Genomic DNA, 72089 nt, shown 5'->3' on the forward strand with positions numbered 1-72089 from the left:
TATTACTAAAGGAACCAACAAACAAGGAAAAAAGTAATTTGATTTCAATCAACCTTTTGCTTATTTCATCATCAGGTGAAATTACTAAAACAACCAACAAAAAATGTGTGTAGGCCTCCGAATTCTCAACTCTGGCTTGGCTTCTTGCGCTCGCGTCTCTCTCCTCGGCACTCTCCAGTTCACGGAAGAACTTTCAGCAAGATAGATCAGAGAAGCTAAAACCAAAGGTTGAAGAAGGAGAATCTGACAAACAAGGACGAAGTTAGGAAGAAACGCTGTGAACACTAGTCCTCTTGAAGCTGAAGCTTCCATGGCAAATGGCGAAATTGAAAATCACGGTTTTGGACACATTTGGGATTCCATGGCTGAAGCTTCAAGTTTCATGAACAGATTTGGGATTTCGTGCAGTGAACGAGAGGGAGGTGAAAATAGAAACTGATTTTGGCTTCAATTTGGGCAATTGCCGTAGAGATGAGATCTTGAGTAGCGAAACCAGGATTGACAGCGATAATCAAGAATTGAGATCCCATCTCCTCAAATCGCGCTCTCTGTCCAATTTCATGTTTGCCAAATCATGCTCTCAATCCTATTTTTGCAACTTCTCGCTAGGATGATGAAAGCGAAAGGTCAAAACACTTCGATTTTCTAAATATAGGTCAAATTTTCATGGGAAAATTATACGGATGACCCAATTTTAGGGTCTAAAATGTCAAATGACCAATTTTTAAAAAATAATGTCAGTTGACCCTCTGCTTACATCATCACGGGATGAGATTACAAAAATGCCCCTCTAGTCTATAGTGCTCAAACTCAACGGTCGTCCCAATCCGCTCAAAATTAAGGAAAACAAATTGTTGTACGTGCAAGTTTCGTTTATCTCGTTCTTCAAAACCATCACTGTTGTAATCGAAGTTCTCTACTGCCGTAATTGAAGTTCTCTACTGGGTTAGTAAATTTAATTTTTGTCTTCCATGTTGTGTTGCGTCTGTTTAGGTTGGTCTCGTTTGATCGGTCGTCACGTTCATAACTGGTTTCACGTCTGTCTTTTATTTTGGGTTTCGATGTGTTCTGCATTGGTTGAGGATGGAGAAGATATAGTTAGATGACAAGTTAGTGGATGAGTTTTGCGAGAGCGAGATGTGCTAGAGCGAGATGAGCGAGATTACTGAGAGATAGCGAAAGCTAGCGAGATTAGCGAGACTTTTAGTACGGACCTGTTAACTGAATGTTCATTGAACAATGCAGGAGTAATTTAAGATGTCGAAATCTTTGAAAATTCGTGAAGTTGATAGGTTTCCTGGGCAAGTAACTTGTCTGGCCCATGTTGCCAATGCCAACAAGATTGTAAAGCAGAAGCTCACCGGAAGGTAGTTAGAGATGTTCAAGAGAACAATTTTTGGTCGATTCCTAGACATTAAACTTGTATTCAACAGCCCTCTAATCCACCATATGTTATTGAGGGAAGTGAAGAACTCAGGAATGGACTCAATCAGTTTCTTTGTCAGAGGAAAGGTCGTCACATTTTCAAAGGACGAATTTTTGTTGATCACTGGTTTGTGGCGGTCTCCTACGCGAGTTGGACGGAGTGAGAAGTCCTCACACGAACTTTTTACCAAGTACTTTGGTAGTCGGTTGGCCTCAGACGCATTTCACTTGCATTTGCTTGAAAAAGAATTCAAAGAATTGGTATTTGAAAATGATGATGATGTAGTGAAAATTACCCTAGTATACTACACAGAGGTTGCAATGATGGGTAAAACCAACCAAAAGAATGTTATGGATCGTACTCTATTTGACGATATTGAGGACATAGACTACTACAACTCTCTTGATTGGGGTACAATTATTTGGCAGAGGACACTCGACTCCCTGAAGACCGCACTTAAAGAAAATGTTGATCTATACAAAGAGAAGGTGAGGGGAAATAAAAATTATGTTGTGAAGTACTCGCTCCGTGGATTTCCCCAATCATTCTAGGTAGATGTTCCTTAACTTAACTTTATCTTTGGTTTAACATTAACATAGTTATAAATTTGAGTTCTTTGGATTTAGATGTGGACGTACGAGATCCTTTCGTCAATAGCAGGAAACATTGCCACTCGAAAGAGCAAGGTAGCGATTCCTCGTATATTACGGTGGTCATGCTCCCACTCGATGTCATTCAAAACACTCGAGAGGGACATTTTTTAGTCTGAAAATGTAAGTGTAATCTATGTAGCCACAGTATATTTGTTCGATAGTTAAATGTACACTAACCATCTTACTGGGTTCCTTAATGCAGACAAAAGTCAAAGAGGGTCTTGTCATGTCCGAGGCTGAGAAAGAGTTTCGGGACGCCCCAATTGATAGACGGGCCGTAAGACAAGCACACTCCGACACTGAGAGTTCAGGGAGCTCTAGCAGTCCAAATAGTGACGGTGGTTCAGATAATAATGGTTCAGAAGGTGGGGAAGGTGAACTGAAAGATAATTCAGAAGGTGGAGTGAGGGATGAAGAATCTGATGGGGACCAAAACATCCACCAGCCTACTTACACTTCTAGTGAGGATATGTTTCATAATGTGCTGGTGGTCAGTGACGTACGTCCTGAGTTTGAGGAGTGTTCTGTCCCGGAGGATTCGGGCCGCAGGGAGGGAGCCAATGTTGAACCTGATGTATATGCCTACCTACGGAGCATTGACAGCTCAATATCGAGCTTAGATGCTCGTGTATCGAACCTAGAGACGGGAGTGAGAGACATGAAAGCACAATTGTCAACTATTTTGTCTCTATTACAGTCGCTGAAAGGTTCCACGATGCCGACGAGGTCTCCTGCTCCACAGATGGGCTAGGATGCTACTATGTCCCCCATCCCGATTGTACGTAAGTCACCTATCCCACCTGTACGTAGGTCACCTACACCACCTGTACATAGGTCACCTACCCCACCTCCACCTCCACCTAGGTCACCTACACCACCTCCACCTAAGTCACCTACCCCACCTCCACCTAAGTCACCTACCGCACCTCCATCGATCCCACCTCTACCTTCATCTGTACAGCTCGATATCACGACTTCCTCTAACATCATACATCTCGATTCATAGGTATGATCATTATGTGATTCGAAAATTTCTTTCTTCATATTTGTTATTCAACATGTTCAATATTTATTATATTTCTGTAGGTTATGGTCGAGAGTAGAAAAACAACACGTAAGAGGAAGGCCGTTGATAAGTACACACCTCTCATTGAACCAAAGAAGAAAATAACAAAAGAGAAGGAAGTTAAGGTTCAACTTCCTTTGGATCGTCCAAATATTAAGTACCATCTCCTTGGGGTACCTACGATGCAGTTTAAAGCGACGATCCAATACTCCTTGGAGCATGAGGTTTCAGTGGCTATATTGATGAAAATGGTGAACTGGATTGCCGATGAGAATACGGACAACGAGGTTCGAGAAAATGCAGTTCAGCCATTATCCAAAACCTTTTTCCAGAAGTTGACTGAACCAAGTTCAAGGGTTGAGTGGGACGTTAATTTATGATCCTTGTCCTTTTTACCAAGTACATACAATTATAAACCCTCTCCTAATGTATACCTTATTCTGGATGCAGACCCTAAATATCATTTTTGAGTTCATGAAAGAAAAATTCTATAGGTGACCAGACATGTGTAGGCTCGCTTCACCATCTTGCCAATTAGAATAACGGTAACCATTTACTGCACTTTTGAATAGGAATACGTTGGTTGACTATTATGTGTTTTAATGTTCTTTTCGTTGTGTAGATTCATCTAAATTCTCGAGATGGGGTCTACAAACATATCAAGAACAAGTCGACCTTGGATGCTGCCGTAGCATGGGTGGATGAGACGTTACCGGATTATATCATGGGTAAATTTGATGTCAAGTGGTCAGATGTGGACTTCGTATACACGGCAACAAACTTTGATCAACATTGGATGTTGATAGCATTCGATCTGAATAGATGCCAGTTGTTCGTATTTGATTCATTGTCTTCTATGACATCGAAGAAGAAGCTAGAGTCTTTCCTTGAACCGTTGACTTACACCCTACCTTCGCTTCTTCACTACTGTGACCTGAAACGTTCGAAGCCGGACATCAAAACGTCTCATTGGAAGATAGCCCTACGAATACAACAGCACGGGTCGTTAGATTGTGGAATTTTTGTGTAAATTCTTAGTTAACATTAGTGAACTGTAATGACCCATCTGTAAATAACTCAGGATAAGATGACTAACTATAGGATGCAATTGGCATGTCAATTGTGGACGAACACTCCATATTATTGACGTACATGTATATTATGTATATTATTGATGTAATTTAGCTTTTACTAACATGTTATTTAAATTGTTAGTGTAGAACTACCATGAATACAGAAGATTCATTCATGAATAGTGAACAAGTTAAATTAAACTTAGATAAGCGAGACATTTGAAGGGATTCATTAAGCCAACAAGTTAAATTAAATTATAAGTAATCAGAATTTAATTTAAGTTTAATTTAAGTAATCAAACTTTAAAAGGGTTTAAATTAATTTAAATTAAACTTATAAAAGGGATTAAATTGTTAGTGTAGAACTACCATAAATATAGAAGAAGATTCATTCATGAATAGCAAACAAGTTAAATTAAACTTAGATAAGCGAGACATCTGAAGGGATTCACTAATTACACTTATAAAAGGGATTCATTGCCAACAAGTTAAATTAAAAGCGAGATGAGCGAGAGTGAGATGTGCTAGAGCGAGATGAGCGAAAGTGAGATGCGCGAGAGCGAGAAGTTTCCAGAATGGTTCAAGAATAGCCAAACTCTAGTAATCAAACTTATAAAGCGAGATATCTGAAGAGATTCATGAATATACAAACTCTAGTAATCAGACTCATAAGCGAGACATTAGAAGTTTCCAGAATGACAAGTGGCACATAAAAAATTACAGTTTTGAGGATTAAAGTGGCACATAGAATGTTACAGTTACAAAGACAAGTGGCGTTTAGACAATTACAAAGACAAGTGGCACATAGACAACTACAATTGACCAATATTTGAATCATTTGTATTAGAGTCAATGGGTGACCCGGTCGTCAGCGGTTCACTGCAGTTTTGCCGATTATGCCCGTAGTTCCCACACCTACCACATTTTATTTGTCTGCGTTGTTCTCCTCTTGATGGTGTTCTTTGTACTCTTCGCCGCCCAACCTGTATCACTCTTCTAGGAGGTGCAATATGATTTTCCACATATCCCGGAGGTCTCTTCCATTCAGATATGTAACCAAGTGGATTTACAGGCTCTCCATAAGCAGCCATGAAGGAGTCAACGCTATAGAATGGACTACACAAACCATGGATGGGGATGTTTCTTTCTCGCGCAGCCACAATCGCATGTGAACATGGGATACCGAGTGAGTCAAATTCCTTGCATGTGCATTCCTTCGTATGGAGGTTCACAATACCATCCAATCGATTGTCTCACACATGGATCCTATAACAATCAATCGGCTCAACTCGAAATCATCTACCTTTGTCACACTCAGTTGCTAATCGGTTTTCACAGTAGTCTGAATGTGACGTTGTTCAAGATGCCCAATAATTTCTCCGTTCATAAAACCATGACTGGATGAGGCCTCGAACGTGTTCCAATAAGCACATTATGGGCAGCTGTCGATATTCTTTGGTCAATGAATTGAAACACTCTGCACTATTGGACGTCATGTTATCGTATCTTCATTTTGTTTGGTAAACACGCACCCACCTTTCAAGACCAATATCCTCCAAATATCTCGATACTGCACCATTTCGAAGAAGACATAGTTGATCCCAGTGTGCTTGGAACTCTGACATGAAATGCCCTGGCTGCATCCTTGAACATCCCAACAATTCTGTTGTCCTTAAAGTTCGAAAGAATATTATTTTCTAGGTGGTAGGTGCACAATTCATGAAATGCTGTGGGAAAAATTGCACGAATGGCATTGCCAATAAATACCGCTCGATCGAACACAAACACCAAGTTAGGGGGTTCTCCAATGGCACACTTCAAGTTCGACATAAACCACTTCCAAGCTCTATCAGTTTCATTGTCCACTATGGCATATGCTAGTGGGTAAACTTGGTTGTTGCCATCCATGGAGACGCCGACCAACATTGTCCCTTTGTATTTTCCTTTCAGATGCGATCCATCAACAATTATCACCGGCCAACAACTTGAAAAACCTCTAATACAAGGTCCTAATGCCATAATTATGTACTTGAAATGGACATCTTTTTCAAGTTAGATTTCAAACCTTATACCTAGATTCTCCATCTTTAATGCTTCACCATATGCATGTAGAACAGCGTAAGACTCTTTTGGAGTACCCCTGGCGAGAGCATAAGCAGTTTCCCTTGCACGCCACGCCTTATCGTAACTTATGTTTACGCCGTACTCTCTCCTCATATCCTCGACAATGTGACGAGGTTTATAAATACGTCCTATGCCTGTAAACTTGTCTTTGATTAGTTCACCAACTACCGCAGCCGTTGCTTGTCTATGGTCATGATTTAAAATCCAATAGAACATGTGTGCGACCGCATATACTTCGTGATCTTAAATATATCACACCTTGAAATTTTAACAGCACGAAGGCTCCACTTACAATTATCCTCTATACATTTAACAGTGAACAAAGACTCAGTTGACTACCTTACCTTATATTCAAAATTATTGTTTATGCACAGAATAGACAATATCATTCTTAAATCACTCTTACTCAAAAAAATTTGACCAACTTCAACATCTGTCTCGGATGAAGAGGCGCCAGGCATAATCAATTCCCCTCTACAACATGAAGACATGGAATTCAATCCTCTTGCTCTCTTAGTAATAGCCACTGCAGGTCTATGCACCTCTGAAGGACCATAGTCCATAGAATTTAATCCTTCTGATCTCTCATTATCAACCATGAAAGGATCACACTCTTCTGAAGGACCACAATCCATAAAATTCAAGCCTGCTAATCTCTCATTACCAGGCACAGGTCTGTTACATTGAGTTTCTCTTTCCAAGTCCACTGCACGAATGCTGTCATTATCTATTGATAATGTTGATGGTTGAGTGTTCATAGACAATGGGATATCACCCTCTTCTCGATTAAGCTCATCTGATGCCTCGTATTGTCTGTCTACACCTATACGATCATCACTTATATTCATATTTTCGTCATGGTATGATTTTAGTGTTACATATATCTGAATTGTACAAAGATCGTCCCGGCAAAGAACGAAGTCAACATCACCATCATTTCGTATGTAGTGTGGAGGGGCTTCAAAGTCAAGCTTATATTTAACTCTCATAACAACATCAAACTTTGAGCAACTTACATTTGCAATCCTGTAAACGTGAACTTTAAGTTCTTCATACTTCAAGGTAATAGGCATTATGATTCCTGTTATCTCGCCTCTAACATACAAATTTTGGTTCTCATCCCAATGATCTCCGTATCGAATTAGTACAAACTTTCGTGTCATCCTACAAAGCAAGAGAACATTTTTTATTAAGTAGATAGTAATATACATGGATCTCTCTCGCTATCACTCCCACGCTTCTCGCCCTCTTGTCTCTCGCTCTCGCACTTCTCGTTGTCGCTCAAGCCCACTCTCTCGCTGTCGCTCTCTCCACCTTTCTCTTTGTCCCTCTTTCTCACATCCTTTTCATTATGCTATTTTACAATGTCTATACATACCTGTTTTGAGACCACTTTTCTACAAATACCAATGAGATCAAGTTCAAGAAAAGTCTGTTCCGTTCTGAAACCCCGTTTTGAAAACTCCGTTTGGTTCAGAAAAACACCGCTTTGGAAAACCTCATTCAACAAATCTCTGTTCAACAAAATGACAATTCAAATGAAGTTTAGATTTTAAAGAATATACCATTTTTGTGTTAATGATTTTAAGTTGTAGACAGATTTTGTGAAAATTGTCAAATCTGTCAAACAATCACATCACGATGGAAGATGAACAGACAGCGAGAGCGAGATTAGCGAAGCGAGAGCGAGAGGGTTATTAGGGGAAATTTTTGTAATCTCATCCCGTGATGACGTAAGCAGAGGGTCAATTGATATTATTTTTAAAAATGGGTCATTTGACATTTTGGACCCTAAAATTGGGTCATTCGTAAAATTTTCCCAAATTTCATTTGGGCCTCTCAAAGCATAGACAATCCGTACAGAAATGTCCTCAACAGTTTTCCCCAACCCTTTATTTTCTTACACACACACACGAATGCAAGGAACCTACATACGAATGCAAGGGAACCTACATACGTCGTCGTCACTTTCCCTCTTATTGATACATGTTAGATGGGAGGTTTTTGTATGGATGACCTATTGTTAGGCGCATTTAAGTTTCGTGACCCACCCTTAGCAAATTTATGATTTATAACTTTCTGCTTACATCATAGGGCAGTTTCAAATTTAACATTCACATCGCGCTTGCGATTTACCATACAACCTGAGTAATTTTTCCTAGTCCTAACTTGATTTGATGAATAAAAATGCGATGACAATTTAAACCTATTTTCCATCCAACATTGGATCACAATAGCGATGAACCTTCCAACCTGATGTTTTCTCCAAATACCTTACCCGATTTCATTACACAACACGATGCAAACTTTTTGTTTACATGCCTTTTTTATTTGGCATCGTTCGCAGTAGGGATGTCATGACCAACCTGATGAATTATCCACAGCCCTATCACGATTTTGTATTTTTTTTTAAAACAAAATAGAATGAGAAGCACATTTGAATGTAAGGCCTATTCAAAGTCAGACCGAAGAGAGGTATGTACATTGGTTACCTTTATCATTGTTGGTCACTATTTATATTGCTTGACAATGGCTCAATGCACATTCTACTATTGTGTCCTGAATTTCCATACCTAGTGTATCTTTGGGCCCATATGTGTTCTCTTGCTTATGGAATCCGATTGACACGCGACCTACCAATAGTGAGATGATATTTTTTGTGGTAGGATAACACATTCCACATATCCCTGTGGTTTCCTCCACTTTGAAGAATATCCAATAGGGAAGATGGGTTCTACATACGCTAGGATGAAACACACTATAAGGTTGACGACAAAGTGTGTATGAGTTAATGTTTCTCAACCTTGCAACAACTATTGCATGTGAGCATAGAATCTCCATGTAGTCGAACTTCTTACATGTGCTATCACACTCCCTCCCAGATTACCCTCTTAATCTGAAAGGAGATGTGACGGTAGTAGTTACCAATATTCTTGTTGGCACTTACTGCTTACTGACCTGCTTAATTTCTCTTGGAAACCTTGGATTATACAAATATACATTTACTGGGTAACTAACATTAATAGACATACATCAATAGGGTTTCATGGAAACCATCATATACATGACATATGTACATACAAGATCCTGTGGGCCCAACTTGCGAAACTAGTCCTTGTATGAACAAAACATGTGTACAAATATTTTACAGAACAAACACCTAATCTTTTCAAAATTGGAGTTTTTGTGTGGCAAAGCAACAACAAAGTTATCTTCTGGAGAGTTGACCGCTACCTAGAAGGGAAAACATTTAAAAATAGGGTGAGCTACTAGCCCAGTGAGTGACTTAATAAAAACATAGTTCTCATGCTTAAAATTTAAAATTGGAAAACTGAATACTAAAATCTGAAAACTTGCCAAGCAAACATGTATATAAACTTTAATCATATCAAAATTGAAACATAGTTAAGCTGATTCTGAGTTGAGAGAGAACCCTTTTGCTCAATCACTTAACGTCAAACTTTAGTCAAGAGAGAACCCTTTTGCTCAATCTCTTGACGTCAAATCTACCTACATGCACGTGGTAATAATTAAGTACCGTGATACCTTAGGTACTATGGCCCTGATGTTCTCAGAGTCCTTCAGTATCGGGTTTTTCATGCTCAACATAAATCTTATTCTTTAAAGACATGTATACTTGAAAGCATAGTAACATGAACAGGAGATTTCACAACTTAATGAACTTTCAACGCATGCTTTGTGTACATAAACATATAAATATTAAAACATGCTTTATAAATATTCTTTTAAACTAGCTTGCGATAAACTTGGTTTGTTTGGAAAACATTCTTATAATTAAGCAAGCATGAGTTACTAAGCATTTAGAAAACTTTTAGGTTCGTCACTCACGACTTTAGGCAATTCTCCTTATGGTTGATAAACTTCTCCTATTGGTGTCAACCCTGGAATCATAACAACATGCTTAAGCCACTAGCAATGGTCTTCTTGTGAGGTTAACTTTCTTAAATGAGCTTACATTCAACCTACCATAAAATATTTGCATACCAACGCATACCTTACTGTGCATTCAACACTTAGTAATTTTCTTGAAATTCTAAATCTTTGCTATGCGACCAATACACCTCATTATCGCACACACCCATGCGCCAATCGCATGTCTTAGGTGCCCCTTCAGCCGCACATGAACGTCCACACCGCCCTCATGCGTCCAAGTCTTCAGCACACGCTCTCTTAGCCTAACACATAGCTCAATGCATAGTGGTGATCAACCTTGTCCTTACCCGTGCGTCAACCTTGAGCTATCTGCTTGTTCATCTCAAGCAGCTACCTACTTGTTCAAAAATTCCCAAGTTCATCTTATAATTCCAACTTATTATACACGCCTTTTCTCAGAAAATTTTCTTCTACAAACTTGTTCAAAATTGTCTTAGCTTACTTACCTTAAAATTTGAGCTCATAATTTCTTGTGGTTTGGCCAGAAACTTCAAATCTTTACCACTAGCTCAAATTCATTCAAGAGCTCGACCTTCTTGCAAATTCTTCAGTTTCTAGCTCGATTCCTTTGAAGTTTCCTTCTAGCAGCCCTACCTTATCAATTAGACTCACTAGTTCTTAGATGGCTTTGGAATCACCATAATAGCACACCAGATTGCTCAAATCGTGCTTCTGAAGTCAGTCTCTCTTTTTATACTCAAGTCTGCATGCTTTACTTTAACTATTAAGTTGCCACCTCATTCTTAAGTGGGATTAACTCATCTGAACTTGACAGCTGGCCACCTTAACCCATGATTAAGCTGATTGCCTTCCCTTGGTCATCAACGCAAGGCCTACAATCTTCACCATCGCATGTTACCCTTTTGGCCGCATGCCCTCTTGTTCAACACCTAATTTTCCTTTGTCGTGGCCTTGCTTTGAGCATCGCATAGCCTCAACCAACGCATGGATCAACCTCATCGCTCTATCAACCAGGCGCCCACCAGCCTCAACGCATACCTCACTGAGCAGTATATGCTTCAAGTACCTTGCGCCAACGTTATCAGCACATACCTAAGCACACACATGGCCTCCCAACGCCTAAGGCCTTCATGCCGCGCCCCATCCACCACTCGACGCATGTTCTGGTGCATCTCAACTTTCCTTGCATAAGCTTATGGCCAATGCATAACCCTCACAACCCGCACACTGGCTAGTGCGCATGCCCAACCTCAACGCCTAGGCAGCCTCGTTCATGTTGTGCGCTCAACGCCTACATTCCTTGCGGCCAACATCTAGCCTACCATCAGTGACTTCCCTCGTGTCTACCATACGCCCAATAACCTCAAAAGGACTTGGCTGCCGCATATCTTGCCCCAAGCTTCAGCGCATCAAGCCTCCAACGCATGTTGTCCTCATGCAACCAATACTTAGCCAAAATTTCCACTTGCTAGGCCAAACACAAAGCTACCCAAGGCCTTTTATACCAACACTTAGAATTTTCTTACTTCACTCTTCTCATTCTTCAACCTTTTCCCTACAATGTAACATTAACTTATATTTAAACATACTTAACATATTAATTAACATATTTAAGTAGGAAAAATAGGGTTCGGGGTTTACATGTGCACTAGCGGCTGTTTAGGTTGACAATACCATCCAAGTGACCGTCCTTTACAATGAATGTATGACAGTCAATTGAGCTTACTTGGTACTGTCTACCCATCTTAAACTCTTCTGCCATTTGCTTTTTGACATAGTTCAAATATAATGTGGTACAGGAGGACCATTGGTTTCTTCATCCGAAAAATCATTCATGGAGCTTCTCTCTAATAAATTCAAGCAAAGATATTATGGGTAGGAGTCTCGCCTCCGCTGTAAGTGAATTGAAGCACTCCGCACTATTGCTTGTCATGTTGTCGTACCGTCTTATCCCAATTCTTAAATTACACTAAAAATAGTTCAATTACGAACTCTAATCGAGCAACCCAAAAGGAAATTATTTTTTTAAAAAAAACATAAAATTAAAACAAACAAAACCTTAAAAATTCTTTAAATTCTTCGTGATTGAAGTAATAAAACTTTTTATGTTTCATCGTTTTGGTTCTTAATTATAACCTTTTTGTTTTTAGTATATTGTTGGTAATTAAATAATTTACCTTTCATAATGGATTGGCTTTTTCTTTGGGTATAAGGTTAATGATTTTTTATTCCCCAAAAAAAAAAAAAAACATAAGCATGTAATAGATTGATCTGTTGTTTTTTCAATAAAATAGTAATATACTAATTATGAAAAAACAATGAAAAAAAAATATCCCTAAAAAAAGTAGCCAAGAAAATTCAAGACTGGCTATACACTACACATTCCTCAAAATGGATAGACCATTGAGTTTTTATTTTTTCACCAAATATATTAAAAAAAATACATTAAATATAAAATACCCAGAAAAAGCAAAGCAGCAATTAAAAAAAAAAAAGACCTTAGTTATAGCCTATAAACTTGATCTTCATAACAATTGGTAGGTAAACAGTTTTACACAATTCCATCAAAGTTGAATGGCACCATTTGCAACTTGAATGTACCAAAATCTTGAAAGAATTTGAAGATCGAATGAAAAAGTTTTTAGTAGGAGAAACTTTTTACATTCTAACCTTTGAATTTCTATTACACTTATTATCATAATTAATAATTAATTATGTAGGATAATTAATAATTAATTATTTGTATACTATTTATAGTTAATTTTTAATTACATATTTTGTAAATAAGAAAATTAGGGGAGGGATAGATGTGTCCAATTTTTTTTTTTTTAATATCCTCGCTTTTCAATATACTAGTTTTTTTAATATGAGCATTGGACGTGATATTTTCAATTATGTTATCATATTGATAAAATTCTCATTCCATTTTATCGTATATTAAGAATAAATTTTTACAAAAAAATTAAAGTAAGCATCTAATGCTAGTTTCGTTTTACTTTGAAAAAATAGTTATTTATATGGTTGTGGAGAATTAAAAATTATTAAAACTCCAAAAATTATAATTTTTCTATATAATTAAAATAAATTCATAAATTTCATAGTTTTTTTTTTAATGAATGAAATTGGCAAAACTTTTAGTATTCTAACTTTTCGCGTCCTTCTCATTTCTTATTTTTATACATGTCATTAAAATTCTTGGTGTCAACGTACTTTAGGCCTTTATTTTAAAAAACTAACTAATAAACTTAAGTAAAATTTTAAAAAAAATGTTAGTATTAAATATAATTATAGGTAAAGTTTTTTATTTTTATTTTTTTAGAAGTCATAAGTAAAGTTATAAATCTTAGAATTAGTTTTTAGTAGTGAATTGACAAAATGTTCTATATTCAAGTTGTTTGTATTTTAGATTTTCACTTTTTTTTCTCAATTTTATAAGTAAATTGAAATTATTGTTTTAATGTATCTTTTTTTTTTTTTTTAAATCCAATTTTGAAAAATGATTGATTATAAAATCACAAGTTTTAGAAATAATTTGAGAAATTATTAATATAATAACGTACCAAAAATTAAATTTAAAAACCATAGAATTTATAAAATTTCATAATAATAGTAATAATAATAACAAGCATTATTTTACATTAATTAGTATTATTATTTTTTTAAGAAAAACTAAATACAACATAAGAGAGATTATTTGTAAATACTTAAAACATTATTTGGCTTAACTTTGACATTTTATCATTTTCGAGCACCCCAACCTATTTTCATATCTTCAAGTATTCCCTTAAATTACAAAGTATTTAACATTGCAACACAAAAAGTAGAAGAGAAAAACAAACCTATGTAAAAGAGAAAGAATGTTTGTATTTTTTTTTTTCTTTGAAGAGAGTTGCTTATATAGTTGTAAAAGATAAAAGTTGCAAAACTTTTGAAATCTCATCATTAACTAAATGTACTTAAAAGGAAAATTCATAAATTTTAAAAATTGAATGGTAGAAATATCAACATAATTTTTTTTTCTTCATATTATAACATCTTATCTGTATGGATGTGAGAATGCGAAAAGATAATAAACAATTAATATTAATGTAAATTCTAATTTAAATTTAAATTAAATAATAATAAATATTGAATCAATTTTTAAAAAGTAGGTAGCATTTTTTTAAAGAAAACCTTAGTGTTTTTTCTTCTTTTTAACTAGTTAGGTTCCTATTTCAATAGTCTTAATCCTTTAGGTTTGATTCCCCCCTCATACTTTAATTACAATACCTTTAGAAAAAAAATAAAAATAAAAATAACAATGAGGAGAGAGGAAGGGGTAAATCGTGTAAAATGAATACAAAAAATAGTGTAGGTCCTAAATAATCAAGTTATCATAATAAAAATGACCCCTTTGAGGAATCAAATTAAAATGAGATCCACCATTAATTTTCGGTACAAATTTTGGTAAATAACATGAATCATAATCGAGTGGGTTCCGTAATTGTGGATTCTCATTCCTTGATTACATTTACGGGTATATAAAAGTGTCATAAGCTATATTTTTATAATTGAGATTTTTGTACGGATGACCTCTTTTCGGAAGCCCAAATAAAATTGAACCAATCTTTTGAAAACCTAAAAGCATGTTTTTTTAGAAAATCTGAAAATATAAATTTGAAAACAAGAGATTCAGAAAAAACAAAGTTCTATTCAATGTTTTTAGATATACGTATGGTAGCATATTAAAAAATTAGATTCTAATTTAAATAATTATTTAAAATATGTTTGATGTTATATTCATAAACTATAAAACTAGTTATAACTAAACCATTAAATATTAATCGATAATAAACTTTTGTTAACTTATTTAATTGATAATTGAGGGACGGTGGTGCCTTTGCTCTAATGGGAGCTAATAATTATAGGTGTGGTCATAGAGGAGAATCAGTCCCTACATTTATTGAGGGTTTATAGCAAGAGAAATTTTGTATGCAGAGAAGTCATGGAAGAGAGTATAAGAGGAGCAATGAGTACTAAATGACGATCGTTGATTTAGTCCCTTCTAACATTGTTTTGCTCCTAACGTTTCATTCTACTTCTTAAACGTTCGAGATCTGTAAAATAGTCAATTCAACACATTAAAGTAAAGAACGATCCTGAATTAAGTAGAGGAAGATAGTATATTTTCAGTGCTATCAGCAATCTTCATACTTCCACTCACCTTTTTCGATCAAAACCAAATTAATTCTTTACAATTTTAGCGGTTTCTTGCTCATATTCTACACTACTTTAAAGACTACATTTTCTATTTTATTGAAAGTTTTTTTTGTTCATATTTCCATTATTGCAGAATGACATGATGGCGGATTTCGAAGTATGGGAGTAAGAAGAAAAGAGACTAGTGAGGTTGAGATCGTCTTTGTTGCAGAATGAGAGAAAATAAAAATGAAGATTGAGGCAAGAGTGAGATGATGGGCAAGAGAGAGAATCGAGGAGTGAAACTCATCGCACGTGCATCTTGGGTTGTTTAGGTCATTTCACCTAGCGAAGAAAGAAGCATAAGGTAGACAAAAAACTTAAGGTCTTTTTGGTAGACAACTCAAATTCTGTTTTATGTTTTCGGATTCACTGAGTTCAGCGAATATGTGCTTGGTTGGCCGTCTAGATTTTCTTTCCAAAAATTGTTTTCAAATTATGTAATCCTAACGGTGCAAATTGTGAAAACAACTTTTTTATGTTTGCATCTAAATTATCTACTAAATAGGTCTTTAGGTTTTCAAAAGATGCGTCAAATCTCATTAATCGTTGTTATTGTTTTTTCATTTGTAGGAAAATAAAAGAAATGAATAGTTGGCATAAATTGGTCCTATTAAATTGTTTGGAAAAAAATTGATGGGGCCTAAATTTTAAAATGATAAAAAAATAATAATAATAATTCCTATGCTCTGATAATTAATAATTTATGTTTTCTTTGTTACTTTTTGAGATGAAAAAAACGGTTATTTATTAAAGAAAGAGAATTTTTTTCTAGGAAGTTTCTAAAGTTTATTATAGACGTGCTATGTTTCTTTCTTCAACATACTAATTTTTTATTTAAAATAATCAACCAATTTTAAAATTAGATATATAATATTATATATATATATTTCCAAAAAGCTTATTGGTTTTAATGTAAATCGTATTAACTTACCAACGTAAACACTATCTTCATAATAGAAATAAAAGAATAAACTGAATGTGAACTATTAGTACTCCCCGCACATGTAAACTTTTTAAATTGTATTGAAGTTCAAGGAATAGAAAAACATCTCACAACTTTCTAATGTTTGATTATATAGTAAATTTAACAATATGTTGCATAATTGTTACATTAGTTTAATTAAAAGTTTACATTGCTGACACTATTGAAATATTGATTTGAATGGTTAGTTTGATAGTGATTTAGTCTCCACACTTTAGTTTGGATCAATATAATCACCTATTTTCAAATATGAAACACATTTGTCATTAAAATTTATCGAGTAACAGTTTAATCTGACTAGTACGTAGTTTTTTTTTTTTTTTTATCAACTTTAGACTCGACCTTGGAAATTTTCGTACATTTAAAGAAATTTCTTCTGCTATATGTTTAGCGATTGACATATAGGAGAAACTACACATTAAACCATATCAATACTTTTCATGGACATTACATATTGAAGTTCAATATTAAAAATTTTCCATCATTCAAATTGCATCATTTAAATCATTAAAAATACCGATCCTCGAGATTCGAAGTTGATCAAAATGAAGGACCTAAACATCCCATTTTTGGGGTGAGCAGTTGGAGAGGGCTTCTTAGATATAGAAGATCTAGATTACCAACCAAACACATATTCGCTGAACTCAGTAAATCTGAAAACATAAAATAGAATTTGAGTTGTATACCAAACAGAACAAGTCATCAAATAATTGACCTCAACAACTTAGACAATAGACCATGACTTCATGTTACCTCGAGAGAGTGAGAGCAAAGGAATAACCCAAATGTCGTAAGCTTTTTGTGACCTCATTTTATTATAGTTGATTGGGATGGAATTAAAGCACTTGAATACAAGTGCATGTCAAAGATTTTATGCCCAAATATTTGATTACATAAGAGTTGATTGTCTACTTTGGAGGGTCATATAGATACATCCAGCAAAAACAAGAACAAGACGAAAATAATTGGCAACTGAATCTCGTCATACCAACAAAATCCTGCCAATCCGGAGGTTTTTCCTGAAGAAAAAAAAAAAAAAAAAAAAACTTTTTCTAAGCATGTTGAAAACTATGGTTAAAGACTAAACATCACTACAAAAGTGCAATAGATTATTTAACAGGTAAAGAAAACTTTCAAGTATAACTTCAAGATGGTTGTTAGTAACAGAGCTAGTTGATCCCTTGTTTACAAATGAGGGGAACAATCTGAGTTATACCATCAAAATTTATTTGGAGAAACTATCTCTAAAACTCATTCAAACAGTAGGGACCTAAACATAATAAATTTTTAGGGGATAAAGTCCAAATTATAAAAATGAAATTGAAGAGTGCAAAAGAAGAAATAAAAAGCTTTGTTCTTGTAATAGATTGAAGGAATACAAATTTCACTTTGTGCCATTGAAGTCAAAATATAAATTATGGACTTTAAATCAACCATACTATAAAATGGATTTTTTTAAAAAATTATCAGAATGAACAACAAGCCAAGATGACTTAATTCAAAATAGTTCAACAAAATTGAAACACAACTCTCAGTAAATTCAGAAGAAAGTTTTCTACTCCTACTCTTCTTCTTTTCCTCCTAAACCCAAAAACCGAAATCTCACACAAAATCATGCTACTGGAAGATAATGTCAACTATCAAACCCAAATCAAAATACTTGACTATAAAACTAATCATATTAACCATATTTTCCCTCAATAAAGTAATAGAAAACTCATACCTCTTCCTTCTTGTCTTTAGTGAAGAACTAGTACGTCCCATAAAGAACACAATCACAAACTGTAAATACAAAGTAAGATATGTAGTGATTATAGAAAAACAATGTGATAAATCAATCAATTTAAATTCAATTAACTTAGGATAGTGGGTTCAGTTAATGAGCCGTATTGAATAGGCAAGCCAATTCATTCTAAAGTGTTGAAGAATTTGGAGAAATTGGCATTGTTACACAGTCTCTTTCAAACTACTTTCTCATTTTTGTATTCTTTCTAAGTAACTTAGGGTATCAAAGAGAATTTGGGAAATATAATGAAGAAACCATCTCACACATAAGAAACGACCATAAAAAAACTATGCTTGCAAGGTTGAGATACTTTAAAAAGGATGATAGAGCAACTAGTTCTAACTACGATGAACTTTCTAAGAGATGAAAAGCCAAGAGCCAAATACCATAAGAAACTACGGTATATATATGTGTGTATGTACATAAAATAGGACTAGCTCTTTGAATTTTTTAACCTATATAAACATTAAGGGGGCGTTTGGCACACAGAGTTGAGTTGGTAATTATTATAGGAGGAGAGTAATTGAGAGAGTTGATGCGAATAACGAGGTGAGAAAGGTGAGTTAATGCGAATAACGAGGTAATAAACTTCTTTAATAATTAGTAAACCAAACGGTGGGTGGGTGTATTTTACCCACCCAATCCAATCCAACTTGGAGGGCCAAACGCCCCCTAAATAATTACCTCAAACTTTTCTTACTTGTGGCTCATGTCCCGTAATTAAGAAGTTGCACAAAAGGTTTAAACACCAAATTTGTAATAATCGACAATGACATCCAAAGTAATATATGGTCCAATAATACCTTCTTTTCGAGATGTGACCAAATCCAACAACATATAAGAAATATTGTAATTACATTCAAACTAATACAAAACTAGTTTTCATAAGGAATTTGTGGCGTCTATTTGCCTCCACGAGACTTAACAAACATCATTTCCAGACATTTTATGGAATGATAAAGGAAAAACTTGAATGAAAATTGAATAATTGGACCTTCTTTTTTGGATCACACCATCTTATTAAATAAGATTTACAACATCCAATTTGAGTACCTATAAGATCTTTAAAACTTTGAATGTTCACTATAATACATATATGTATAGAGATGTCTAATTTCCTGTGGGGATTCCCCGATTAGACGAGTATGAGGGGGGAATGGGGAAAAAAGTTCCCTGTGAGCTAAATAAGGACGGGGACGAGGAATGCATTCCCCATCCCTGCCCCCACCACTATAAGAAATCGAACTTCTCCTGACATCATAATTCGCTGGGAAAGGGTGGAAAATGCGTTGGGAGAGCCTCTTCCAACGAATAATGGATCGTCGGGAGTTTGGTCGAGAAAAACCCATCGGGAGAGGAACTCCCGACGCATGAAACAAAGGTGTCGGGAGTTGTCGAAGAACTCCCGACGCATGTATAGGGCGTCGGGAGTTCTTCGACTAACTCCCGACGGTTTGTTCTTCGAACTCCCGACGGTTTGTTTTATAGTTCGAGAACTCCCCATCCCTGCCTCCGCACCCCGTTCCCATCCCTACTGCAGTTAGGCTCTATTTATTTATTTGGTATAATTATTTAATGTTATATTATTATTATTAATAATATATAAATATTACAGTTAAATGTCAAGTTCGATTGTTCATTAGTCAAGATAATCAATATGTTTAAATTGAATATTTAAATTTAAACTATATATGTGAATAATTTGATTTATATTTACATCTTTCTACTAAAAAAGTTGATTAGTTCTTTTAGGCCAAAATTTGAGTAATTTATTTTAGATTCAATTTTTCATGTAAAATTAACCATAATAAACAATTTAGTAATTGAGTTAATTATTTAATTTAAATTTGCCTATATTAGTGATTTAAATTAATTTTTTTTAAAAAAAAAACTAACGGGAACAAATTTCCCGTGAGGAACCCAACCCTCGCGAATTCTCCTTGGGGAATCCCTGTCTCCGTGGGAAATTTCATAGGGATGAAAAATTAAATGGGGAGCGGGAATGGGTACGGGCAAATGGCATCCCTCCTCTCCAGTGGACATCTCTATATATGTATCCAGTTTGTATCCAATTTCCATGGGCAACAACACGTATAAATTCATATATGTATTTAGATACCCAACAATCAAAACATATCTCAATAATAACATCACATTTTCAGAATATTTAAGCATCTAGAATACAAAACAATCTCAAGAAAATAAGGGATTTAAATCTTAAGTAAAGTTATAATACACAAAAAGCACACAATATGCTATCAATCAACAAACAAACTCCTAAGTAGAATTCCACTTACCTAACATGTAATAAAGCATTTCTAATCTCTTTGAAAGACGCCTAAAACAATGTTGAACCTCAAATCGAATATCTCAAATCAAGTCTAAACTACAAATAAAAAAATCTCCAAGAGTTTTAAACTAAATTACAACACCTAAATCAAAGCCAAACAAATCTAAATAGGGCTATAATGCCTAAAACTCACCAAGACAGCCTCGGGACTTCACTGAAAAGTGTTTGAATAGCCCCGAAACTATTCCGAATTTACAATTAAGAGTTTCCAAGCATTAGATCTAGACTTAACCTTAATCTAATTCGAAAAGGAATTCAGAGCATTCTTACCTGCAAAGACTTACCCAATCGACTCATTAACTAAGTTAATCAATATTCGTTAACTGTGAGTACACTTTATTAAAGACCCACAGCTGCACTTATTTTACTACAAATATATTTTTGTATCCATGGATATAGACCAATAACAGCAAATTAGTTCTTTACGAGTATTCATAACTCCAACTGGGTCAAATTATCGTTTTACCCTTAGATTACCTCTGACTTCTTAAGTGCCATGAATAACCTGTAGGGGTGTTCAAAAAACCCGATAACCCGACCAACCTGGCCTATCCAACCCAAACACGAGATTTTATTTTGGGTTGGTTGGGTTAAAAAATTAAAAATTTAAAAAAAATGGGTCGGGTCTCGGGTTACTCCTTTTTAGGGTTGGGTCAACCCGACCCGACCCGACCCGAATGTATATATATATTAAAAAAATAAAACAAACCTACCTTCGACTCCCTCCCCTCACCTCGCCACCCTTAAAGCCAAACCCTCATCCCTCTATTCCCTCCCTTCATTCGTCGCTCCGCTCTGGCCTCACGCTCATGCTCCAACACTCCTCAATTCCCTCCCCTCGTTCGACGCTCCACTCGCAAGACGCAAATCGTGCCTCTGACTTCCGATTTTTTGAACACTCGAAGACGCAGATCGCGTCTCACGTCTAACACTTTAACTTCGATTTCAGGCTTCCGGCTACACATCTCCGGCCTCACGCTTCCGACCTCACGTCGATCTGCCGTCCTTCAAAATTCAAAAAAGAAAGAAAAAAAATTGGTGACCCAACCCATAATTTTGGGTTGGGTTGGGTTGACCCTTAAAAAATGAACCGATAGGGTTCATTATTAGCCACCTCGAATTTTCGGGTTGGTCCACAAAATTCCTCCAGCCCCGCCCAACCCGGCCCATGTACACCCTTAATAACCTGTTTATGGTCCAACCAATAAACAGAAACCCATCTCGGGCCAATGAAAAGGTAGGGTCCTTTGTTCAAGTCCTGGAGACACCACTTAAGGGAACACTCATCTACTTACAGAAGGAATGAATTCCATCTTGTATTATTATATTCTCAGCTCCCCACTCAATCTTGTCACCAAAATGGTACCCATGTTGAGTCGACGAACTGGCCACCCTCACCCATAAAAATTAAAGAGGCAATCCCTCGTGAACAGAAGTTCATAATATACTCAGGATTAAGACTAAGTTGCCTAGGTCATCCTATTGAAATAGGAACCGGTCAATAGTACAAGCACTATACTAGTTGAGCTACACTCTTGGACTTCCCCTCCTCTCGCTTAGGCATTTCCCTTTAACTTTTCCCTCTTCCTTTCACTCTGGCTTTCCCCACTTCCTATCGCTCTAGCTTTTTTCTCTTCCTCTCTCTCTTGCTCTATCCCTCTCCCTTTCATTGTGGCTTTTCTCTCTTCCTCTCGCTCTTGAAACACCATTTATAATTTTGATTTACTTATTCAATTTTTTGTATTTTTAAATATTAACACAATTAAAATTAAAAAATGGATAATTTTAACAAATAAAAATGTAATTCAAATTTCAATTTAGAAAAACACATGATCTTTTTTAAGAAGAAAAACATATCATCCTTTTTTAAGAAGAAAAACACATAATCTTCATATATATACAATTATAATTTGCATTACCTTCCTCCCAGTTGAATGTTTAATCATCATCCCCACACCTATTTTACTAAGAAAAACAATTAAAGCAAACTCTACTTCATATAAATACATTTAAAAATAACATTTTTTAAATAAAACCTACAGTTATTGGTTTGATACTCAGTACATGGAAAACATAAGGGAAAAAAAAAGAGTGAATGAAAAAAAAAACATGTAATCAGAAAGTAATGAAACCCAAAAAAAGATACTTTATCACTATTGTTGTCATCATCTTTCATATAAAATGGTAAAAATTGGTATCTATATTCTTACCGAAAACGATATACGACCTTTTAGGCCACGACTACATTTTAATTATTGGAAGGGTAATTGATGACATATTAGGGCAAAATTTGGAAAACATTTAAGAGTGTTTTGAGGCACTGAATTGGTTATTATAGGTTGTAGGCTTAAAACAGTCCGTGTTTGAGATACAAATTAATTTAGTCTGGATAAAAAATGCTAAACACGGTAATAAAGAGGAAAAGAGATGTAAATAGGAAATAGTAAACATGGTAACAAAGTGTGATTTGAAATAGTAATATTATAGTTAATTGTAAGTTATAATAGTTGAAAATACCAACTATTATAATTGGAGCCCCAAACATGAGGTATGTTGTCCCATTCAGCTCACTTTAAGTTGGGACCTAAACACCTCTAGAACACAAAAGATTAGTAGATCCAATGTAATTTTAAAACGTAATTAGATTGAGTGCCCCTCACGATCGAATTATGAATGAGGATTACATATTTTGTAATGGGTCACGATTCATTATTATTAAATTAAATGGACCCCACTTTTGTAATTAGATTAGATTCACTAAAAAGTAAACATGATCTTAATGAATAGGTTAACTGATTACCATTTCAACCCATTTCCTTTACAACTCAAGCCATGTTTATTTCGGAAGAAACATAATCCAACAATAATAAATCTAAAAGATGAACCTCATTTGATTACGTTTGTGATTGCTTATCTACATTTGTTGTTTACCTAAGTTTCATAATTGTAATGAAATGTGATGTCCACTATCAAATTTATAATCAACAAACACATCCGATTGAGAGTTCAGTTGATCAATCTGATTGCATTTGAAAATTATGTGAGATCCATTAACTTTTTTCAAATATTTTTGAAAGCTTTCCATTTTTTGCTCTCAAATACCATTATTGTTACCATTAAGATACCGATATCAATTGATCCTAAACTATAAAGGCATTTGAAAATTATGTGAGATCCATTAACTTTTTTCAAATATTTTTGAAAGCTTTCCATTTTTTGCCCTCAAATATCATTATTGTTACCATTAAAGATACCGATATCAATTGATCATAAACTATAAAAGGTAGTGATAAGAAGACAATACAAAATAAACACCGCAAAGTAAACAACTTCAATCGTAATCAAATTACGTTAACAAAATGCTTAAGTAAACGTGATTGATCAAATTACATTTGCAATTTAGACTCATTATGTTTGATCCATCGATAAAATTTTATTGTAATTATATCAATTTTAGTTACAAATTGGTTAACATGACCTCAATTCAATTACAATCGCCAGGATATCCCAAGAAAATGTAATGGGTGACAAAAACATGAATTTGCAAACACGTCTATGTGATCTGTGATTTTGCAGAGAACAAAATACTCCAGTTCACATTTTCTTTTTATCTTTTTAATTTCAATTTTTACACTTGCAAACAAAAGAAATTGGACAAATTAAGTTCAGGAATAATATAATTTTTAAAAATAATGACAAAAATATGGTAAACAAGAATTTTTTTTTTTTTTTTTTTTTTTTTAAATAAAAGTGGTTGAAGAAACAAATTTTAGAAATAAGATTAAATACCAAATTATTGACAAAAATGAGGTGGTTTTGGATGTGATAAAAATCATACACAATTTTTATTAATCTAGTCATCACCAACGTGATTGCTAGGTGATTGCCATGTCATGGATGTAGTTGTTAAAATCAAAGATCTCATCCACGAGTTAGTTTTTTTTTCTTTATTATTTTTTTTTTTTTTTTTTACAATTTTCAACGTGGACCTCGTCTCTTCTTTGGTATTGTGTTGTCAATATGCTCATTCGATTGAGATTGAGAAGGAAGATAAAAAAGATGGAGATGGAGATCAGGTTCAAGGTTATCGGATCCAAACATAAAAAAGAGAATTAAAACAAAAAAGGAAAAATTAAAAAGAAAGGAAAAAGGAAAAAGGAACTGAAAACCCTTCTTTTGAAACAGAATAAAGAGAAAAGAATAAATGCCGAATGTGCTGAAGAAAGTATGAGTTTTATCACAATATTTTGAGAGAAGTGGAGATCAAAGAAAGTGAACCCTCCAAAAAATCATAGAAATTAAAGAAAAACTACATATTGTGTTTGTTTTGTTTGTGCTGGCCATAGCCAAAAAATCCCAAAACCCCACCAAGACAATTTGTTAAATATTTAAAGAAAATAGATCATAAAGATGAAGAAGAGGAAAGTAATATTACTTGTGGCCATGGGATTCGAAGAAAAAGAAGAAAATTCTGAAGAATTTTGTAATTTGTTTTATGTTTTTGTTAGAGAGAAAAAGAGTAAAGCTGAGGCCTTAAAAATGGTGAGATGATGAAAAGCTTGAAGAAAAAGAAACCTCGAAAGTTTTCTCCTTGAAAATAGAGAAACTCGTGGACCCATCCCATCCTACACACATGTATACTTCAAAATTGTGAAACTTAAATCGTGGATCGAATATACGATTTAGAATTAATCGTATTGCGGATACACGTTTTCTCATAATTGTGTATCAGATCCATGATTTTCCAACCTTATTTTTGTCAATATTTTGCTCTCAACTCTATTTATAACTAACAGATAGTATTCAGACAATAAGTATGAAATAATAATTAGACAACAATAAATAGTGAAACAGAATCGTAAGCAATCAATATAAGTTAACAATAAGGTATATGAGCATCATATAACAGTTTGCAATTAGTATTAAATAGCAAAGAGTATTCTATAGCAATCCGTATCATTAATAATAATTATCAAATAATAATCAAACAACAATCAAATAGTAATCAATATCATTGGCAATCAATATCAGAAAGTAATTAGATAACAATCATATAGCAATCGATTATCATTGACAACAATGGTAATCAGACAAGCAAATAGCAATTTGACGTCGTTGATAACCGGTATTAGATAGTAATCGTACAAAAAACAGATAGCAATCAATATTATTGACAATTAGTATCAGATAGTAATCCAATCAATATCAATTATCTGATAATAATCAAATAATAATTGGATAATCAATATGATTAGTAATTAGTATCAATTAAATAGCAGCTAGTATCAAATAGTAACCAAACAACAATTATCAATGCAATCACATTTTAAATGTTAGGAACATTTTGGTCATTTGAGTATCTCAATTGGGATAAATTGGTTAATTTTGCCATTTTTATAAACTTTAAATTGTTGGACTATGGACTTAATTTGTGTGCAAGTGGCCTTTTACCAATTACCAATTTACTTCACTTGACAGATAATTTTTCTAGAAACACAATTGGCTTGAAATTTGAACTTCCAATCAGGAAAAAAAAAATCTTCTTTAATTTGCACACATAGCAAAAGACAGAACTTCTTTTCACCCAACTTAGGTGGGGAAAAAGAAAAACTAATCTCTAACTCGAACTAATACCCATAGACAAAAATTAAGTTGACATCCCTTGCTTAATATTTCCTATACACTTGGAGAATTTATTCCAATCATCTAACTATCGCAAACTGACACAAATGATCAGTTGAAGGGAAAACAAAATCCAAGATGAACATGGTATAACAATTTGAAACTAATAGCAGTTCATGTTATCAAGTTACAAACAAAATTCAAGAGGCTTTACACATTCGTTTGAAAATTTAAACTTCAGAAACATGTAGAAACCATATGCCTAACGACTAGGAGAAATATGCAAAAGAAAGAAAACCGAATGATTGTGAAGCATGTAGATAAAAACTTTAATAAGTCACTCCCCTTCTGGCTCACATAAACCAGATTCTAAGCAAAGAAGATTGTCCTTTGTTATTGGAAATTACCTCTTAAACTTTTTGCAAATCAAATGAAGTTGGTACATCTGCAGAAGCCATTGTACACCTCATTTAGTTACACTAAACCACATTCCAAAATTCCAATTTCAGACGAAAAGTTGAAAGCTTTTTTATTTTTATTTTTTTTGACAAAATTATCTACAAAATGGAAGTAGTAGTTCCCCTCAAATTTTGGGAAGAGCAATAATCTTTGACTGATCAAGTACAAAGAATGTTCCCCTTCGACCTCAACCCTCCACGACGTGTACTACATGCAACATAGCTAGGGATGATATAAATCAGCTTTTGTCTCACTCTATGAAGCACAAACATGGATATAAATATGCGATATGGATATAATTGGATACATATGTGATAAGATACAATAATATGCCAATTTCTAAAAAAATTAAGATATGGATACATGAAGATATGTCACTTTATATATTTTTATATATTTTCTTTATACATGTAAATTTAATATTGCTAAATGTAATCCAACAAAAAAACACGACATGCCAATTTAACAACTTAATATTGAAGTCTAAAAGCGAAATAGTTGAAGTACAGAAACAAAATGAAGATGAATTTCGAAGTTGAAATTTGAAGTTCGAAGAAATGGGGAAAAAAAGTGTGAGATCAAAGCTGAAGTACGAAATTGAAGAGATGAGAAAAATATTATGAAATCTTTTATTTATTTTCTTTTGGGCTGCTAGATTGATGGAATATAGTGGACTTAGGTTAGGACATTTAAAACCCATCAATTTGGAAAATAAAAAAAAGACGAGCATGTTCTCTTTATGTATCTAGAAGGAGACACGCCTATCTGACATTAAAAAAATAAAAAATAAAATAAATTCGGATACTTCAAATCATGTACAGACACATATCATATATGTATTTGATATGATTCTCTATACAATTTAAAATATCTGTACTTTATAGGGCTCATTCTTCTTCCATAATCTGAATTCTTGATTCACTGAGTCACTGTAGTTCCAATTTTTTGTTTTAGGAATGTCATTACATAAAAGGCGTTCAATATCATTCTCATTCCATTTTTCCCCATCCCACAACCATTTTTCTCTCCACTTATTTTTTTGAACCCACGTCAACTTAAATTTGATTCTCAGTCTCAATATTCTTAAACAACGTCCATAACAATCGTCTTCATTCTGATTCCAATTCCAAAATAATTTATACATTAGCACACCTTTAGAAATTGTATTCACATTTCACAATTTCTCTTTTTATTTATTTTTGTTCTAATTTTCTCTAATGAGGCCTTAAGTAATTAAGTTAAAAAATAAAGAACATGTTTGGTAGACAATTCAAATTCTATTTTATGTTTTCAGATTCACTCAGTTCAGTTAATATGTGTTTAATTGACCGTCTGAATTCAATTTTTGAAAACTATTTGCAGGTTTTGTGATCCAAACTGTGCAAATTCTTAAAAACAACTTTTTTATGTTTGCGGTGTATCTAGATTTTGAATTCAAAATTTTAAAATGCATAATTATATTAAAAATGAGAAAACAATAACAAGTACACTATTTCATGTTATAAACTCAATTATTTTTATTAAATTTAAAATATTTAATATATTCTATATATTATATGATATTATAAAATAATAATTATACAAAAATTTTAACATAAAAAAAGTTCAGAAATTAATTAGTAATGGTTTATATTCAACCTAGTACTTAGTGGGAAACTAAATATATTTTCAATCCCATTTAAAAATTTGTTTAAATTGGAATTTAATTTATAAGTCTACTACCAAACACATATCTGAAAACATGAAATACAACTCTATTTTCATTAAATTCCTTATTTTCAAATTTTTATTTTCAGATTGCCTACCAAACAGGTCCAAAGATTTACAGCATAAGGTAAGAGATCTCATTAGGTTAAGAATCTTATTATTACAACGTTGAGGTTTCTCTTTCGGCTTCTACTTATTATTACAATCTTATTATTATACATATTTATTATTTGTAACTTCCCTTTATTTTTAATTTTGCCTTCAAGAATGCCACTACTCCCCCTTTCATCTTGTGTCCAAAGAAAAAGAACATACTAAAACCAGCCCACAAACCAACTAAAAGAAACACATTAAAGTGGATGAAATGATAAGCAAAAACTGAAGCAAAGTAATTAAATGAAATCGCAGAGAGAGATTGTTACCTTGTCAACACAATAGATATTCCACATCGGATCGAAAATCACTCACTGGAAAACCTCAGCAATCGGCATGCTTACTCAATGCATCTGCAATTACACTCCTAGCTTGATTGCACAATGCTTCTGGATCACTTCCGACCATAGACTTATGGATAACGACTTTCACAGATCCCTTATTCAAGATGCCTTCAAATCCTGCTGGCATAATGCTACCTGTTCCGACAAGTGTAATGGGTACGACTGGCACTTTGGTCTTTGCTGCAACACTGAATGCTCCTTTCTAAAAGACATGAGCAGATACATTCAAAAAGACATGAATAGGTATTTTACGCTTTCTAGTCAATCATAATACAATCTCCCCCAATGCACTTTATTTAATTTCAGAGATAAAACAAGCTTACTAAAGATTTAAGTATGGTGAAAGCAAATTGGTTAACAAAAAGCAACCTTACCAGAAAACTGCAAAGAAACCCAAACAAATAATGAAATAAAGAACTGCAGAACAAGAAGATAATTAAAACAATGGAACCGTTTATTTTTCAATTATCTAACTTTAGTGTTATGCATGGAATCAATATTTCAAACTCGAGTAAGCCTCACTAAGCTGCATTCAGGATTGATTTTGGGAGAAAGTGAAGTGATTATAACAAAATCTTAACCTTTTTTTTGTTTGGTAAAACAAATTATGATTAAATCCACTAAAATCACTTTTAAATCACACGTTTATTTCATGCCATTTTTAAAATATGTTATTTACTAGCTTTTATATTCTCCTAAAAGCATATACAATATTTAATAAAATTCGATTTTTAAATTTATCGAATAAAATTAAATTTTATTTTATATATCTATTTTAAAAAAATTATAAAATAATTATATAAAAATAATAATATTAAGTCCATTTTGGTTATTATATCTAAAATACGATAATTTAGTATTTATTTACCAAACACATGTAACCAACTTGTTAAGTATAAAGTTGAAATTTACCAAACAATAATACACTTCATATTAAAATGAATTTTACAAAGAGCACAATTGCCAGCAATTATTTTAAAAGTTACAACAACCCCAAACGGAATCTAAGTTTGTGAAAAAATGTATAGATTTCATGACCAAAAATCAACAATATTGTCCCGCAACGCAATGGTTTGAAATACAATGTTCACTTACCTTGAAAGCGCCTAATTTTCCATCTTTACTACGTGTTCCCTCTGGAAAGAAAAATACAGATGCACCCTTCCTTATAAGCTCCATGCACCGCTTCAGACAGTCCTTCATTAAAAAAAATTAACAAACTTTGAAATAATAACCCAACAACATCATTCTTAACCACGAGAAAAAGCTCCACAAATTTTCGAAATTTGTCTTCTAACTAATACAAGGGGGCAAAATCCAAACAGATAAACAAAGAAAGTACCAACTGGCTTCTGCTATCCATACGCTTCAAAGGAATGACACCCATCATAAACATAGCCCAACCAATAATGGGAAAGAGAAATATTGCAGTCTTGCTAATGAACTTAAAGCTTCTGCCAAGGGTAAGAAGTGTATATATGTCTAGAAAGCTCTGATGGTTTGAAACAAACACAGCAGGAGAATTAGGAGAGGGCAAATTCTCCAACCCTTCATATTTGATCCTAAAAAATGGAGCAATAGTCAAACTTGCCCACATTTTGGCAATTGAATAATGAATACTTCTGCGGTATCTATCCGTCAATAACACAAATGGATGTGCCACCAGCATAAGCATAAAGAGAAAAATAGCAGTGATTCCAGTAGTAGCATAAAAGAACGTTCCTCTGACTTTAGAGCTCAATGGTACTCCTGCACTTTAGGTAGTTAAAAAGAAACAAAACAAAATTGGAATTAGACATATAAGATAAGAGGTCAAAAGAAAAGGCAACAGGACAAGAAACAAAATTCATCCGAGAGGAAACCTGATAATGGATAACCAGCTTCATGAGTTCCCATTTTTGCAAGTTCAGACCTAGCAATAATGTACCGAGGGTTTCTTTTTCCACTAAACAGGTTGTTGTCCCAAGGGTTGTATAGATTCTCGTTTGGAGTAAGATAACACCAAGAGACACCAACACGTTTTCTGATGATGGCTGAGAAGCAATACTGTTGAGCTGTAGATGAAGAGAAACATCAAAGCCTTAGCTAAAGCTAACTCAATGAAAACATATTGTTTACCACCCCCGTAACATCAGATTTCAACACATTCTCCGAAGAACAAGATTTATATAGCATTTCATTTAATATGTGTCAAAATAACATGCTTCTGCAGCTGAGGCAAACGAAGTGGCCATTGCCTTAAAAGGGAAATTCATGCCAATGAGTTATGATTCAAATATATCAAGAATGTGTTAAAACCCGGTGATATCCTGATGACAAAGTCGAAAAGTATAGAATATCTTGTATGGTGGTAGATTTAGCCGGTGATCAAAATAAATCATATAAAAATTGCAAATAAGAATAAAATAAATTGTGCTCCCGTTTGTTTATCAACATGTCATCTTCTGATAACCTTGATCATTGAATAGTAAATTATCAAGCAAGACTTAGCCATGAACAATTGCACAAGGTCTAACACATTTCACTTAACTCTGTGCAAAAATTTTGTTTCATATTCTCTTCTGGTGTACCTAGCCTAGGATGAAAAACCATTATACTTGGAGATAAAACAATGAAGCGTGAATCATTTTACAATATCATAGGTTATAAGATTTTGTTGGTCTATGCCAGCTAAATGCTGCAAAAAGATATCATAATCAAAAAGGCAGTGGAAACTATTGATTACTCAAAAAAAAAAAAAAAAAGGTTATACTAAGTTAGAAGAAATTAACTAGAATAAAATTTTTGAGCGAGAAATAACTTACCACCATTTCCCAAATATGCTTGATGTAGAGAGGAACTGTACTGAAGACCTCTAGACATATTCATCTGCAAATAAAATGGTAATTAACACTCCAATAAAACAAATAAATTAGTAATGGTGAAAAACACCACGATGGAGCATAGCTCCTTCCCCCTTTCTCTTCTCCATCCCATTCTTGTGACCTCATTGCGCAAATGCCCCCTTACCATGCTTCTACAATCAACCTCTCCCTCGAACATGGAGTATTGAGTGAGTACAAGTTGTGTTGAAGTATTAATATAATAAAATAAAACATAACCCATTAATTTAAACTTTTGGGTTGATTAGTCATTTAACATGGTATCAAAACAAGTCTTATGTTCAAATCCATGTACAATGTCATTTTCTCCTAAGCCAACAAGAGCGTAGCTCAACTGGCATAATGTTCATAGTATCAACCTCATGGTTTGAGGTTCAATTCCCCCATCCCACGCTTTAATTACAATACCTCTTCAAAAAAATGTCATTTTCTCCCAATATTGAATTCCACAAGTTGGATCTTCTATAAATTTTCAAGCTCACAAGTGAATGGAAGTGTTGTAGTATTGATATAATCAAATTTATCACACCAACTTATGCCTTTTGGTTGATTGTGTAAGGCCCCCAATTATAAATACTTATAAACGTAGGGGTAAGAAAGGGATTAGAGGAAAAGAGGGATTGATACATGAAATCTTTGCTGTTAGTTAGATGTGGGGACCAGTGAGGGGAGGGGTTTAAGAAGGGTTTATTCCCGTAGGTGGAGGGGGGATTTTTTGGTGAGCAGGTTGCTTAAGGGAGAGGTTCCAGCCCTCTGAAAGTGCTGGTGGCTAGGGTATTATTTCCCGATTTCCTTGTTTTCCTTACTGATGTTATTGTTCATCTTCATCTTGTAATCTTCCCTTGAAGTTCATAAATAAATTTACCAGAGCATTGCTCTGTTATTGGAGTACTTGTTGGTAAATTCTGTTTGTAGGCGTTGGTTCCTAACAGATCGTTGATTTCACAAGTTTATCCCAAAGGGAAGGGTGCATGGATAAAAGCCACTTGAAAGGAACTGCAAGCAACCTTGATCTTTTTATAAAAAATATATATATAAGAAAGCAACCTTGATCTTTGGAAAGCAATAACAGAGAGAGTCTCTTAAAAAAACTATGCAAGTGGAAGAATATTTTGTTCAATAAAAGAGGGATAACCAACCCATTCAAATGCGGGTTTTTTCTAGCATTCCAATTTACTACCTTCCTATCTTTCAAGGTCTTTCAAAGACGACCAAAAAGTTGAAGAAGCTCTAAAAATGAGGATATCAGCAACATTGTCCAACACTCGAAAATCCATGTACCTTCTTATTTTTAATTTTTATATTTTGGACAAGTGATGGACATGCACAGACACATCGAAAAACCCAAACCTTTCAAATCGACAATGGTGTTGGGGAGAGGTGGTCAGTGTCGGCAACATTGATCAGAAGAAGCGACTGAGCGGGCAATGCAACAAAGGGAAGGAGATAAAAAAAACTTCGACAGCCACAGCAGGAGAGGAGTGACCAACATCAGCAACTTCGACAGCAGCCGCAAAGGGAGAGCAGAATTGGGGAGGGGGGGAGAGAGCAAGGGGTGGCTGTGTTTGTGAGAAGTGATGTAGGGGTATTTGTGGAGTTTACCGTTTGGTTAAGCGGGTTTTTGTATTTTGTTAGTTTTCTTTGAAGTTATTATTTTTACCATGTAAGCTTCTATGATTGTAAGTTTTCTTTAGTTTAGTTTGTTTCCCTTCCTCTTTGGGTCCTATTTAAGGAGGACTTGTTTTCTTTAGTTTAGTTTGTTTCCCTTCCTCTTCGGGTCTATTTAAAGAGGGCTTGTTTGATATATCATTTTGATCGAAACTTCTCCAAGATTTGGTCCATTTTGGCATCAGAGTGCTGCATCCCCATGTTCTGTCAACCGCGGTCTAATGCAACTAGAGAATGCAGTAGGAATTATCAATGAAAATATGGCAGAGTTCAAGCAAGTAGCAACAATAGCAGACATGCATCTAGCCATTGAAAATCTTACTCCGAGAGATTAGTAGGATGTCTAAAGCCAGAGCATGAGCAAGAAAAGTTTGGCAATATTCAAGAAACCCAAGAAGACAGAAGGCAACGTATTCAGCCCTTGGGACAGCTAGAAAATCGGATAGAACCCAAATATATTGAAAGATGCAAGGGATTGATTAGAAGAGAAGGCAAGAAGGAATAAGCATTGGTAACCAAAATACAAGATAAACCAAGTAATTCGAAGAACTTGGACCCTCCCAATCTTGAGACAACACTCAAGCCCTAATTCACTCACTACAACATTGCCTATCTTCTCCATTCCCCTCCCCTCTATTTATAACCAACTTCCCTAACAAACTCCCTAACTAATTACTAATATACCCCTCATATTCCTCTAATACCAATCCTATCATTACCAACCCCTAAAACACACCTTGTCCTCAAGAAACAAAACCCAAAATGGGGTACAGTGTATATATATATATATATAAAATACCAGCCCAAAAACCAATTTACTATAGCCACATTTTTTCATTTGTAAACAAATGGGCCTCAATTTGATAAAAATCAAGCCCATTAAACAGTCTGCCAACCACCCAAGTGACTGAAGCCCATCAGCCTGCCCAGATAACCCACTTTCTTCCAAAATTCTCTCAACCCATGTGAGGCCTTTGAAATGAAAAACCAGCCCACTAAATCCAGCCGATTCCAACCCAAAATTAAGCTGGATTTTTTTTCCATGACCAAGGCCCCACATACCGACACTTCACATGGGTAAGGAATCTCTTCCCTCCATCTTTACGAAATCTACACTTCCCCAAGTCCTCATCTCCACCCAAACTTGCTTATGCTGGCAACTATTCGCCGTTAATGGTCTTTGGCATCCACTTGTCTCACTATTTTTTATACTTTTGTGTACCAGCCCTTCCTTGAACACACGCTACTATCATTTATCCTTTCGCGAAGCTTGCGCCGCCGTATCCACTAAATCTTCCTCATCTTCCTTGCTCGTGTTCTTCGAAAGCACTTGCCTCTCTCAGGTGCTTTACTCCTTTTAATTCCATTTTCTTTATGATCAAACAATCTCCCTCGAGCTTCACGATTGCTGGTCTGTCCCCCCTTCCTCGCCTCGTCAGGAATCTTCTGTCGACGTCTCCACTAGCTTGTTTTCTACTTCTCAACGTGATTTCTTCCCTTCAATCCGCTCTTATTTCTCTCTCTCTATTTGATCGACTCTCTCCTCACTTCTTTGACAGATAAGACTCTGGATTCTTGTTTTCCTTCCCAGTATTCTTCACAAGATGATTTCGAAGCTTCTTTTCTTTTTCTCCCCCATGGATTGCAACATTTTTCTCTTTCACGACAACAGATTCTGTAACTTTTGCACAGAATTAACTTCCACCCTGTTTTTCTTCTTTGTTTCTTCTTGGACCACCGCCTTTGCTACCGGAACGGCTATGCTCTTCAGCATATCTCATAATTCTTTCATTTCCTCATACAGAAACTTCATGAACTCCATGTGTGCATCTTCATCTACCTCCATGGCCAGAACCAAACAACTCTGATGCCAATTGATAGAACCCAAATATATTGAGATATAATTGGTAACCAAAATACAAGATAAACCAAGTAATTCGAGGAACTTGGACCCTCTGAAACTTGAGATAACACTCAAGCCCTAATTCACTCACTACAATAATAACTATCTTCTCCATTCCCCTCCCCTCTATTTATAACCAATTTCCCTAAAAAACTCCCAAACTAATTACTAATATACCCCTGATATTCCTCTAATACCAATCCTATCAAAATCTTCCTCCCAAGAACACCCCCAAGAGATCAGAATAGAGGAACTTACCCAATGCAACACATTCATAATCATGTGCCAACACACTTTCAAAAAGTAATGGCAATTCCTCAAAACCTGTTAGGTTATGATTTGGATTCTTCAGAAGATGAGGATTACCATACTCAAGATTATCCTCCAAGATTCCAACAGCCTTAGCAAGGACAGCTTCCAAGGTTCCAAAACTACAGATATGATGAACAAGATCCAAATCAAGATTGGTTCCGGGGACCACCTTGGAGACAAGAACCATATTACAAGATGAAGATCAACATCCCAACTTATAATTGAAGGATGAATATCAAAACTTTCCTTGATCGGGTGAAAGATGTGGAGAGTTTTTCAATTATATGGGAACTCAGAAAACAAAAAAGGAAAATTAGTATCATTCAAATTGAAAAGTTGAGCATCGACATGGTGGATCAACTTCAAAAACATATGAGATTATATCGCAAATGGCCTATTCATAGTTGAAGATGCTTCGGATGATGAAGAAAAGATTCCTCCCCATTAATCATGAGGCTCCTTTAGAGCCAATTTCAACACTGTACACAGGACAATATAACTATCGAGGAGTACATGGAAGAATTCCAACGTCTAAATGGTTGAAACAATTTAGTTGAAAGTGAGAATCAACAAATAGCTCGATTCGTTTATGGATTACGTCAAGATATAAGAGAAATGGTTCATCTTCAGCCAATGACTTGTCTTTCAGAAGCTGTTTTGGTAGCAACTACAATTGAAGAGGATGATAATTAGAAACAAAAATAGTGAAATGGGAAAAAGGAACAATCGGGATAAATCCCCAATTCAATCAAAGAAAACACCTTTTAATGTGTCTAAAAATCAGATAGGAGCAAGCACTTCAACTGCAAAGAATAAGGAAACTATTTCCAGATTTGACAATGACCAAAAAGGGAGTACAAGTACTTTGACCAATAAATCATCTAATTCTTATAATAGATCTAATCTTGGTAAATGTTTTAGGTGTGGACAAGTTGGTCATCTATCAAATGATTGCCCTTAAAGATGAAATTTTACAATTCAAGAAAGCAATGAAGAAGTTGAGGAAAAACAAGATGACAGTGAAGATGTTGAATATTCAAACCCGGATGATGGGGAAGAACTATCTTGTGTGGATCAAAGGATCTTGCTTTCCTACCACCGATACACAACCCCAAAGACATTCCCTATTTCAAACTTGATACAAAATAAATGGAAAAGTGTGCAATGTCATTGTGGACAGTGACAGTCGCGAAAACATGGTGTCTAAAAAGCTGGTTCAGGCTCTAAAACTAAAAACAGACGCTCACCCAAATTCTTTTAAAGTGGTTGGATAAGGAATGGGGGTGAGGTTCTAGTAAATAAAATCTGCATGGTACCTTTATCAATAGGAAGTCACTAGAGAAAATAATTTGTGACATTCTAGATATAAATGCGTACCAGACCACTCATAAAGGTTATGATAACACTTATTAGTTTGACTGCATGGGGAAGAAAGTGATGTTGTTACCAGCCACGGCCAAATCTAGTAATGAAGCTTTAACTAAAGAAGGAAAGCAAAAAGGCCAATTACTTTCCCTTCTAACTAATAAAAATCCTTTGAGCAACTCATCTAAGTTTACCTTAGCTATGTTGTTGCTTTCAATCTCTGTAGACAGCATGGTTCTTCGGTTATTAGAGGAATTTCCCTCCCTCACTAAAATTCTTGATAATCTTCCTCCCTACCGAGACATTCACCATAACATAAACTTGATACCAGGGGCTTCTTTCCCACATTTACCTCACTATAAAATGAGTCCAATTGAGCATCAAGCTCTCCATGATATAATCCAGGAGTTGTTGAAAAAACAACATATTCAACCAAGTTTAAGCCCGAGTGTGGTTCCAGCTATTCTAGCACCTAAAACGGATGACACTTGGCACTTATGTATTGATAGTCGAGCTATTAGTCGGATCACTGTTAAATATAGATTTCCTATTCCAAGAATATCCAAACTTTTAGATCAATTAGCTGGGGCTAAAGTCTATAAGGCCTCCAATTATTCATACATACAAACGAAAGGGTAGAAAGGAAATTGTGGAAGAAAATACCAATGGAGGTGATGGAGTTAGTTGGGCTGATGGGGACCACGAGAGAGACGTCCGTCGAGGCTTGGAGGGGACCTCGAAGATTGAGGGGTTTAAGAGAGGTTTAGGGCAAAAGGGAACGACATGCATTTTATGATCAAGCTTTGCTTCTAGGGAGAGGATTTCCAACCCTCTAGAAAGTGCTGGTGTACTGGGTATCTTGTTGTTTGATCTGCAACAATCGAGAGATAAGCGTTCCCTCTTGAGAAGGCTGAAACCTCCCATACATCCACTGGACTAGAGCTACCCAAGATCGAATCGACTGTCGTTGATGAGTCCAACAAAACCAATCAACTACTTCTAGGGAGAATGATATTACGGCCACCTTGATCTTCTCCGAATCGAATAATTCATGAATCTCGAAGTAGTGCTCGGCGCGATAAACCCATAAACTCGGATGTTCACAGGAAAAGTATAATCTGACCGCTGCCAATGCAAAGTATAAGATTCAAGCTGATACCCATCGTCGCCATGTTACTTTTCAACCTGGTGACCTTGATGGTGTACAACTTCCTGCTACATCTTTTTTAAAACTTTCCAATAAGAAGTTTGGGCCATTTCCTATTCTGGAAAAATTTGGCAACAATGCCTATCGTGTAGATCTTCCTACAACAATGACTATCAGCAATACTTTCAATGTAGCTGATCTTTTTCCTTACTTTGTGCCAGATGAGTTCCAATTGCCTGTCTAACTCGAGGATGAGTTAATTTTTCTGGGTGGGAAAGAGTTGGGACTTCTATCACGCGCACGAGGGCGTGTACAATTACCAACCACCCAAAAGAATGTGGACTATACCTGCTCATAATAAACCTGTATCGAAGGGCATCAAGTTTAGCCAACAAGTTTATACAATCTCAAATTACTTATGCTTCCTAGGTCCACCAACCTCAACAGTTATACCTTTTTGGCACAATGCCATTGCCACCAGCTGGGAATTAAAACAAAGTTTGCAAGCCTTTTTGAATTTTATGGCAATAAATTAACCAGTCTTGGGCAAAGACCCAAAGGAAGAAGTTTCTAAATACCCTTACCTATGTGACATTGAGACAACCACGTTCCTTGAAAAGCTTATGCAGGAGGAACTTACCACAAAACACGAACTTGTTTCAAGAGCCAAGTTGCAGCTCCATTTTAGTGAGTTTCAAGGAATGGATGCATAAGAAGGTATCAATGAGGTTGGGTCTTTTGCCTGTGGGCTTGTTTTTTGTATGCCCTTGTGCATTCTCTCATTTTTTGTAATGAAAGTTTAAATTTGAGAGAATAAAATTATTTTCTCTTATTGAATATGTGCAATTTAGGTCTTATGTAGGAGAAAGATCTCTTACAAGTATGGAAAAGGATAAAGGCAAGAAAGGATAAATGATGTAATCTAAGATAAGAGAACTCCCTCCAAAAATAAAATCAAAGTCTTATCAATCAAAAGTTATAAATACAAGAAGACAAGGAAAGCAAATTAACCCTAATTCTAGTCAATCAAAGATATCAATCTTAATCCTAATAAAGAAACTAATCCTAATCCTAATCAATCAAGGAAACTAATTTGTAAGACTCCTAGTTAGGAATATTTTGGGATAATTAGTATGGTTATTAAAAAGTGTATATTAGTAATATGATAGGAAGGTTGTTAAAGTTTTTGGTTATAAATAGTAGGAGTTGGTTGAGGAAAAGGGTGTAGAGAATTTTGGTGGGATTTCCTAATTGGGAATTTGGGACAGGATTTTGTAAAACCCCCGATAATCTATACTTATAAGAGAAAGGGCAAAAAAGGAAATGGGTGAGAAGAAACGGTTACGAAAGAAGTGGGAGGTGAAGATTCGGTTTCAAGAGGAATAGTGGGAGAGGATTTCGGTTGAGACCGCGGACCACCATCAGCTGATTAAATAGGGCATCCGGAAACCAAAGGGGGTGTGAAGAAAAATAAGGAAGAAAGCTTCTATGGAGAGATTCCCCAGCTCTCTCGAATTCCCGCTGGGTTTCTAGTTTTGTGATTCATGTTCTATTTGTAATGGTTGTTCTGTTTTGCTCTGAGGAGGTTGATGTTTTGTGATTTCATATTGTTCCTTGGTCTATAGAAGCTAACGAGTTTTCAAGTTTGTCTACCTTTCATTCTTCTTCCTTTCAACTTGTCTATTTCTTGGAGTGTGTCTGTGAAGCAGGTCAGAGTTAGGACGTGGGGTCTTAACAAGTGGTATCAGAGCCGCAATCCTAGGGAAGACTTGAGCAAGGACTAAAAAACAAATGGAAGAGAGGTTGGAGACGAATGGGAAGGAGATGGCCGGGTTGAGGGAATTACTGAGCGGATTATGTAAGAACATCGAGAAGCTAATGGAGGAAGTCAGGGAAAGCAACTCCGCTAGGAGGAAGGAGGAAACAGTGACTACTGAGGGAAGTACTCTCAAAGCTAAAGGAACGATGGACGAAGCGGAATCATCCCACACGGCAGGAGCTGGAAACATGGATAAAGGTAAGTACAAACGTTTAGAAATACCTCTTTTCACAGGGGAGAATCCGGAGTACTGGGTGTACCGCGTTGAGCACTACTTTGAAATACACGAACTATCAAATGCCGAGAAAGTCAAGGTGGCCATGATCATTTTCGCCCCCGACGAGGTAGATTGGTTCCGATGGAATAACAATTGGAAGGCCATAACTATTTGGGAAGAACTGAAGAAGAGACTCTTCGAGCATTATCGAACCGTGGGAGAAAGGAGTCTGGGCGCTCGGCTGCTCAAAATCAAGCAAGACAGATCGTATCCGAAGTATGTAAAGAAATATGTCACGTATTCGGTGCCCTTGCCGGAATTATCTGAAAACGTGCTGATGGATGCCTTCATGAATGGACTGGAGTCGGCGTTGCAAGCAGAGGTAATCAGTCGTAACCCCAAAACATTGGATGAGTGTATGCGCGAAGCCCAACTGGTGAACGACAGGAATTTGGCCCTGAAACTAGCACGGAGGAATCTTGAGGCAGGTGGGCTTAGCAAAAGAGAGGCCCAACAAGGGAAGAAGGAGTACTCAGAAAAAGCCCAAATAAAGGGACACGAGGCCTTGCCTATGAAACAAGTATCGATACCGGTCAAGCATTTCCCTATGAAGAAAGAGGCTCCCCTGAAGAGGCTGTCAGATTTAGAGTTCAGAGAACGTCTCGATAAGGCCTTTGCTTCTGATGTAATGAGAAGTACGCGCCCGGGCACCGTTGTAAGGTAAGGGAGAACAGGCAACTAATGCTCTTCATAGCCAACGAGGAAAAAGATCCGGTAGTGGAAGAAGTTGAAGAAGCGGAAGAGAAACTAGAATTGAAAAACGTAGAAGTTATGGAGAAGGCCGAGCTCGTGCTGAAATCCTTACTCAGGTTCTCGGCAAAGGGGACTATGAAACTTAAAGGAGAGATAAGGGGAAGGGAAGTGTTGGCACTCATTGACTCGGGAGCGACACACAACTTCATCCATCAGAATACGGTGACTTGGTGAGGGAACTCGAAATTCCTTTGGAACACCAGACGAAATTTGGGGTGATAATTGGCAATGGAAGCGAAATTGAAGGCAAGGGGGTATGTAAAGACGTAGAGCTTAGATTACCAGGGTTGAAGGTGAGGGCGGATTTCTTGGCAATGGAGCTTGGACGGATGAATGTGGTGTTGGGGATGTCGTGGTTATGCACCACCGGTTTCATGAGCATCCACTGGCCTTCGTCAACCATGGATTTTTGGTCAGGGGACTCACGCATACCTTACGAGGAGATCCTTCTCTCACAAAGGCAAAAGTGTCCTTCAAGACCCTGAGTAAACAATGGGAGGAAGATGATCTGGGGTTCTTAGTTGATTTCCAAACATTTGGAGATTGAGAACGAAGAAGAGGCAGAGCAAGAGAATGAAGCCAAAGTGCCAACTCAACTACCAGTGATGATCTCGACACTCTTAGAACAGAATCAAGATGTATTTGCAATGCCAGCGACACTTCCCCCTAAATGGGCAGTCGACCATCAGATCACTATCAAAGAAGGTCAGGATCCGATTAATGTTCGTCCATACAAGTATGGCCACACGTAGAAAGAAGAAATAGAAAAGCTGGTGCAGGAGAGGAGATGATGCAAGCCGGATTTATACGCCCCAGCAGAAGCCCTTACTCTAGTCCAGTATTGTTAGTTAAAAAGAAGGACGAGGGATGGCGTTTCTGCTTTGATTACCGAAAGCTTAACCAAGTCACCATTGCCGATAAGTTTCCAATACCAATTATAGAAGAACTTCTCGATGAATTACATGGAGCGGCAGTATTTTCCAAGCTCGACCTCAAGTCTGGATATTACCAAATCAGAATGAGAGAAGGAGACATCGAGAATACAGCTTTCCACACTCACGAAGGCCACTATGAATTTCTAGTGATGCCGTTTGGTCTCACCAATGCACCAACCACTTTTGGAGGGAAATGTTCACCACCTTGGGAACTCAACTGAAAAGAAGCACCTCTTTCCATCCCCAAACGAATGGACAAACCGAAAGAGTCAACCGATGCCTTGAGACGTACTTGAGATGTTTTTGCAATGAACAACCCTCACGATGGAATAAGTGGTTGGCCTAGGCTGAATTGTGGTACAATACTACCTTTCATATCTCTATTCGAACCACGCCATTTCAAGCAGTTTATGGTCGTCCTCCCCCGCCACTAGTGTATTATAGGGACAAAAAATCAACAAACGGCATTGTGGAAAGACAACTGAAAGATAGAGACTTGGCCTTGAACGCTCTTAAAGAAAACTTGGTGATAGCACATAATAGGATGAAAAAGAACGTTGATCTTCATAGAAGGGAACTGCAGTTTGAAGTGGGGGATGAAGTATTTCTTAAATTGAGGCCTTATCAGCAGCGATCTTTGGCTAGAAAAAGAAGTGAAAAACTGTCCCCAAGGTTCTATGGGCCCTACCAAATATCAGAAAAGATCGGGGAAGTCGCCTACCGACTGAACCTACCACCAGAAGCAACCATCCACAATGTATTCCATGTGTCCCAGCTCAAGAAGAAGCTCGGTCAAGTGCAGCGGGTACAACACCTTCCTCCTATACTGTCGGAAGAATTCGAATTACAAGTTAGTCCTGAATTGGTGTTAGGAATAAGGTGGAATGGGGAGCTAGCTATTCAAGAATGGTTGGTAAAGTGGAAGAATATGCCTGAAAGTGAAGCTACTTGGGAGTCCGCACCAGCTATGAAACAACAATTTCCTACATTCCACCTTGAGGACAAGGTGTATTTCGAGAGGAGCGGTATTGTAAAACCCCCCGATAATCTACACTTATAAAAGAAAGGGCAAAAAAGGAAATGGGCGAGAAGAAACGGTTACAAAAGAAGTGGGAGGTGAAGATTCGGTTTCAGGAGGAATAGTGGGAAAGGATTTTGGTTGAGACCGGGGACCACCATCAACTGATTAAATAGGGCATCCGGAAACCAAAGGGGGTGTGAAGAAAAATAAGGAAGAAAGCTTCTATGGAGAGATTCCCCAGCTCTCTCGAATTCTCACTGGGTTCCTAGTTTTGTGATTCATATTCTATTTGTAATGGTTGTTCTGTTTTGTTATAAGGAGGTTGATGTTTTGTGATTTCATATTGTTCCTTGGTTTATAGAAGCTAACGAGTTTTCAAGTTTGTCTACATTTCATTCTTCTTCCTTTCAACTTGTCTACTTCTTGGAGTGTGTCTATGAAGCAGGTCGGAGTTAGGACGTGGGGTCTTAACATATTTCTAGCCCTCTTGAAAGTGCTAATTTGTCACAGTTTTATTTGTTATCTTCCTTATGTTCTTATTACTGATTTCCATTGTAATTTTCCCTTGAAGTATATAAATAAATCATTCTAGTGCCTTGCTTCGTTTCTTGGGAATTGTCTTGTTGGGTATTTTACTGTTTGCAAATTTGGATACCTAACAAATTGATTTCAGAGCATTTTATAAATGCAATGGATTTGGATGCAAGATGTGATAGACTTAAAAAGATGTTAGAGATCCTAGAATCAATGCAACAAACATTGAAGGATTACCAGCAAGGATGTGCAGACAGAGATAAAGAAAGAGAAGCGAGAAGATTAGCAGATATCGAAGCAGAGAAAGAAGAATTGGCAAAGAAAAGGTCAAACAAACAAGAAACGATCGTCGCTGGAGTTGAACCTAAAATTCCTAGTGAGCTTCTAGTGGAATGTTTATTTGTGGAAGGATCTTCCTGAACGTTGAAAGGCGTTGATGAAGAAGGAGTGGTGCTTGTTCCAGCAAGTTTTGTTAAGAGAAAATGGGCACCAACGATAGAAGAGATGCGACCAATAGAAACAAAAAGAAAAAAAGAGGCAGGCAATGAGCAATAGTAGAGAAGAAAAAGAGAAAAAAAATGAGGAGTCGAAGATGGAGAAATCAGAGAAGAAGAGCAACCCGATCGTTCGTGTCCATTGTCGGTGGTGAAGGGTGATATGGTCGGAGACTAGTGGTGTTGAGGCGAGCTCAGGCACTCGCCTATGGTGAGAGGCGAGGCAAGGATAGACCACAACACCTTGAAAGTATACAAGGCGAGTGCCTTCAACAGATGCGCCAACTTATGCCTTTTTGCACCATTGCCTCAAATGGAGGCAAGCACCTATTCATCTAGGCGATTATTCTTAATAAAGTGTTTGTATGTCTTTTATTTTAAAAAAGAAAAGAACCCTTTTGAGTTCTAACATCAGAAATAGAAGAGTTGGGAGGAAATAATAATACAAAAATGAAGAATAAGAAGAGTCTAAAAGCTTTAAGAAGAAGAAGACGAAGAAGAGAAGAACAAAAAGATAAGAAGAACAGAGAAGAAGAATGATATGAAGTAGAAGAAGAAGAAGAGTTTGATGGGAAGTAAAAGAAAAGTAGTTTGACAAGAATAAGAAATCGAAGTGACAGAAGAATAAAAAGTGAAGTTATATGCATTAAAGTTACATGTTGCATGCAGTCATAAGTCTTGACAGATGACAGTATTTTTCTTGTAGTAAATTTAATTGCTAGCTGTATCTTCTCCAATGGCTAACAGCTGGCATGTTTGAATCTTTTGTTTAATTATTAGTTAGGCTGCAATACCGTCTCTTTACCATTACAAAATAAATGCAAATTTCTTTTCTGTTATATAATTACTTTTCCTCTCATTTTATTTAAATATAAGACAGTTTATTTAAATGTTTATGTTTTTAAAATTAAGTTTTATAATCATAATAATAATTATTATTAGTAGTAGTAGTAGTTACCTATAAAACAGTTATATATAATATTTATTTAGTATTTTATTAAGTGCGGGCAATGCTTTTTTGTCGCCTCTCGCCTCAAGACAATTAGAAGATTTGTCGCCTTAGAGAGCACCTTGCGCTTTGAAAACACTGGCTATAGAAGACCAACACCATCTTTCTTTCCATTGCTCTTATGCAGTTAAGAGTTGTAGAAATCTCTTTCAACATTTGCTAGTGCTTCCCTAAGACAACCATTCAACCCCCCTTCAATTTCTTTGTGAACATCTTTAAGGCTCTACAAAATTATTTGGAAGTTGAGGCTAAAAAATAAACACAGAACCTTTCAAGGAGATTCTGGTCGTTTTAAGGACTTTTGGGACAGTTTTTTTTCTCTTCAACGTGGTATTCTCCGCCAAAAGAGTTTTGTAATTATGAACTTTTTCCCTCATAGAGGAAATAAAGTAATGAGATGGTAAAGCGAATTTTTTTTAACAGTGGAAGTTCATTTATTTAATACAAATTCTGATTTTTTTAAAAAATCCACTTGGATTTGATTGGAGATTCCTCATTTCCCCACTCTTTTATCTCTCCTTCCTTAATGAAGTCTGTGTCCTATTAATAATTGTGCTAAAACCCAGATAGCACTTCATTTCATAAAGCAATTCGATAACATTAAACCCAATTTAGAACTTGCAAGCACAAAATATTCCCAAATGTTTGGCTCCAATGCTAGCAGATCCAACGAAGAACATATTTAGATAATGATTTTTGGTCCTTTATGGTTTAGACATTCATTATTTTTTATCTTGCATTGGGTTAGCCACAATAAGCATACGAGAGAACAGATCCCTACTTGATTTATGATTAGGATGTTGAGACACATATAAGGCCAGCTCCATGAATATTTTCTTATCTCTATCATAAGCTCAACAGAGTGCAGACTTTCCAACAAATATACAGAAAACAAACAAGTACAATGAAACAAAAGTGATAAATAAATTGACTAAAATGCCTACCGGCAGAGAAGATGAAGCGCTGAAAAGCCCAAGTTCTTGGTAACCTAAACAATTGATCCAATAGAATTGTATCAATTACGAACACTTAAAATTGTAAGGACATCAAAAGACGAGAAAACAAAGAAACAGAAAGTACCAGAGCGAAGAAGAGGAAGCGAAAAACCATGGTGAGAGAGAGAAACGATTTCCATGGACAAACCGCGAGCAAAGCATGAGCAGAAGAATGGTTTGACAGAAACTCTATATCATGACAAATTGAGGATTAAGAGAAGAAAAACAGCGCAAGGATTCTCAAAATTGAACTTCAATCACCATAGCTTAAGTCAAACACAGCAGAAAACGAACATCCACGACCACAATTTATGGCGAAAAAGTCACTTGGAATTAGATTAATTCGGTTCGGATAGATTATTCAGAAGAAAAAGTAGAAAAACATGATGTTGGAGGATAAATTCAAGAAAACGGAGCAACATAGAGTTGTTGAGGGATGAAATGAAGTGATTACCAGAAGCAAGAGAATTGAGTATGGACAAATGGCAGATGATTCACAGAGCAAAGAGAGAGAGAGAAGCAGGCAAAAGCTTGGATTTTCTTCTTCTTCTTCTCGCTTTTCTTGTTGTCGCAGAAGAATCATTTTAAAGAGAGGAGTGGGCAATATTTGTAATTTTGTATAATTTGTGTTTGAAGGAAGCAGATATTTACGTCATTGTCAATCTTCTTTACGGATATGGGCTCTTGGGAGGATGGGCGTCATCATACAAGACTTTTAACTTCGGTTCACGATTTGGTTTGGTTTTAATATTTTAATCGGGTATACTCGTTTTTTATCGAAAAATTTATACGGATGACCCATTGACCCTCTATTGACATCATCATCATACCAGATTACGTAAATGCCCTCACCTCTTTGTCTACTTACTCTTTTACTGAAAAAACCAACCAAAACTAAAAACTCTTCAAAGGTAACGCCTTCGTATCGCTCACAAGCTCCAGACGGTCTCGCTGCATTTGAAATCCATCATTTGGACTTGCAAAATCTTCCACTGCCACCGACGAATCGAATCTGATCAGTAAGTGATTTTAATCTATGCAAATTATGTCTTAAACTGATCAGTAATGAGGAAAGGGTGGGTCGTTCTGGGGATTAGAAATACTGAGAACCTATGGCTTTTTTTGCTTTTTTTTTCTCGATGTTTTCTGAGGTTGAAGATGAGTAAAAAGAGAGGATGTGAGCGAGATAAGTGAGAGTAAAATCGCCGAGAGTGATACTAGAGAGAGTGACACCAGAGAGAGCAAGACTAGCGAGACAATGTCTTGTGAGAGTGATTCTAGCAAGACTTAAACAGAATGTTGTGTTTACAATTTTTTTCTAAAGGAATTGCTTATTGAATCTTTATTTCATGTAGGAGTGATTTAAGATGTCAACACATTTCAGAGTACCTGTAGTCGATCGATTTCCCAGTCAAATAACGAGCTTGGCCTACATTGCTAATGCAAACAAGACTATGAAGGAGAAGCTTACCCCACGACAGTTAGAGATGTTCAAGAGAACAATTTTTGGGCGATTTGTAGACATTGACATGGTATTCAACAACCCAATTATCTACCATATGTTGTTGAGAGAAGTGAAGAGCACGAGAGCTGACTCGATGAGATTCTCTGTTGGCGGAAAGGTCATCACATTTTTTAAGGATGATTTTTTGTTGATGACTGGTTTATGGCGATCCCTTACATGAGTTGATCAGAATGAGGAGACCTCAATGAACTTGCAATCAAGTATTTTGGTAATCGAGTGACGAACGACACATTACATATTAGTCTACCAAAAGAAAGATACAAGGAGTTGGAGTTCGAAGATGATGGGGACGTCGTGAAGATCACCTTAGTGTACTACATGGAGGTTATAATGATGGAAAAGAACAAGCAGAAAAGTGTAGTGGAACTTAAACGATTTAAGGACGTTCAGAACATAGAGTATTACAACAGTCTAGACTGGGGTACCATTATTTGGGAGAGGACACTCGATGCCCTAAAGACTGCATTGAATGATAACGTTAGTTTATACAAGATGAAGGTGAAAGGAAATAAAAATTATGTCGTGAAGTACTCTTTGCATGGATTTTCACAAGCATTCTAGGTAAATTTGCTTAACATAATAATCGTGTTATTTGATTTAACATTACTAGTGTTCTTAATATATGTTAAATCTTATTTAGGTATGGGCATACGAGATCCTAGCAGCATCAATAGCTGGGAATATTACTAAGCGAAGGAGCAAGGTGGCTTTGCTTCGTATATTACGATGGTCATGCTCCCACTCAGTGTCTTTCAAAGTAATCGAGAGAGACATACTCGAGCCTAACAATGTAAGTATACTTTATGCATAATATGTTTATTTGGTTGTTAAATTGACACTAACTATTTTACTAGGATGTTAATGTCACACCCCGCTCCAGATTACCTCCTTAACCTAGAAAGAAATGTGATTGCAGCAGTTGCCAACCTTTTTGTTGGTACTTACTGCCTAATAATCTGTTTAACTTGTCTCAGATTATCTCCTTAACCTAGAAGAAGATGTGACTGCAGCAGTTACCAATCCTTTTGCTGGCACTTACTGCCTAACTAGCCTATTTAACTTGTCTCGAACCTTGAATACATACATTTCATCAACATACTGAACAGATTACTCGAAACTTAACACATTTACCTTACAGGATTTCAAGCATTGTTCATACATACACTTATGTATATTACAACTTTGTGAGCCCAACATACAATACTAGTCCCTACACGACAGACCATGTGTACTAACAAATACAAAGTCATCAACTCGGTTTCCTTCAACCTGAGTCTTTGAGTGGCAGAGCAGCAGCAGAGATGTCTTATGGGAACTGACCGCTACCTGGAGGGGGGAAAATATTTAAAAACATGAGCTAGAAGCCCAGTGAGTGACTAACTTTTAAAACATAACTATCATACATTGATAGTAAAACTGAAAGCTTTAACTGAAATCATAAACTTAGGTAACCATTCACGAAATCATTATCATAACAAAGCAAAATTTATGCTTTGCTGAATTATGTCTTAGTTGAGAGTGACCCTCTTGCTCACTCTTTGCCATGCTTAACTGCATTACTACTTAACTGAGAAGGGACCCTTTTGTTCAACTTCCTAAAAACATAACTTGTATCCTCAGTTGAGAGAGAACCCTTTTCTCAATCCCTCAACGACAATCCTTAGTTGGTGTGGAGTAATCTCAACACTACCAACGACAACTCTACTTACGTGCACGTGGTTCTAGTTAAGTACCATCATACCTTAGGTACTACTACTTAGATACCTTCTCTATGTTCTTCAGTTTGCGACGGTGTCCTATACAAAAGAATTTGTATAAGACTGGACCACGAAATGTTTAGTCTTGTTATATAACGTCGTTCATGACAGAGACTTTCATTTCACTAGGATGACCATAGGTAACATAACCTTAATCCCGAGTGAGTTGGGAACTCCTGCCTATGAGGGTGGTCCTTTGATTTTCATGGGTGCGAGTGGCCAAATTGCCGACTCAAACCTACCACTTTGGGGATTTGTTTGATTGGGGAGCTGGGAACTCAACTACACAAGATGGAATTCACTCATTCCATGAAGTAGGGGTAAGTAGATAGATTACTCCCTTAAGGGCTGATTCCGGAGCTTGAACGATGTGGCGACACACACTTTCTCATGGCCTGAAAGGTGTTCACTCATAGACTATGATGTATTGTTCATTAGAGGGATCAGTGGTACTTGATGAGTTAGATGTAACTACAGGGCAAAACAATAAATTGGCGTAACTGTACTTACGAGCGATCTATGAAGGGTTATCGTACTGTTGACTGGTTATATCCACATAAATATATCTATAGTTAGAAGAGTGTAGCTATCGATCTTTAGTGGAGTATCCGATAGTTAACGGATGATGGATTTCATGATTAAAGAGTTTAGTCAGTTATTCACGTACCATTGGAGCTTCAAGCTACAGGTTCATAAGGTCCCCTTGATAGCTCAATGGATTCAAGTTGAGAATCAGTTTTTGGGTTAGTTTGAAGTGTTCAAATTAACAAGAGGGAATTTGGTTATATATGATCTAATTAAATTGGTTCAATTATATGTGATATAATTGATTTGATGTATGAGATACATTAATTGGAGAAATTTGATATAAATATGATTTATATTAAATAAAGGAGAAAAGGAACTATGATTTAAATATTGCATATGATGTGATATTAATACTATAGGTTATAAATATAATATGATAAGTTAGTTATTATATTTATTTATAATTAAACAATTATATGATAATTGTGGGTGGTTTCTCCTTTAACCGTGAATGAAAGTAGGAGGTTATGTTCAATTTTCATAACTGAAGGATAAAATGAAAACTTTTTTCATTTTGTCGAGATTGCTTCATTTTAGTAAATTAACTATCATTTTGCTTCAAGCGGGAGATTGCATGATAGTATTCAAGCGAGAGACTAAACGATTGTATAAAGTGAGATTTCTAAACGATCGTGTAAAGCGAGATTTACTAAACGATCGTGTAAATGATCAAGTGAGATTTACTAAGCAACCGTGTAGACGATTGAGCGAGAGACTAAGTGATCGTTAGACGATTATCACGAGAGAGAGATTTACTAAATGATAAAGTATTCTATGTTTATGCGATAGACTTTCTCCCACTTACTTGATCGTGTAGTTCGGTTGTTGGATTCCTCCTTCCCTCTACTAAATTCACACAGAGTCCACACCTCTTGGATTCTCACTCCCAGAATACCAAGGTTGCCGAGTGGTTGTGTCAAAGGGTTCTTGTTCGAGGAGCAGTTTGTTCGTGATTTGAGCGATAGTGAGAGATTGGCTAGACGATTATAACGACAGCGAGAGGTTGCTATTCTAGTGATCATGAGAGTGAAATAATTACAGAATAAGTGTTCTTCAAATGTATGTCTCTCGTTCCTTTTGTTTTTAATTATGATAGCATGTTGTAATTTTTTCTAAAATGCATAACTGTTCTGAATGTGTTGAATTCTTTCACAATGGGCTTTCGCTCATGGGGTTCTCTTGTTTAGAGTTCCTTGAATTGGTATCAGAGCCAGGTTTTGATATTCTAAATCCATTGCTGTATAGAATTGCATTTACATTCTTGATGGGTGTTAAGCATGTCTACATTCTGTTTAAGTGTTAAATGTGTTTGTGGATATGGATTAATGGAATTTTTGGGATGATTGCTTCTTGTTATTTCTTTCTTTTACATTTTCAAAGTTAATTGTAAGGGTCCCTATGTTTTCGGGTATATTAACTTGCTATCGAGTCTGTAATTCAAAGTGTTTTGAGTCTATTTGAGTCGCTCGTAATGAAGCTTTAAAGCATAGAGATGCAGATTACTTCGAGGAAGAAGATGATCAAGGGTTGGTTAGATCATGTAAACGATGGGGGTAAACGATCGTTGAGTATGGGATACTCATTGCAAGGTAGACGTGCACGCACTAAACGATCGTGTCCGACAGCATGCTTCATTGCATAGTCACTGACTACACGATCTCTCGATAATTGTTACTTTGCGCTTGTTCTTCGATCGTCTAGAAGATCATGCTTCATAGCATTGTCGTCGTCTACAAGATTGTTTAGACTTGCATATTAAACTTGATGCGTTGCACGATCGGGTAGCCTTCATGCTTCATCGCATAGTTAAAGGTACTTGATCATTGCTACATGATTGTGGTTACTCGACCGCTTTACTAAATGATCAGAAAGAAGGCTTCGCCTGGGTGGTTCAAGACCCAATTCGCTTGTTGAACCGGTTTGCTCGATGGTTTAATGTAATAGATAGATTTAATTTCCGATTTTTTAGGCTATTCATCCCAGTCCATTAATTTTGGGGAATGTACATGAGATGTATATTTAATTATATGTCATATAGTATGCCATATAGTTTAAATCCCACCATAGGTTATGCATTGGTCATGCATCATCTCTATATTGTAAGAGTTATGATATAGTAGTTTGCATGATTAAATTACTTAAGAGCATGCTCATGCATCATATAATATAAAAGTTATATTTATGCATGTATTAAGCATATTCATGCATTATCTTTATATTGTAAGTGTTATAGTATAAGGGTGTATGGAAGCATGCATGCTTAGTTCATTACTTCTTTATATAAAAGTTATATGTAGTAATAAATGGACATTGCATGAAGTATGACACACAGGTTAAATTTATAAGAGTTATAAATACCTAGTCTAGCTTAGCAATGTGAATGGTTTTGGTTGATTCCTTTTATAAGAGTTATATTGGAAATAGAACTAAAATCAATAAGAAAGACATGCATGCAAACTTAGGTTTGAATCATGTTTTAAAAGAGTTTTAAGATTTGATGGAGATAAACCTAAGATCACGGTTCTAATGAGATTAGAAACCTAAGGTTTAATCTTTTAATCAGTTTAATAGGATTAAATTGACTAATAAAAGATTAAAAATGTACCAAATCTATCTATAAGGGACCTTTTGTCTAAGGCGGGTTCTGTCTAGGCTGGGGTACTTAAGCTGACGAAAATGGAACACTCCTACCTGGGAACTTACTTGGAAAGGTGAATTAGATAGATTTTTTGCATGCATGCAAATTTGATGATAGTCTATAAAAGTGTTAAATGGGAATTGATTCAAATTTGTTTAATTATCAAAAGCAAGAGTTTTTTTTTTAGCAAATTAAACTCACACTTAGATAAAATCAGTAGTCGAGTTGTTTAAGTTAATGAATCCCTAGGTAGAACATTCAATGGGGGATATATGATACTTCACTTAAACATCTTCACGTTTCTCCCTAATATTCACACCTTGAGATCTATCCTCGGCCTCGAGGCACCTTGGGAGTATCCCCCTAAAGGATGACAATTTTGCATGACTCTTTATCTGATTTCCTATATAGGATAAGGTCGCTTTAGTCCTAATCTGCTTTTTCCCTACTGTTGGAATGCCTTGAATTTTTTTGTTGGTGCTTCGAACAACCAAGTACAAGGGTCTCGCTATTTACGATTATGACCCTATTCAGAATTCATGTTTAGCATATTTATTTATTTGTAGTTATTTACAATTATGACCCTAGGGTTTAGAGTAGTGCGATATATAAATTCTCTAACTCTAGAGGCGCCGTTTTGATGTAATTCTCTGAAAACATTCTCCCTAATAATACTGTTCTCCCTCTGCCCGTGGACGTAGCTAACACACCGTTAGTGAACCACATATATATGTGTGTCGATCTTCTCTATCTCTATGTTCCTTTTTGTATTCTTTAATTGTCGATTTCGTAACAAACTGGTATCAGAGCCTTGTTAGGGTTTCTTCGAAATTTCGCATTTGTTCGACAATTGAAGATGTCTGGCGTGAACGTAAAGATCAAAAAATTTACCGGGGGGAACAGTTTTGGTTTATGGCAGATCAAGATGCGATCCCTGCTAAAGCAACAGGGGCTATTGGCGTTACTGATGGGTAAGTCAAAGAAGGTTGCCGTGGATGACGAAAAGTGGCAAACTCTTGAGGAAAAGGCTCATTCGATGATCATGCTATGTTTGGTTGATGACGTCATCATCGAGGTTGCAGATGAAGAAACTGCCGTTGGTCTTTGGTTGAAATTGGAAAGTCTTTACATGACGAAATCTTTAACCAAGAAGTTGTTTTTGAAGAAACATCTGTATCATCTATGTATGCAGGAAGGTACGTCTCTACGAGACCATCTTGATCAATTAAATAAAATTTTATTAGATCTGCGTAACGTAGAGGTTAAGGTTGATGATGAGGATGCTGCCCTAATTTTGTTGACATCTTTGCCCCCGTCGTATGAGAATTTCGTTGACTCGTATATTAGAGGGAAAGAAACTCTGACCTTAGAAGATACAAAGTCCACGTTGCTTATAAGAGAGGATCGTCAGAATGCATGAAGTTCAGTTACAAAAAGTCAGGCATCTGGGTTAGCTGCTACAGGGAGCGAGGGACATAGGAATTCTGGTAAGCAAAAGTCGAACCAGAATAAAAAGTTTTCGAAGTCAAAGGGTTCTAGGTTAGATGATATTTGTCACTAATGTAAAAAAGGGGGGCATTGGAAAACCTAATGTTCTAAGATAAAAAGGAATCAGGAAATAAAAAAAGGAAGCATCCGCCTCTGTTGCACAAGTTGAGATTGATCCTTAAGAAGTCGAGATCGATTCTGAAGGAGATCTAGCTTTAGTTGTGAATGAACATTCACATTCTGATGATGTGTAGGTTCTTGATTCTGGGGCATCTTATCATATGTGCCCAAATAGAGAGTGGTTCTCAACTTATCAGCAAATAGATGGAGGGAATGTTAACATGGCTAATGGTGCTGTGTGCAAGATAGTTGGAATCGGCTCAGTCAAGATACAAACACATAATGGTGCCTTCTACACTTTAAAAGAGGTTAGGCATGTTCCACTAATGAAGAAGAGTCTGATATCCTTTAGTGTACTCGATAGCAAGGGTTACAGTTTTAAAGGTAAAGGTGGAGCAATGTATGTCTATAAGGGTTCTGAGGTAGTTCTGAAAGGCATAAAGCGTGGAACACTGTATTTTCTATTAGGTTCCACGATAACAGGTTATGTTGTTGTTGCATCATCGGTCGTTGACAAGGATGATATGACTAAGTTATGGCATATGAGACTTGGTCATATGAGTGAAAAAGGGATGCAAATTATGTAAAAAAGGGATCTTCTTTGTGGTCACAAGGTGCAGGATTTTGAATTCTGTAAACATTGTCTATTTGGGAAGCTTCTATTGGGATTGGTGTCCTAATTCTCCTGAAGTCTCGTTGTTTTGTAAAGATACACATTGTTCAATGAATAAAATAAGTGTTATTTAATTATCGAGTATTTCTCCGGATTCATGCGAAAGTGGGAAGTTCGAATTCAGTTCTTGTAAATGAAGAATAAAATGAAAATTGTTTTCATTTTGCAAGATATACGATAGTGCCCGTCTGCCTAAACAATCGCACACCCGCGCACTAAACGATCGCCCGTGATTTTTAAACGATTGCTTATGTTTTTACACGATCGCTTAGCACGCTGAGTGAAACTAAACGATCGCTTAACTTTTGATAGATGATCGCTTAGTGTTTACTACACGATCGTGTACCCCGACCTAAATGACTAGCACCCGACTATATTATAGTCTTCTACTATCTTCCACTTCCTTGTTCGTACTACACGATCGTCTTTTCCTCCTCCCCTCTACCAATTCCATCAAATTCCACCCTTTGGATTCTCACTCCAAGAATACCGAGGGCTTCGAGTGGTGGTGTCGTCCCCAGTTGCTGGTTGTTTGTGCGCTACTGAACATGTAGACGACCGTGGTGCTGCTAGGCAATTGCTTACTAGATGATAAGAAGCGTGAGGAGTTCGCTTCCGTTGAATCGAGTTCGATTGAAGATTGTCTTCAATTGGTAAATCTCTCGGTCTTTTGTATTTCTTTTGTTAAAGCATGCCAGTAATTAGTCTTATAATGCATATCTGTATGGTAGAATGTATGTATGGTATTTTTGTCACAATGAAATCGAAAAGATCCGCTTCCCCTCATAGGCACTCTTGTTTAAGAGTTCCTTCAAAATGGATGTCAAGACTGCCTTTCTGAATGGTAATCTTAAGGAGACCATTTATATGGTGCAGCCCGAGGAATTCATAGCCCAAGGTCAAAAGTAAAAAGTTTGCAAACTGAATTGGTCCATTTATGGGGTAAACATGCGTCTCGATCTTAGAACATAAGGTTTGATACTGCGATCAAATCTTATGGCTTTGGCCAAAACGTTGATGAGCCTTGTGCCTATAAGAAAATGATCAACAGTTCAGTAGTTTTCCTATTGTTGTATGTAGACGATATCCTACTCATTGGGCATGATATAGGTTTACTAACTTCAGTTAAGAACTGGCTAGCGACCCAATTTCAAATGTAGACGATATCCTTTCGTTTCACTAGGATGACCATAGGTAACATGACCTTAATCCTAGTTAGGAACTCCTACCTATGAGGGCGGTCCTTTGATTTGCATGGGTGTGAGTGGCCAAATTGCTGACTCAAACCTATCACTTTGAAGATTCGTCTGATTGGGGAGCTGGGAACTCAGTTACACACTGTCTCTTATACACATCTAGATGTGTATAAGAGACAGGCTTTAGGTCCTCCTACCTATGAGGGCGGTCCTTTGATTTGCATGGGTGTGAGTGGCCAAATTGCTGACTCAAACCTATCACTTTGAAGATTCGTCTGATTGGGGAGCTGGGAACTCAGTTACACAAGATGGAATTCACTCCTTTCCCGAATCAAGGGTAAGTAGATAGATTGCTCCCTTAAGGGCTAATTCCGGGGCTTGAATGATGTGGCGCCACACACTATCTCATGGCCCGAGAGGTGTTCACTCATAGTAGAACTATGATGTATTGTTCATTAGAGGGATCAGTGGTACTTAAGAAGTTAGATGTAACTACAGGGAAAAACGGTAAATTGGCCCAGCTGTACTTACGAACGATCTGTGAAGGGTTATCGTACTATTGACTGGTTATATCCAATGGACACAAAAATATATCTGTAGTGAGAAAAGTGTAGCTGTCGATGTTTAGTGGAGTGCCCGACAGTTAACGGATGGTGGATTTTGTGATTAAAGAGTTTAGTCAGTTATTCCGTACCGTTGTAGCTTCAAGCTACAGGTCCATAAGGTCCCCTTGGTAGCTCAATGGATTCAAGTTGAGAATAAGTTTTTGGGTTTGTTTGAAGTGTTCAAATTAACAAGAGGGAATTTGATTTTATATGATATAATTAAATTGGTTCAATTATATGTGATATAATTGATTTGATGTATGAGATACATTAATTGGAGGAATTGAATATAAATATGATTTATATTAAGTAAAGGAGAAAAAGAACTATGGCTTGAATATTGCATATGATGTGATATTAAAACTAGAAGTTATAAATATACTTTGATAAGTTAGTTATTATATTATTTATAATTAAACAATTATATGATAATTGTGGGTGGTTTCTCCTTTAACCATGCATGAAAGTGGGAGGTTATGTCCAGTTTACATAACTGAAGGATAAAATGAAAAATGTTTTCATTTTGTCGAGATCGCTTCATTTTAGTAAATTAACTATCGTTTTGCTTCAAGTGAGAGACTACACGATAACCTTCAAGCAAAAGACTAAACGATTGTATAAAGCGAGATTTCTAAACGATCATGTGCTAGCGAGATTTCTAAACGATCGTGTATAGCGAGATTTACTAAACGATCGTGTAGAGCGAGATTTACTAAACAATCGTGTAGAGCGAGATTTACTAAATGATCGTATAAACGATCAAGCGAGATTTACTAAGCGATCGTGTAGACGATTGAGCGAGAGACTAAGCAATCGTGTAGACGATTCTCACGAGAGCGAGATTTATTAACCGATAAAGTATTATGTGTCTATGCGATAAACTTTCTCCCACTTACTTGATCGTGTAGTTCGGTCGTTGGAATCCTCCTTCCCTTTACTAAATTCACATAGAGTCCACACCTCTGTATTCTAGTTCCCAGAGTACCAAGGTTGCCGAGTGGTTGTGTCGAAGGGTTCTTGTTCGAGGAGCAGTTTGTTCGTGATCTGAGCGATAGTGAAAGACTAGACGATTGTAGCGACAGTGTGAGGTTGCTTTTCTAGTGATCACGAGAGCGAGAGAATTACAGAAGAAGTGTTCTTCAAAGGTATGTCTCTCGTTCCTTTTTTTTTTTTTTTTAATTATGATAACATGCTGTAATTTGTTCTAAAATGCATAACTATTTTGAATGTTTTTGAATGTGTTGAATTCTTTCACAATTGGCTTGGAAAGATCTTGCTTCCGCTCATGGGGTTCTCTTGTTTAGATTCCTTAAACCTCCAGGTCGACGCATAGCCTTACTCCATGTACACCTCATCTAGCCAACGCACATCAACGCACGCACAAGCCTCCTTGCCTAAAGTCACCACATCCTTGGCTGTACACATCCACTTGCCCTTCTAAACTCAACATGGACTTGGCCAACACATTGCTTCAAAGCAAGAGCCATTTCACTGTCGACCAACCCTTAGTCATGCCCTCACCTTCCTCAATTCTCAACGTGTGCTCACTAACCTCAAAATACTTATGCCACCACACACCTCATCAAGCTCTTCAATCCATGGCTCCCATTCTTGACCAATTTTGCCCTTCTTAACCAAGCTCATCCACATTTAGTTTTTAGCACCCAAGAGTTTCATTCTAGAGAATTAGTGTTTTCCTCCTTCTTTAATCATCCTCAAGCTTTCTCCTTAGAATATTAACTTATACTTCGTCTTCTTTAATCTTAATATCCAAGTTTGGCTCAACTTGCCTTTAGTAGGACTTAAGGGTTTATAATTACTACCCCCATAAAAGAATTTCGTCCGCGAAATTCGATGAATACGTACGTGAAGGATCTCTTATCGACGAGTTCCATGAGCACGTTCGGATCGCTCTGATCTCACTATGACCCAAATACACAATATACATTCAAATGCACAGTTATGCAACCAAATAGTCAATTAAAGGCATGATTTGAATAAAAATAAACGAGGGAGAGAGTTGCCATACCAATTGAAGACGTTCTTCAAACTTCGGAACTCAACGCAGCGAAAACCTCTACCCAATCAACCAACAACCGAACAGATGCGTCCACTACAGTAGCTTGAACAACCGCATGCCGTGGGGACGACACCACCAGAAAAGAGCCCCAGGTATTCTTGGAGTGAGAACCCAAAGCGTGGTCTTTGGTGAATTTGATAGAGGAAGGAGGAAGACCAGATCGTGTAGGCGATAAACAAGTGGGAGGGAAAATGACGCTATCGTATAGCAAGGTGCTTATCATTTAGGAGAAACTACACGATCATGTAGATTTTACTGAATGATCGTTTAGGAAAAGGTATATGATTGTTTAGCAAACACGGCACACTATACGATCGTTTAGAGAAGCTATCCGATTGTTTAGGACTTAGTGTGCAATCGTTTAGGCCCGAGGTAGACGATCGTCTAGGCACAGAGTGACTATCATATAGGTTCTCGATTTACTTAAGTGATCGTTTACGATTCACCAGTGCACTCCTCTCACCTTTTCAGACGATTCGACGATGAACGATTAAAAAAATGAAACTAATTTCATTTTATTCATCAGTTACAATAACCGACGTATTTCTACTAACGCACGTCCGAACGTGATTTTTGGCTTAATTATCATATAATTAACCAATTAAAATATTAATAAATATAATCATATTATATTTTACCCTATAGTTTGATATTGCATATCTACTATAGTAATTTCTCATCTACTTGATATAAATCATATTTATATCTAATTTCCTCCAAAATAATGTATCTCATACATTTAGCCAATTATATCACATATAATTAACCAGTCCAATTATATCATATATAATCGAACTTCCTCTTGTCAATTTGAACATTTCAAATTAACCCAAATATTGATTCTCTACTTTATCCAAGCTACCCAGGGGACCTAATGGACCTGTGGGTCAAAACTCCAACAGTTCGTAAATAGCTAACTAAACTTTTTAGCCACGAGATCCACCATCTGTTAACTGTCAGGCATTCCACTAAAGACCAACAGCTGAACTCTTCTTACCACAGATATATTTCTGTGTCCATCAGATATAACCAACCATGAGTATGATGACCCTTCACAGATGCTCGAGGCCAAATTATCGTTTTGCTCTTGTAGTTATATCTCACTTCTTAAGTACCACTAATTCCTCTAATGAAATACAACATAGTTAAACTATGTGTGAACACCTCTCAGGCCAAGAGAAGGTGTGTGGCACCACATCGTTCAAGCCCTGGAATCAACCCTTAAGGGAGCCATCTATCTACTTACCCCTGCTTCGGGGAAGAAGTGAGTTCCATCTTATGTAGCTGAGCTCCCAACTCCCAAATCAGACGAATCCCCAAAATTGTAGGTTTGAATCGGCGACCTGGCCACTCGCACACATACAAATCAAAGGACCGCCCTTAATGGCAGGAGTTCCCAACTCACTCAGGATTGAAGTCATGTTACCTATAGTCATTCTAGTGAAGTGAACTCTCTGTCATGAACGGTGTTATATAACGAGATGTTAACACTTCGTGGTCAGGTCTTATACAAACTCTTTGTATAAGACCTGTCTCTTATACACATCTAGATGTGTATAAGAGACAGAGGCAGGAGTTCCCAACTCACTCAGGATTGAAGTCATGTTACCTATAGTCATTCTAGTGAAGTGAACTCTCTGTCATGAACGGTGTTATATAACGAGATGTTAACACTTCGTGGTCAGGTCTTATACAAACTCTTTGTATAAGACGCCCCCACTCGCATGTCCCCAACACGAATGATCAGGATCAGAACATTTGTGACAAGTCACAACACTTGTGACCATTCCACAAAGTGGGTCGCATCCGTAGCGTTACCAGGATAAGGTTTCCCTTCTATATCCATATACTATAGACCATTTTAGTTATCACTCAAGACATGATCCATTTGTATGTCACCACATACATGCTTGAGTCACATATAGATAACCAGAGATTTTATGTTTATTGGTTAGTGGTAAAGCAAATAAAACAAGCAACTGAGCAAAATCAAGATGTAAAGTAAAATATCATATATTATATAACACAAGCGTTCGTACAAGCTGTTTACAAACTACAGGACACGAGACTTTAGGGCATCAACCCCAACAGTACGTACACAACAAAACAACAAATTTTTATTGATAGACAAGTTTGTTACAAGATTGATTCAAATTTAAACTTCTGGAGTCCTGTCCTTAATTCTTGTGGCATCTGACATCTCTTTGTCCAGTGGTTGGATAAAAGCATACAATCTTCCCTGGGATTGGTTTTGTTCCCCGATCTCCTTTTGTTTTTCCCTACTAATACATCATCCTCCTGGGCCTAAAGGTTTCATTCTTTGGCTGCTAGTTTGTGAAACATTTTCTCCTTCATTGCCTACTAGTTGGGAACATTCCTGTTTAAAATGTCCTACCTGTCCGCACTTATAACAAGTGTGTGCTATCTTCTGACATCTTCCCCAATGGTATTTATTATAACTTGAGCACCAAGCGCATTGGTTAGCATTGGCTATAGATTCTTTTAGTTGTTCCATATATGGTTTTCCGAAAGAATTTCCCGAGTGACTTGCTCCTCCTAAACTTGATCCTGACTTCAGGGTTCCCTTCTGCTTAAATAGTCTTTTACTTTCCACCTTGGGAGTAAACTTTTTACTGTCCTCTTTATTCAACTTGTTTACTGATGGCCTATCTTTTGGCCTTTGTTCGTCTGCCATCATACTCCTCTCAACTCTCATGGACGCTTCTACTAATTTTGGGAATTCCACCCATGTAGCACTTGCCGTCACGGAAATCCTAATTTCTCTTCTAAATATTGATTCAAATCTCTTATAGTGTTCACTCTCCTCCTCAATAATATTCAAGGAATACCTAGAGATTTGGTGTACTTCAGTTAATATTCTGCTACAGTCATACTTCTTTGTGTGAGATATAGAAATTCATTTTGCTTTCTGTCCTGAAACAATCAAGGATAAAATTTCTCATAAAAAGCTTTACGAAACTCCTCCCCAGTGGTTTAACTTCTTTGTTTTCTTTGGTTTTTTACAACTCTTCATCAGTCTTCTGCCATTTTTTTGTAATAAGAAGGTTACAAGATTCACCTTTCGATCCTCGGGACATCGCATCACTTTAAAATTTTTTGCTAATTGGTTAATCCACACTCTGAAATCAGCAGGGTCTATGGTCCCTTGAAAAACAATAGCTCCTAGTGATCTTAAACATTCAATACCATACTTTTTCTCAGGGTCGAGTTGTATGGTTTCCAAGCTTTCATGAGTCAGTGAGCGAATCTATCTAACAATTATTCTTCTTCCCTAGCTCCTTCCTGGATAGTTAGGTTTCCCTTCACTTTCTTCTCCAGACCTACCGGTGTTGGGTGGGTTTCAATGTTTCCCACTTCTTAGCATGATTTTTCTACAAAGTAGCCAAATATTGGTTAAGTACAAATCCTATTATGCTCATTTACTTTACCACACACTGATTATACAAGATTCCTATTATATATTTACAAGATTGGTTATTTACAACTCTAGTTCTATCTATAACTATTCACAACTATTTACATTTTCTTCCTCTTTTGAGATTTTTTTTTTGAAAAATCCATCCCACCTCTCATTAAAAGAACGTGAAATCTCCTCTGATATTTTCTTATTTTTAATCTCTAATAGTTAATCTTTTGAAGACCGCTTCTTTAGTAGTCATGCCAGATTTTTCTTATTGTCTCCAAGGACATTCTCTCTAGGCATGTACGGTTTGTTGGCAGAATAAGTAAAATTTTCGAGAGTCTTCAACACAAACCTCACATGGAGATTTGCCTTCAAATTAGATTATTATCCTATGAGGGATGTTAGTTTCAGAGTGTCTAACAGAGCCCACCAAATGACCAGAACTCCCTAACGTATAAGTCATCTTCTTTTCCCTATCAGACGTCGTCTCAAGCATAAGTCTTTTGTTTCTACTGCTTATAGGTGTAGCTTATTGCAGTTTATTTTCTCTACAAATTTTTTCTTGTCTCTCTCTAGTCTTCCATTGGAAGTACACACAATTCTTCCTAATGTGGCCCTGTCAACCACAATCAAAACTTATTCCAGTCCCTAGCAAACATGGATTTTTATGATTCTTTTCACACCTTGGACATCCAGATCCCTTATTGGATTCTGGTGTATTTACTCCTAGGTTAATGATCTGGAGTCCAAGATCGATGTCTAAATAAGGGTTGTTAATTTTGATGTTTCCTCTATTTCCTTTAGTATCTGTACTAAAGTTAGCGTCACTTGTTCTGGATTCTTGCCGTGACCAGGGTCTACCACTCGTGTCACACCCCTCTCCCAGATTACCCTCTTAACCTTAAAGAAGATATGACTACAGCAGTTACCAACCCTTTTGGTGGCACTTACTGCCTACTAACCTTCTACACCTGCTTAAAAACACTAGTGATAACAAACATGCATATAAAACATTCAACAACCAACAGTCACAAACCAACAGAGTTCCTCACATAGCCAACATATAAACAAAATGCACACAACTCAAAATCCTGTGGGTCCAAGCTTGCTAACCTAGTTCCTATATGCTCAAACATGTGTACAGATATTTACAGACAACCACCTAACTTCTCTTTAACTAGAGTCCTTGAGTGGCAGAGTAGCAGCAAAGTTATATTTTGGGGAGTTGACCGTTACCTAAGGAAAAGACATATTAAAACGGGGTGAGCTACTAGCCTAGTGAGTGACTGAATAAAATATAGTTCCCATGTTTAAAACTAGAATTAGAAAACTGAAACTTTCCAAGCAACTGTACACATAAACTCTTAAACATAACATGTTTGGAAACTTAGCTAAACTGATCCTTAGTTAAGAGAAAACCCTTTTGTTCGAACCCTTAACATCAAGCCTTGTCGAGAGAGAACCCTTTTGCTCGATCCCTTGACGTCAAACTACCTACGTGCACGTGGTTATAACTAAGTATCGTCATACCTTGGTACTACTGCTCAGACCTTCTCTAAGTCCTTCAGTATTGAGCTTAATGTATCATAAACTGAACTTACTGAATCATGTATACATAAATTATAATGATATAAACTGAGTTTAACATTCAACCTTAGCATAACCTTCAACACATGCTTCAAGTATCGAAATTAGTTTCTAACTAAAACATGTTGTAAAATCTTCCTTTAAAGAACTAGCACGCATTTCATAAAGATGCTTCATAGCCTTATTAACTATCATGTGTTGGAAACATAAGTACATAGCTTTGCTTGGAAAACTTCCTTATAAAATAACTAGCATGAGGCAAATCTTTCATTTGAAACATGGCTTTCTAAGAACATTACAAAACACTTAGTCACTCATGGCTTTTGGGCAATTCCTTTAAGGTTGATGAGCTTCCCCTATTGGTGTCAAACCTGTGGACACAACAATGTACCTTAGCTACTAGAAATGGTCTTCGTTTTGAGACTAACTTTCATTATTAAACTCATTTCCTCCTTGACAATTAAGTCTTACCTCCCAATGCCAACCTCCCTATGTATTGAGTACTTAGAATTTTCCTTTAGGTGTTAAGCTTACTATGCAGTAGTCCAACACAATGCATGCCATCCAATTGATGCATTCCTTAGGACCAACGCTTGAACCATCTCATGCCTTATCCAACATCTTTGCTTAAGGCTGACACCTTAGCTCCTTGGCTTGTGACCATTGTCTAGCATCACGCCTTTGCCTAGGTAGCACACCTTGCCATCACTTGGCTCCTTAGTTGCATGTCCTCTCGACCAACACATGGTTTAAGCCTTAACGCAAAGCTTCTTAGCCAGTGCCATTGCCTCACCTACACGCCTTGCCTTGTTGGTTGCATACCCACTACTCAATGCACGCTCTGGCGCAATTTTCATCTTCACCTCGCGTAGGCTTGTGGCCAATGCATAGTTCTCACAGCCCACACACTGATAAGCGCACATGCCCAACCTCAACGCCTAGGCTGCCTTGCCCATGCCTTGCACTTAACCTTACCTTCCTTGTGGCAAACTCCTATTCTACCATCAGCACCTTTCCTCGTGCCTACTATGTACCCAAATAATCTCAAGAGCACTTGGCTACCGCATACTCTTATCAACGCATATGCCCACAAGTGTCCATCTCGACCACCATGGTGTGCACAACTCCAATGCCTAACACGTATCACTTGACCTCATTGGGTCACCACAATAGGTCGCCTAACCTCAAAGAGCAAAGCCAACGCCCATTGTTCTAACCTCAATGCCCAACTTAAGGCCAATGCCCAATCCAACACTTAGCCAAAATTTTCCTCTTGATAGGCTAACACATATTCACTCGAAAGCCATGTTTTTCTACACTTAACTTCTTTTTCTTGAATTCCTTATTCTTCACCCATTTCCCTACAATTAGCATTAGCCCACAAGTTAACTCACTCATCATACTAATCTTATCAATAAACATATCGAAGTAGGGAAAGTAAGGTTCAGAGTTTACAACTTGGGTACATCTTTTTACATTGAAAGTCATTTCTAGTTATGTACTATATTTTATCTTTTATCCTATTCTAAATCATCCTCCCATGACTTTATATTATTCTATTCTCTTATTTCTACCTTATAATCCTAAGTAAACTCATTTTATCGTTCTCAGGATTTCCTGTAACCCTTTTCCCCAAGCTTGCTATGAGCTAGTTGATAGACTATAAATACATGCAATGGAGGAAATCAGAATCAATAAGCACTCTAATTACATTTAATTTGAGTTGAAAAGCATGCATGAACATAGAATTCAAAAGAGGGTTTCCACAATATATTACCTTTGATAAAACTCTTCAAATTCTTGCTCCTTTTCAAGAAATTGGCCTTCAAATTCACAGTAGACCACCAAGAAGATCTTCTCTACTATCCTCTAACTCAGATTGTGTGGTGGAAATACTGAATTGAGGGCAATTGAATAGGGAAGGAGGGTTTTGGAGAGAAATGCATAAATCTGGAATTACAGTTGCATGAAGTCTTCTCATTGTAAATTCTGATCAATTTATCTACGAAAATCATGTAGATGATTGAGCTTCAACTCATGAATACCTCAAAGAACTGAACCCAAGTGGGCTAGATGTTTGATTTGGAAGCCTCCACTCCAAACGTGGAAAAATTGGAAAATTCCACTAATGTGGAATTTCCAATTTCCAATTCAATTTCATTTTTCAAAATTTAAATTTAATTTTCAAAAAATTAAATATAATTAAATTCAAAACTGAATTTTGAATTTCAAAAATTTGAAACTTTTTTATTTAAATAATTAATTAATTAAATAACAATTTAATATAAAATATTAAATTAATTAAATGCCTAATTTAAAACATGAATCCTATTCATGTTAATTCAATATTTAATTCAATATTTAAATTTTCTAATTTCTCCTATTTTCTTCAATTTCAACAAAAATTAAAAGTTTTAATTATATCGAATATAATTAATCAAACCCTAGATTGAATTGGAACGTTTCAAATTCAAAACCCTAATTCCGAATTCGAACATTTCAAATCCACTCAGTTCACTAATCCAAGATGTAATTTTACAAGCTAGTAGAGTGAACTTATAGACCTACAGATCATGAGCTCCAATGATTTGAGATTAATTAGCTAAACTCTTTAAACCGAATTAACTAAATTCGTTAACTTCGAGACATACCACTATAGCTTGATAGTTGCACTCTCCTCATTGTAGATATATTTCTATCCACTTTAACCATAATTAGTAAGTCTATCCTTCATAGGTCCTTCGCATTTACAATTAGGTCAAAATTACCATTTTACCCCTATAAATACATCTTTCTCCTTAAGCTCCCACTGAACCTCTATTAAACAACTGGTTTATAGTCCAACTAATAAACTCTGTCCCTCTTAATCATGAGAGGGTAGGGTCCCATTGTTCAATACTAGGAATCGATACTGAAGAGAACAACCTATCTGCTAACCCTAAATCGGGTATGAGTGAATTCCATCTTGTAGTCATGTACACAGCTATCTATCTGATCTTATCCCCAAAATGGGAGGCTTATTGAGCAATGTTGTTGGACTATTCTCACCTATGCAGATTAAAGGATAATCCTGAATAAACAAGAGTTCATAGTTAGCTCAGGATTAAGATCGAGTTACCCTAGGTCATTGAATTTGAAATAGTCAGTTTTAACAGTAAACGGTCATTATAAAGAAAAGTGACTATTTCGAGGTTCAGCCTTATGCAAACATCCTTTCAATAGGATGTCTCCACTCGCATGTCTCTACATGAATGATTTTGAGATGACATCGTTTGTATCAATTATACAAAATAGGTCGTATTCAATAGTGTCCTCAAGATTAGGTGCCCAATCTCATCCATATACTTTTAGACCGTTTTGGCTATAAACTAAAACTTGATCCACATTTATGTCTCTACATAAAGTTAAAGTATTCATACTATAACCATGAATTCGTTTATTGGATTTTATAACAAACTGTAATATCAATAACATTTTTTTGAATGAACAACTCAATAATACTTTTATTGATAAATAAATAAAATATGTTTCCAATATTTACGAACTGTGAATTTTAGTGCATTCCCAATACTAGCCCGAAACCTATGTTAATTTTTATCCTCAATATTTTCCAGGATTTTATTCTCTGGTACCAACTTGTCATACCCCCTCTTGAGTTTTCTTCCCCAAACTCGAAAGAAAGTGTGAAAACAATAGATACCACCCTTTAGATACCTACTGCCCACCCTTAAACCAATTCGTCAGGTACACATACGTACAGTTCAATAACTTTTAATGGCAGTTACAAGAGTTTACACTAAAAACATTCCTAGCCCTAGCTAACCCTAATGACTTTCAATAGATCCCGGGTTTTGCTCCGTGAAAGTGGCAGATCCTAACCTTGAGTGGCACTTCCAGAACGTCCCTTTTTTCGCTACCTGGGGGAAAGAAAACATTGGAAAACGTGAGCTTAAGGCCCAACGAGTAGTATATTTTTTTAATAAGAAAATAAGTTTTGCTTTGAAAATTCATTTTTGAAAAAAAGTTTTCAATCAAGTATTCATAACACATAAAAATGTAATCTTCCCAGACTGGTAATTGGCTTCTTCTGGCATGATCATGTGTTTCCTAAGATTTCCCGTTTATTCCCAACATGCATGTCGAGGAAACAATTCCAGTATTCACATAGCCCATCGCATGTGCACATGTCGAAAATCTCCCATTAGTCATGCTTGAGACACACTACCAATTTCCCAAGGTACAATCCTAGTTTCCCGTCAATTCATGTTAACTAGCCAAGTCAAAGGTAAAACAATCATTCTAGCAAAACAATAGAAACCAATCAACAATAGAGTCAATGAACAAAAGCTAAGAACACATTTCCCGATCATGCCAACTTTCCAAATCTCTCTCTCTCTCACACACACACACATATAAAATAAAATATATACATACAATTCAAAAAATCATATGAAAATAGGAACCACTCACAGGCTTTTGTTGTGGCTTTTCCTACAATCTTCCCCAAACAGTTCTTGGTCCTATTTCCTCGAATTCTTAAATTAGTCTAATTTCTAAAATAAATAAATTTGGTCTTAAATGTATCCTCAAATTGAATAACTTGACTTGCCCACCTCAATTTACTCAAAAATAGGTTCAACTTTTAGAAATACAACTTTCGAGGTTAATTGGGTGAGCTGGTGGGCAGCATGGACAGTCAGCGTGCAGGATGGTCGTAAGGTTATGTGTAGCTTGATGGAAAACCTCACATAGATGCGGCATGAAACAAGTGTGGCGATTGGGACGTGGGCGAGTGCACACGAGGGGTTGGGTAGTGTAGCATGCGCACAATGTGGGCATGCGCTGGACTACTCATGCGGTTCATCGTGTAACATGCGCTTTGCCAGGTGCCCACGTCAACGACGATGTGCAACTTTGTGATGGGGCGCGCACATGCATGTGCCATTCACCAGGCAATGGTGTATATGATGGGTGCCTACCTTATGCGACCAGCTAACTATTCTACATTTAACCGTGAATTCCTTACTCATCACTTCTCTAAATCAAATGGTAGCCTAGAACCACCTAGTATACTCACCTCTCAACACTTCCACACTGATTTCACTTGATTTACACGAGCGATTTGTGAGAGCTAAGGTCCCCCAGACACACCCTTTTTATAGCAGTCCAAAAACCATTAGTGCTTGACACCACTCCAACCTTGCACGTAGATGCCTTTAGCATGCATGTGCCAACACATCACCTTTGGCACCACCTTGCATGCTAGCTTAGGTGTTTTCTTCTTACATAGGCCAACGCATAGCCTTTTTGTGAGGTTTCATTCCATCTTTTGCATGCCCTACCATGTGCTCACCTCATTCTTGGTTTAGCCAAGACTTCACTTGGTTCAGTCACATGCCCCAATTTGCTGTCAACCCGACCTTGCTCCCCAAGCTTACTTGCTCAATGCATGTCACCTTTCTTTAACAGCATAGTTCATTGAACGCCTAGCTTTACTTAGATGCATAACCCTTTCCTTTGTTGTATAGTCTTGCTTGGGCACATCTACCACTCGCCTAGTGCATTGCTTCAACGTTTCCCTTGTGACCAATACCTAACCTCAAGGTCGACGCATAGCCTTATTCCATGCACACCTCGTCTAGCCAATGCACATCAACGCACGCATAAGTGTTAGCTCTTAAAAAGAGCTATTATTCCTAGCTTAATTCGGGCTCATTATCAGATTTTATGTGTTTGTTTTCCTATTTTGTAGGTATCGAGCAATCAAGAGGTAAAATTAATCACTTGGTGAAGAATAGGGTTAATTTGAAGCAATTTGGAGTTGATTTGAACATCTGGGCTTCAAAGGAGTTGAACTTACCAAGATGGCATCGAGTTCCACCAAGTATAATCAACCATCGAGTATCATCGATTACCATCAAGTAAAAGGCCGTCGAGTATTATCAAGTAAAATGCTACCGAGTGAACGAGCGTCGAGTATCGAGTCATCGAGCAACGAGTAGCAAGTTTCTGATAGAATGCTTAGCGTTGCAATGCTACTTCGAGCATCACAACTCTCAGATTATTCAACAACACAACCGTTGCAATGTTTCTCTCCAATGCTTGTCGCCTTTCCTATCGAGCGTTGCAACGCTGCGAAGATTTCTATAAATACTCCTCCTCGGCCCTAGGTCAAAACAAGTTAAACTTTGGAGGTCAAATTGATGAAGGCCGAAGTTAGACTTTATTCTTCTTCTATTCCCTTCAATTTCTAGTATCTTTATGTTAGTTTTTCTATTTGTTTTAGGTTGTAATCGATGGAACAGATGTGTATCTCAAATTTGTCTATGAATTGAGAGGTAAATTCTATCTAGGTTCTTTGAGCAAGAGCCCTTTGTTTAATTTCTTGAAGGTTTTCTAATTAATTTAACTGAACTATAATGAATTCTTTGGATGGATTCGTTTTAATATTAATAGAGTTTTGATGAATTTTCCTGACAAATTAATTTATTGAAATTCTTGTATGCAAAATTATTCTAGCCTATACATTATTGAATGATTAAGTTGCACGTATTAGGATCGCATGTTTAGGGTCTAGACTATTTTTTACTAAACTCATGTATGCCCTAGTTAATCCTTCCCAAATAAATCGTGCTATAAGATATGGCTGTCTGGCTTGTAGTATGTCTCAACAATTGAACCATTTCTTAATGCTTTTCAGTTTTAACTTCTATATTGTTGAGAAGGAAAAGTTTTAAACTGAATTAGTGCTGGTTTGGATTTTCATCGAAATTGGCTAATTGGGCTACTAGATTTTCTAATAGGTTGAGGGGTTGACAGATTCGGTGTAATTAACTGATGCCTAATGAAAGAAATTGCATAGGAAACTCTCTTGATAGACTCCTATCTTAGATTACATTTACCCTTTTTATTTCAATTTCACGCATGTATTTCTTCCACACCAAGACCCCCCATTTATCTCTCTAGTTAGAAAGTTAACTTAACGAAACCAATCACGCTTCTCTGTAGATCGACTTGGCCTTACCACTGTTGCTACGTTTTAGTAGTGATAAGAGTAGTTCGCTTTTACAAATTTTCTTTTGACCAGACTTGAAGCTTATTAACGACGTAAGTTTCGAGCTTATCAACAAGCCTCCTTGCCTAAGGTCACCTCACCCTTGGCCGTGTGCATCCACTTGCCCCTTCTAACCTCTATATGGACTTGGCCAATGCATTACTTCAATGCAAGGGTATCCTTACTCTTGACTAATCCTTAGTCATGCCGTCACTAATAGATCTTGTAAAAGACTTTTCTATTATAAAACCCTAAATTATATCATAATTGTTTACTTTAAATGGCTATTTTTTAAGGTAAACTCCAATTTCGACTCAACAAAGCTATTTCAGAAAATTCGGAGCTAATTCAAACCAAATGACACTAAAAGATTACTTAACAAGAAGATCCATGATGAACTACCACTTTGCCCCTTAAGAGGAACAATTCAACACACTTCCGCAATGCTTGCAGCGTAATGACGCTCCTTACAACACTGATCCTGATGCTAGCTCGATGCTTGAAGATAGAATGCATCTATTTGCTACAAAATAGGGCAGCGTTGCAACGCTTGACCCAGGGTCGTAATGCTTCAAATATTCACTGAATAGTCCGCGAGTGTGCGTGCGTGCCTTGCGCAACCAAGCATCAGCGCAGTGTTGCAACGTTAGCCCAACGCTTCTTGGCTTTTCTATGATTCAGCATTGTAGTGCTGCCCTTGGCGTCACAATGCTATACCTGCAGATATAAATTTAGTTGTCTCATTTTCAGCGAGGAAGGGAAGAAAAACTTAAACTTTTAAAGAGAGACTTCGAATTTATAGAGCTATTCTTATAAATTTTGAAGAGATTAAATAAATTTTTATTCAATCCTTGCACCAACTATGCAACTATCAATGAATTTCTTGAAGAATTTCATCATCTATGAGTAGGTAATCATTTTTCTTAGGGAATTATATAGATTGGCTCTTTCTCGAGACTTTTCCTTGAAATTTCTTTCATGTAGTTACTTTATTTTGAATGTTCTTGCTGAGATTTAGAATAAAATTAATTAAGAATGAATTGATAACTCAAGATTAATCAATTTTTGTATGCAAAAATTACATAGTTCTATAACAAATTTGTAATTAGGGTTGTAAGAATTAGTAGTCTTGATAGGAAATGTGGACTTCTTTTCCTCTTTTCTTTAAAGAAACTATTAATTCAGAACATTCATGCAATCAATCTTGAATTTTCAGTCTTTTGATTTCAAGATTTGGAATAGTTAAGAAAATCCATGAGTTTAATGCAATTTAGGGATTAATTGTGAAATGTATTTAGAAAGCAATTAAGACCTAGACTAGGGTTGATTGTCAAATTAG

At 36.4% G+C, this 72089-nt stretch overlaps 2 protein-coding genes across 3 annotated transcripts; one reads left to right on the forward strand and one right to left on the reverse strand.

The window, feature by feature from the left end:
* The first annotated feature begins 1257 nt into the window (after positions 1-1257).
* LOC120073687 lies at positions 1258-1977 on the forward strand. Its single transcript, XM_039026490.1, has 2 exons — positions 1258-1367; positions 1434-1977. The coding sequence occupies exons 1-2, from the start codon at positions 1258-1260 to the stop codon at positions 1975-1977; spliced, it is 654 nt and encodes a 217-aa protein (XP_038882418.1).
* Positions 1978-26353: 24376 nt separating this feature from the next.
* Positions 26354-46629, reverse strand: LOC120073745 (1-acyl-sn-glycerol-3-phosphate acyltransferase BAT2, chloroplastic-like). Of its 2 annotated transcripts, none has more exons than XM_039026567.1 (9): positions 46470-46629; positions 46101-46204; positions 45965-46008; positions 31706-31769; positions 30764-30955; positions 30244-30650; positions 29997-30098; positions 28827-29103; positions 26354-26683 (listed from the first exon to the last, which is right to left on the reverse strand). In XM_039026567.1, exons 2-8 carry the CDS (start codon positions 46153-46155, stop codon positions 28882-28884), a joined length of 1086 nt encoding a protein of 361 aa, XP_038882495.1. In that variant the 5' UTR covers positions 46156-46204; positions 46470-46629; the 3' UTR covers positions 26354-26683; positions 28827-28881. The 2 variants fall into 2 exon arrangements, with proteins under 2 accessions (XP_038882495.1, XP_038882497.1); XM_039026569.1 differs by lacking the exon at positions 26354-26683 and adding an exon at positions 26710-26919.
* Positions 46630-72089: the final 25460 nt, after the last annotated feature.

This window comes from Benincasa hispida, chromosome 3, assembly GCF_009727055.1.
Source record: "Benincasa hispida cultivar B227 chromosome 3, ASM972705v1, whole genome shotgun sequence".
Classification (NCBI taxonomy): Eukaryota; Viridiplantae; Streptophyta; class Magnoliopsida; order Cucurbitales; family Cucurbitaceae; genus Benincasa; species Benincasa hispida.

Excerpts from the sequence above, each read along its gene's own strand:
- LOC120073745 (XM_039026567.1), bottom strand. The coding sequence starts at position 46,155 with ATGGAAATCGTTTCTCTCTCTCACCATGGTTTTTCGCTTCCTCTTCTT. Across the intron at positions 31,770-45,964 it reads GCGCTTCATCTTCTCTGCCG|ATGAATATGTCTAGAGGTCT; the intron begins GTAGGCATTTTA and ends TTTTATTTGCAG. Across the intron at positions 29,104-29,996 it reads GAAAATTAGGCGCTTTCAAG|AAAGGAGCATTCAGTGTTGC; the intron begins GTAAGTGAACAT and ends CATGTCTTTTAG.
- LOC120073687 (XM_039026490.1), top strand. The coding sequence starts at position 1,258 with ATGTCGAAATCTTTGAAAATTCGTGAAGTTGATAGGTTTCCTGGGCAA. Across the intron at positions 1,368-1,433 it reads AAGCAGAAGCTCACCGGAAG|CCCTCTAATCCACCATATGT; the intron begins GTAGTTAGAGAT and ends TGTATTCAACAG.